Source organism: Pristiophorus japonicus, unplaced genomic scaffold, assembly GCF_044704955.1.
Source record: "Pristiophorus japonicus isolate sPriJap1 unplaced genomic scaffold, sPriJap1.hap1 HAP1_SCAFFOLD_1496, whole genome shotgun sequence".
Classification (NCBI taxonomy): Eukaryota; Metazoa; Chordata; class Chondrichthyes; family Pristiophoridae; genus Pristiophorus; species Pristiophorus japonicus.
The window spans coordinates 1-62,510 of NW_027251172.1; the positions used below are offsets into that span (position 1 = coordinate 1).

Sequence of the window (62,510 nt, forward strand, 5' to 3'; positions counted from 1 at the left end):
CCCTCCCTACACCACCCTCCCTCCCACCATCTCACCACCTCCCACCCTCCCTCCCTCCTCCCCCTCCCATCCATCCCTCCCTCTCCTCCTCCCTCCCCTCCCTCCCTCCCTCCCCCATCCTCCCTCCCTCATCCTCCCTCCCTCCCTCATCATCCCTCCCTCCCTCATCCCTCCCCCCCCTCCCTCATCATCCCTCCCTCCCCATCATCCCCCTCCCTCATCATCCCTCCCTCCCTCCCTCATCATCCCTCCTCCCTCCCTCATCATCCCTCCCTCCCTCCCTCATCATCCCTCCTCCCTCCCTCATCATCCCTCCCTCCCTCCCTCATCATCCCTCCCTCATCATCCCTCCCTCACTCCCTCCCTCATCATCCCTCCCTCCCTCCCTCCCTCATCATCCCTCCCTCCCTCCCTCCCTCATCCTCCCTCCATCCCTCCCTCATCCTCCCTCCCTCCCTCCCTCATCCTCCCTCCATCCCTCCCTCCCTCCTCCCTCCATCCCTCCCTCATCTCCCTCCCTCATCCCTCCCTCCCTCCCTCATCATCCCTCCCTCCCTCCCTCATCATCCCTCCTCCCTCATCATCCCTCCCTCCCTCATCCCTCCCTCATCCTCCCTCCCTCCCTCATCATCCCTCCCTCCCTCATCATCCCTCCCTCCCTCCCTCATCATCCCTCCTCCCTCATCATCCCTCCCTCCCTCCCTCATCATCCCTCCCTCCCTCCCTCATCATCCCTCCCTCCCTCCCTCATCATCCCTCCCTCCCTCCCTCATCATCCCTCCCTCCCTCCCTCCCTCATCATCCCTCCCTCCCCTCCCTCATCATCCCTCCCTCCCTCCCTCATCATCCCTCCCTCCCTCCCTCATCATCCCTCCCTCCCTCCCTCATCATCCCTCCCTCCCTCCCTCATCATCCCTCCCTCCCTCCCTCATCATCCCTCCCTCCCTCCCTCATCATCCCTCCCTCATCATCCCTCATCATCCCTCCCTCATCATCATCATCATCATCATCATCCCTCCCTCCCTCCCTCATCATCCCTCCCTCCCTCCCACCCTCATCATCCCTCCCTCCCTCCCTCCCTCCCTCATCATCCCTCCCACATCATCCCTCCCTCCCTCCCACATCATCCCTCCCTCCCTCCCACCCTCATCATCCCTCCCTCCCTCCCACCCTCATCATCCCTCCCTCCCTCCCACCCTCATCATCCCTCCCTCCCTCCCACCCTCATCATCCCTCCCTCCCTCCCACCCTCATCATCCCTCCCTCCCTCCCACCCTCATCATCCCTCCCTCCCTCCCACCCTCATCATCCCTCCCTCCCTCCCACCCTCATCATCCCTCCCTCCCTATCCCTCCCTCCCTCCCTATCCCTCCCTCCCTCCCTATCCCTCCCTCCCTCCCTCCCTCCCTCCCTATCCCTCCCTCCCTCCTATCCCTCCCTCCCTCCCTCCCTATCCCTCCCTCCCTCCCTCCCTCCCTCCCTCCCTCCCCTCCCTCCCTCCCATCCCTCCCTCCCTCCCTCCCTATCCCTCCCTCCCTATCCCTCCCTCCCTATCCCTCCCTCCCTATCCCTCCCTCCCTCCCTATCCCTCCCTGTTCCCATGCTTCCATATCTCCATTCACTGCCACTTTCTCTTTTCTCCCCACCCGAAGACTGGAACACCCTGATCGTGGGAAAGCTGTCGCCATGGATACAGGCCGACTCGGACAATGAGCAAGAGCGCAAAAACTCCGAGGAGGTGAGGCTGATCCCGGGGGTCCCAGTACTGAGGGAGCGCCGTACTGTCGGAGGGGCAGTACTGAGGGAGCGCCGCACTGTCGGAGGGGCAGTACTGAGGGAGCGCCCCACTGTCGGAGGGGCAGTACTGAGGGAGTGCTGCACTGTCGGAGGGGCAGTACTGAGGGAGCCCCGCACTGTCGGAGGGGCAGTACTGAGGGAGCGCCCCACTGTCGGAGGAGCAGTACTGAGGGAGCGCCGCACTGTCGGAGGGGCAGTACTGAGGGAGCGCCGCACTGTCGGAGGGGCAGTACTGAGGGAGCGCCGCACTGTCGGAGGGGTAGTACTGAGGGAGCGCCGCACTGTCGGAGGGGCAGTACTGAGGGAGCACCGCACTGTCGGAGGGGCGGTACTGAGGGAGCGCCGCACTGTCGGAGGGGCGGTACTGAGGGAGAGCCGCACTGTCGGAGGGGCAGTACTGAGGGAGCGCCGCACTGTCGGAGGGGCAGTACTGAGGGAGCGCCGCACTGTCGGAGGGGCAGTACTGAGGGAGCGCCGCACTGTCGGAGGGGCAGTACTGAGGGAGCGCCGCACTGTCGGAGGGGCAGTACTGAGGGAGCGCCGCACTGTCGGAGGGGCAGTACTGAGGGAGCGCCGCACTGTCGGAGGGGCAGTACTGAGGGAGCGCCGCACTGTCGGAGGGGCAGTACTGAGGGAGCGCCGCACTGTCGGAGGGGCAGTACTGAGGGAGCGCCGCACTGTCGGAGGGGCAGCACTGAGGGAGCGCCGCACTGTCGGAGGGGCAGTACTGAGGGAGCGCCGCACTGTCGGAGGGGCAGTACTGAGGGACTCCCGACAGTCTGAGGCGCTGGGGGCGGAGACTTGGGATTTAACCCTTTCCTTCACCTCACCTTTCTCAGGCACTGCTGCAGGAGCTGAATTTCGCCGCTTACCTTGGTGTTCCGGCATTCCTGGTCCCCGTCCGGCAGAGCAACAACAGCAACCTGGCCAGGCTGCTCCTCAACCACCTGCTGACAGGACACCATTCCACCATCGTGAGTATCTAACCCCCTGTACCTGCCCTGGGAGTGTTTGATGGGACAGTGTAGAGGGAGCTTTACTCTGTATCTAACCCCCTGTACCTGCCCTGGGAGTGTTTGATGGGACAGTGTAGAGGGTGCTTTACTCTGTATCTAACCCCGTGCTGTACCTGCCCTGGGAGTGTTTGATGGGACAGTGTAGAGGGAGCTTTACTCTGTATCTAACCCCCTGTACCTGCCCTGGGAGTGTTTGATGGGACAGTGTAGAGGGAGCTTTACCCTGTATCTAACCCCCTGTACCTGCCCTGGGAGTGTTTGATGGGACAGTTTAGAGGGAGCTTTACTCTGTATCTAACCCCCTGTACCTGCCCTGGGAGTGTTTGATGGGACAGTGTAGGGGGAGCTTTACTCTGTATCTAACCCCCTGTACCTGCCCTGGGATTGTTTGATGGGACAGTGTAGGGGGAGCTTTACTCTGTATCTAACCCCCTGTACCTGCCCTGGGAGTGTTTGATGGGACAGTGTAGGGGGAGCTTTACTCTGTATCTAACCCCCTGTACCTGCCCTGGGAGTGTTTGATGGGACAGTGTGGAGGGAGCTTTACTCTGTATCTAACCCCATGCTGTACCTGTCCTGGGAGTGTTTGATGGGACAGTGTAGAGGGAGATTTACTCTGTATCTAACCCCCTGTACCTGCCCTGGGAGTGTGTGATGGGACAGTATAGAGGGAGCTTTACTCTGTATCTAACCCGTGCTGTACCTGCCCTGGGAGTGTTTGATGGGACAGTGTAGAGGGAGCTTTACTCTGTATCTAACCCCCTGTACCTGCCCTGGGAGTGTGTGATGGGACAGTGTGGAGAGGGAGCTTTACTCTGTATCTAACCCCCTGTACCTGCCCTGGGAGTGTTTGATGGGACAGTGTAGACGGAGCTTTACTCTGTATCTAAACCCCTGTACCTGCCCCGGGAGTGTTTGATGGGACAGTGTAGAGGGAGCTTTACTCTGTATTTAACCCCCTGTACCTGCCCTGGGAGTGTTTGATGGGACAGTGTAGAGGGAGCTTTACTCTGTATCTAACCCCGTGCTGTACCTGCCCTGGGAGTGTTTGTTGGGACAGTGTAGAGGGAGCTTTACTCTGTATCTAACCCCGTGCTGTATTGCCCTGGGAGTGTTTGATGGGACAGTGTAGAGGGAGCTTTACTCTGTATCTAACCCCCTGTACCTGCCCTGGGAGTGTTTGATGGGACAGTGTAGAGGGAGCTTTACTCTGTATCTAACCCCCTGTACCTGCCCTGGGAGTGTTTGATGGGACAGTGTAGAGGGAGCTTTACTCTGTATCTAACCCCCTGTACCTGCCCTGGGAGTGTTTGATGGGACAGTGTAGAGGGAGCTTTACTCTGTATCTAACCCCGTGCTGTACTTGTACTTACACCTGCGTGTAAGACCCTTCACCAGTGATGAATCCCTTTCTGTCAGTTTGTTTTGTGGTGTGCCCCTCGTTGATCCAGAAACGCCTCGTGTCTCTCCGCAGTTTTGGATCAGGGTGCCTCTGATCTCGTGGGAAGACATGCGGGAGGACATTGTGGAAAACGACCCCGTGCTCCGCTCCGACGACTGCAGCGAGGAAGAGAAGACATGGCTGTGGTAACTTCAACGGGAGGGTAGGGCGAGAACATCAGAAACAGGAGCAGGAGTCGGCCATTCGGCCCCTCGAGCCTGCTCCACCATTTAATACGATCATGGCTGATCCGATCATGGACTCAGCTCCACTTCCCCGCCCGCTCCCCATAACCCTTCACTCCCTTATCGCTCAAAAATCTGTCTATCTCCACCTTAAATATATTCAATGTCCCAGCCTCCACAGCTCTCTGGGGCAGAGAATTCCACAGATTTACAACCCTCCGAGAGAAGAAATTCCTCCTCATCTCAGTTTTAAATGGGCGGCCCCTTATTCTAAGACCATGCCCCCTAGTTCTAGTCTCCCCCATCAGTGGGAACATCCTCTCTGCATCCACCTTGTCGAGCCCCCCTCATAATCTGATACGTTCGATAAGATCACCTCTCATTCTTCTGAATTCCAATGAGTAGAGGCCCAACCTCCTCAACCTTTCTTCACTTTGCAGTTTTTCGCCATTTAAATAATAACTTGCTCTTTGGCAGAAAAAAATCAAAGTGCACAACCTCACACTTTCCAACATTATACTCCATCTGCCAAATTTTTGCCCACTCACTTAGCCTGTCTGTGTCCTTTTGCAGATTTTTGTGTCCTCCTCACACATTGCTTTTCCTCCCATCTTTGTATCGTCAGCAAACTTGGCTACGTTACACTCAGTCCCTTCTTCCAAGTCGTTAATATAGATTGTAAATAGTTGGGGTCCCAGCACTGATCCCTGCGGCACCCCACTAGTTACTGTTTGCCAATCCGAGAATGAACCATTTATCCCGACTCTCTGTTTTCTGTTAGTTCGCCAATCCTCTATCCATGCTAATATATTACCCCCAACCCCGTGAACTTTTATCTTGTGCAGTAACCTTTTATGTGGCACCTTGTCAAATGCCATCTGGAAATCCAAATACACCACATCCACTGGTTCCCCTTTATCCACCTTGTTTGGTACATCGTCAAAAGAATTCCAGCAAATTGGTCAAACATGACAAATGGAGCCATTCTCTGCCGACACTTGGGCCTCCTTTTGGTTTTGCTTCATACGGGGTTAAAAACCACTCTTAGCCTCGCGCTTAATTTCCCGCGATGGTCCGTCTTTCTGAAATTCGAGTGCACACAAGTTCGACTCGATTCAAATACAAACATTCGCTGTTGGCTTGTTCAAACACTTGTTTGGCTCGTGCGTCTCCTGTGACGTGCAGTTAGAAAACAGCTTTTCCCCCGCGGGGAGAAGCTTCCGGTACATTTTTCGAGGCGGTCCGTTTGTGAAAAGACGTTAGCAATCATTAACCAGTGGGGTGCTGCAGGGATCAGTGCTGGGGCCCCAACTATTTACAATCTATATTAACGACTTGGAAGAAGGGACTGAGTGTAATGTAGCCAAGTTTGCTGACGATACAAAGATGGGAGGAACAGCAATGTGTGAGGAGGACACAAAAAATCTGCAAAAGGACACAGACAGGCTCAGTGAGTGGGCAAAAATTTGGCAGATGGAGTATAATGTTGGACAGTGTGAGGTCATGCACTTTGGCAGAAAAAATCAAAGAGCAAGTTATTATTTAAATGGAGAAAGATTGCAAAGTGCCGCAGTACAGCGGGACCTTGTGCATGAAACACAAAAGGTTAGTCTGCAGGTACAGCAAGTGATCAGGAAGGCCAATGGTATCTTGGCCTTTATTGCAAAGGGGATGGAGTATAAAAGCAGGGAAGTCTTGCTCCAGTTATACAGGGTATTGGTGAGGCCACACCTGGAGTACTCCGTGCAGTTTTGGTTTCCTTATTTACGAAAGGGTATACTTGCTTTGGAGACAATTCAGAGAAGGTTCACTCGGTTGATTCCGGGGATGAGGGGGTTGACTTATGAGGAAAGGTTGAGGAGGTTGGGCCTCTACTCATTGGAGTTCAGAAGAATGAGAGGTGATCTTATTGAGACGTGTAAGATTATGAGGGGGCTCGACAAGGTGGATGCAGAGAGGATGTTTCCACTGATGGGGGAGACTAGAACTAGGGGGCATGGTCTTAGAATAAGGGGCCGCCCATTTAAAACTGAGATGAGGAGGAATTTCTTCACTCGGAGGGTTGTAAATCTGTGGAATTCTCTGCCCCAGAGAGCTGTGGAGGCTGGGTCATTGAATATATTTAAGGGGGAGATAGACAGATTTTTGAGCGATAAGGGAGTGAAGGGTTATGGGGAGCGGGCGGGGAAGTGGAGCTGAGTCCATGATCGGATCAGCCATGGTCGTATTGAATGGCGGAGCGGGCTCGAGGGGCCGAATGGCCGACTCCTGCTCCTGTTTCTGATGTTATGTCTCAATTCAAATACAAACATTCGCTGTTGGTTTGTGGGTCTCCTGTGACGTGCGGTTAGAAAACAGCTTCCCCCTCGGAGAGAAGCTTCCGGTACATTTTTCGTAGCGCTCCGTCTGTGCAATGACGGATGCCCACCCGAGCTGCTCAAGTCGAACACAAATGTCCGGTGTGGTTTGTTCAAACGCGTGTTTCCCCTCTCCCTCAAGGGAGATATCTGTACACTGACTGGAGTCTCTCAGACAGAGGAGATAACGTGCCCCTCTCTCTCTGTGTCTGGTGGATTGCCGGACTGAGTCTGAGGGGTCCCTCTGCCGTTCGTATGTTGCAACCCGTGTAATCTTTAACTTTCTCTTTCTCTCTCTCCGCTACAGGTGGCATCACTTCCGTTCCCTGTGTGATTACAACAAGAGAATTGCACTCGGTGAGTCTCGGGACCCGGGGGGATCGGTTATCGCCAAGGCAAAGTCTCCATCTTAAAATTCTCCCCCATCTTCCCTATCTCTGTAACCCCCTCCAGCCCCTACACCCCTCCCTGTCTCTGTAACCCCCTCCAGCCCCTACACCCCTCCCTATCTCTGTAACCCCCTCCAGCCCCTACACCCCTCCCTGTCTCTGTAACCCCCTCCAGCCCCTACACCCCTCCCTATCTCTGTAACCCCCTCCAGCCCCTACACCCCTCCCTATCTCTATAACCTCCTCCAGCCCTACACCCCTCCCTGTCTCTGTAACCTCCTCCAGCCCCTACACCCCTCCCTATCTCTGTAACCTCCTCCAGCCCCTACACCCCTCCCTATCTCTGTAACCTCCTACACCCCTCCCTATCTCTGTAACCTCCTCCAGCCCTACACCCCTCCCTGTCTCTGTAACCTCCTCCAGCCCCTACACCCCTCCCTATCTCTGTAACCCCCTCCAGCCCCTACACTCCTCCCTATCTCTGTAACCTTCTCCAGCCCTACACCCCTCCCTATCTCTGTAACCTCCTCCAGCCCCTTCACCCCTCCCTATCTCTGTAAGCCCCTACACTCCTCCCTATCTCTGTAATCCCCTCCAGCCCCTACATCCCTCCCTATCTCTGTAACCTCCTCCAGCCCCTACACACCTCCCTATCCTTGTAACCTCCTCCAGCCCCTACACCCCTCCCTATCTCTGTAAGCCCCTACACTCCTCCCTATCTCTGTAATCCCCTCCAGCCCCTACATCCCTCCCTATCTCTGTAACCTCCTCCAGCCCCTACACACCTCCCTATCTCTGTAACCCCCTCCAGCCCCTACATCCCTCCCTATCTCTGTAACCTCCTCCAGCCCCTACACACCTCCCTATCTCTGTAAGCCCCTACACTCCTCCCTATCTCTGTAATCCCCTCCAGCCCCTACATCCCTCCCTATCTCTGTAACCTCCTCCAGCCCCTACACACCTCCCTATCTCTGTAACCCCCTCCAGCCCCTACATCCCTCCCTATCTCTGTAACCTCCTCCAGCCCCTACACACCTCCCTATCTCTGTAACCTCCTCCAGCCCTACACCCCTCCCTATCTCTGTAACCTCCTCCAGCCCCTACACCCCTCCCTATCTCTGTAACCTCCTCCAGCCCTACACCCCTCCCTATCTCTGTAACCTCCTCCAGCCCCTACACCCCTCCCTATCTCTGTAAGCCCCTACACTCCTCCCTATCTCTGTAATCCCCTCCAGCCCCTACATCCCTCCCTATCTCTGTAACCTCCTCCAGCCCCTACACACCTCCCTATCTCTAACCTCCTCCAGCCCCTACACCCCTCCCTATCTCTGTAAGCCCCTACACTCCTCCCTTTCTCTGTAACCTCCTCCAGCCCCTACACCCTTCCCTATCTCTATAACCTCCTCCAGCCCCTACACCCCTCCCTGTAACCTCCTCCAGCCCCTACACCCCTCCCTATCTCTGTAACCTTCAGCCCCACAACCCTCCGAGATGTCTGCACTCCTCTAATTCTGCCCTCCTGACTATCCCTGATTATAATCACTCCACCATCGGTGGCCGTGCCTTCTGTTGCCTGGGCCCCAAGCTCTGGAACTCCCTCCCTAAACCTCTCCGCCTCTCTATACCTCTCTCTCCTCCTTTAGGAAGCTCCTTAAAACCGACCTCTGTGACCATCACTTGTCCCAATATCTCCTTTTATCTCGGTGTCCGATTTTGTCTGAGAACGCTCCTGTGAAGCGGCGTGGAACAGTTTACTACATTAAAGGTGCAGTGTAAATGGGATATTTATTGCTGTGAGTGTAGCAGATTAAGGGGTGATCTACTTCGAATCAGAGACATTTACAGCACGGAAGGAGGCCATTCGGCCCATCGTGTCCGTGCCGGCCGACCAAGAGGCTACCCGGCCTAATCCCACTTTCCCGCTCTGGGTCCGTAGCCCTATGGGTTACGGCACTTCAGGTGCACATCTAAATGTGGTGAGGGTTTCTGCCTCTGCCCCCCCTTTCAGGCCGTGAGTTCCCCCCCAGACCCCCACCACCCTCTGGGTGAAGACATTTCCCCTCAAATCCCCTCTAAACCTCCCCCCCAATTACTTTCAATCTCTGCCTCCTGGTTGTTGACCCCTCTGCCCAGGGAAACAGGTCCGTCCTATCCACTCTATCCAGGCCCCTCATCATTTTATACACCTCAATCAGCTCTCCCCTCAGCCTCCTCTGTTCCAAGGAAAACAACCCCAGCCTATCCAATCTTTCCTCATCGCTAAAATTCTCCAGTCCCGGCAACATCCTGGTAAATCTCCTCTGTACCCTCTCCAGTGCAACATCCTGGTAAATCTCCTCTGTACCCTCTCCAGTGCAACATCCTGGTAAATCTCCTCTGTACCCTCTCCAGTGCAACATCCTGGTACATCTCCTCTGTACCCTCTCCAGTGCAACATCCTGGTAAATCTCCTCTGTACCCTCTCCAGTGCAACATCCTGGTAAATCTCCTCTGTACCCTCTCCAGTGCAACATCCTGGTAAATCTCCTCTGCACCCTCTCCAGTGCAACATCCTGGTAAATCTCCTCTGTACCCTCTCCAGTGCAACATCCTGGTACATCTCCTCTGTACCCTCTCCAGTGCAACATCCTGGTAAATCTCCTCTGTACCCTCTCCAGTGCAACATCCTGGTAAATCTCCTCTGTACCCTCTCTAGTGCAACATCCTGGTAAATCTCCTCTGTACCCTCTCTAGTGCAACATCCTGGTAAATCTCCTCTGTACCCTCTCCAGTGCAACATCCTGGTACATCTCCTCTGTACCCTCTCCAGTGCAACATCCTGGTAAATCTCCTCTGTACCCTCTCCAGTGCAACATCCTGGTAAATCTCCTCTGTACCCTCTCCAGTGCAACATCCTGGTAAATCTCCTCTGTACCCTCTCTAGTGCAACATCCTGGTAAATCTCCTCTGCACCCTCTCTAGTGCAATCACATCCTGGTAAATCTCCTCTGCACCCTCTCCAGTGCAATCACCTATGTAACAATAACTTCCTTGCTCTAGGAGCCTGGCCCTTTCCTTGTGTGTGTCTGTGGTCTGTGTGAGAGTGTGTCTCTCCGTGCGTGTGCAGTTCAGTACCACACGGGGTGTCAGATCAGGCTAGCTGCACACAGGCCGGAGACGGAGCCTGGACCTTTCCTGACCCATGTGCGGGCTTTTGATTTCCAGCTCTGGACGTGGGGCCGGATTTGCCGTCCGACACCATCCTCGACCGCTGGCTGGGCGAGCCAATCAAGGCGGCCATCCTGCCCACCAGCATCTTCCTGACCAACAAGAAAGGCTTTCCCGTCCTCTCCAAGATGCACCAGAACCTCATCTACCGCCTCTTCAAGGTAACAGTCCGTTCGGTCACGGTCCCAGAGTTAGATTTTTTCTCTTCGCCGATTTCGGGGCGAGGAGGTGAGCGGCCGGGAGCAGTTTGCGCCTCAGTACCTACGTTTGGGGCAGCTGGGCCCTGAGTCAGGGGGGGCCCACGCTAAAGGAGGCGCTGCACACGTCTCGTGGGGCGTTCAGGATGGGAAACTACGGAGCTAAATAGCCGGGCTGGGAGCGCTCCGAGAGATGGGGCAGGGGAAATCTTAATCATTACAGGCAGTCCCTCGGAATCGAGGAAGACTCGCTTCCACTCCCAAAGTGAGTTCTCTGGTGGCTGAACAGTCCGATACGAGAGCCACGGACCCTGCCACAGGTGGGGACAGACATTGGTCGAGGGAAGGGGGTGGGTGGGACTGGTTTGCCGCGCGCTCCTTCCGCTGCCTGCGCTTGGCCTCTTCGTGCTCTTTGCGTTGAGACTCGAAAGAGCTCAGCGCCCTCCCGGATGCACTTTCTCCACCTCGGGCGGTCTGCGGCCAGGTGTCGGTGGGGATGTCGCACTTTATCAAGGAGGGCTTTGAGGGTGGTCCCTTGTAACGTTTCCTCTGCCCACCTTGGGGCTCGCCTGCCGTGAAGGAGTTCCGAGTAGAGCGCTTGCTTTGGGAGTCTCGTGTCGGGGGGGCCATGCGGACAATGTGGCCCTGCCCAGCGGAGCTGGTCGAGTGTGTGGTCAGTGCTTCGATGCTGGGGATGTTGGGCCTGGTCGAGGACGCTAACGTTGGTGCGTCTGTCCTCCCGGGGGATTTGCAGGATCTTGCGGAGACAGCGTCGGTGGTATTTCTCCAGCGACTCGAGGTGTCTGCTGTTACATGGTCCACGTCTCTGAGCCATACAGGAGGGCGGGTATCACTGCAGCCCTGTAGACCATGAGCTGGGTGGTAGATTTGAGGGCCTGGTCTTCAAACACTCTCTTCCTCAGGCGGCCGAAGGCTGCACTGGCGCAACCCCCACAAAAATGTTCATTGCCCCACGTCGGCACAACGCAAAAATAATCACAAGAGTCCGTCACTCGCCTCTGGGAAGTGGGGATGGTGGGACCGCCCTGATTCCCCAGGCGGTCAGTGTGGGGCGCTCTGCGGAGCGGACGGGGCGAGTCACACACACCCCCCCCCCCCCCCCCGCGCACACTCCGCCTGCTCCCCCCCCCCCCCCCCCCCCCCCGCTGCCGCTCGCGCACTCCCCACACACAGAGAGTTCAGGTCGATGATCTTACTGAATGGCGGAGCAGGCTCGAGGGGCCGAATGGCCGACTCCTGCTCCTATTTCTTCTGTTGCGTGTCAGATCTGGGATTCAGCGACCATGCGGCTGTTCTTTTGCTGTTGTTGACGGGGTGTGGGCGTCGCTGGCAAGGCCGGCATTTATCGCTCGTCGCCCCTTGAGAAGGTGGTGGTGAGCCCCCTTCTTGAACCGCTGCAGTCCGTGTGGTGAAGGTGCTCCCACAGTGCTGTTAGGGAGGGAGTTCCAGGATTGTGACCCAGCGACGATGAAGGAACGGCCGATATATTCCCAAGTCGAGGGATGGTGTGTGACTGGGAGGGGAACGTGGAGGGGGTGGTGTTCCCATGCGCCTGCTGCCCTTGACCTTCTGGGTGGGTAGAGGTCGCGGGTTTGGGAGGTGTTGCCGAAGAAGCCTTGGCAAGTTGCTGCAGTGCATCTTGTAGACGGTGCACACTGCAGCCAGGGGGCGCCGGTGGTGGAGGGAGTGAGTGTTGGAGGTGGTGGAGGGAGTGAGTGTTGAAGGTGGTGGGTAACGTGTCGATCAAGCGGCTGCTTTGTCCTGGATGGTGTCGAGCTTCTCGAGTGTTGTTGGAGCTGCAGCTCATCCAGGCAAAGTGGGGAGTGTTCCCTCACACTTGTCGCTCATTCTCTTTCTCTCTCTCTTTTCCAGCTGGAGGTTCAGTTTGTGATCACTGGCTCGAACCGCCACTCTGAGAAGGAATTTCGCTCATACCTGCAATACCTAGAGTACCTCAACCAGCACCGCCCGCCCCCCAACTCCTACGAAACTTTCGCCAAGGGCTACGAGGACTACCTACAGTGCCCCCTGCAGGTCAGCAGTCCTCTCCCGGGCGTGCGTGCCGTCCCACCAATCTCGGCCTGCCTCCAGTACCGTCCCCACACCGACTGGTTACCGTCCTCGGGTGTCAAATCCGCAGCGTACCCAAGGCCGCCTGCTTCCGACCTCCGCGACATCGCCCGTCCCCGCCCCCTTGCCTCAGCTCATCCGCTGCTGAAGCCCTCACCCGTGCCTTTGTTACCTCCAGGCGTGACTAGTCCAACGCACTCCTGGCCGGCCTCCCACATTCTACCCGACGTAAACTCAAGGTGATCCGAAACTGGTCTGCCCCCCCCCCCCCGTGCCCTAACTCGCACCGAGTCCCGCTCACGGTCCACAAGACCATAAGAAATAGGAGCAGGAGTCGGCCATTCGGCCCCTCGAGCCTGCTCCGCCATTCAATAAGATCATTGGCTGATCTGATCATGGACTCGGCTCCACGTCCCCGCCCGCCCCTTTATCACCTTATGGCCTGCTCCTGCACCTATTATCGATGTAACCCCGTATCGCTCAAAAATCTGTCTCTTTCTGTCTTAAATTTATTCATTGTCCCGGCTTCCACAGCTCTCTGGGGCAGCGAATTCCACAGATTTACAAACCTCCGAGAGAAGAAATTTCTCCTCGTCTCTGTTTTAAATGGGCGGCCCCTTATTATAAGATTATGCCCCCTAGCCCCTGTTGCCCCTGTCTCTGAGCCTCTGTTCCAAGCTGCACCGATCGCTCCAAGCTAAAGCCGCAGCAGCAAATCGCTGCCTTCTCCCTTTCCATTCAATTATCAGCAGCAAGGCCTCATTTACTCTCTCTCTCTCTCTCTCGCTCTCGCTCTCTCCCAGCCTCTCATGGACAACTTGGAGTCTCAGACGTACGAGATTTTCGAGAAGGACCCCATCAAGTACTCGCAGTATCAGCAGGTGAGATTGTCCTTCCAATGACTGTATTAACGACTTGGGGTGCCGCAGGGATCAGTGCTGGGACCCCACCTATTTACAATCTATATTAACGACTTGGAAGAAGGGACTGAGTGTAACGTAGCCAAGTTTGCTGACGATACAAAGATGGGAGGAAAAGCAACGTGTGAGGAGGACACAAAAAATCTGCAAAAGGACACAGACAGGCTCAGTGAGTGGGCAAGAATTTGGCCGATGGATTATAATGTGGAAAAGTGTGAGGTCATGCACTTTGGCAGAAAAAAAATCAAAAGAGCAAGTTGTTATTTAAATGGAGAAAGATTGCAAAGTGCTGCAATACAGCGGGACCTGGGGGTACTTGTGCATGAAACACAAAGATTTATTCAATGTCCCAGCTTCCACAGCTGAGGCAACGAATTCCACAGATTTACAACCCTCTGAGAGAAGAAATTCCTCCTCGTCTCAGTTTTAAATGGGCGGCCCCTTATTATAACATCATGCCCCCTAGTTCTAGTCTCCCCCATCAGTGGAAACATCCTCTCTGCATCCACCTTGTCGAGCCCCCTCATAATCTGATACGTTTCGATAAGATTACCTCTCATTCTTCTGAACTCCAATGAGTAGAGGCCCAACCTCCTCAACCTTTCCTCATAAGTCAACCCCCTCATCTCCGGAATCAACCGAGTGAACCTTCTCTGAACTGCCTCCAAAGCAGGTATATCCTTTCGTAAATATGGAAACCAAAACTGCACGCAGTACTCCAGGTGTGGCCTCACCAATACCCTGTATAACTGGAGCAAGACTTCCCTGCTTTTATACTCCATCCCCCTTTGCAATAAAGGCCAAGATACCATTGGCCTTCCTGATCACTTGCTGTACCTGCAGACTAACCTTTTGTGTTTCATGCACAAGTAACCCCCAGGTCCCGCTGTACTGCGGCACTTTGCAATCTTTCTCCATTTAAATAATAACCTGCAGCGTTTCTTCTGCCCACCCTGGGGCCTGCTTGCCGTGCTGGAGCTCAGAGCAGAGCGCTTGTTTCGGGAGGCTGGCATTTTGGCCGCGCAATGTGGCCCGTCCATCGGAGCTGATCGCTTTAAGGGGAAAGCTCAATAAACAGCATGAGGGAGATGGGACTAGACGACGTGCTGATGGGGTGCGATGAGGAGGGGGTGGGAGGAGACTGGTGTGGAGCATAACCCCCGGCACGGACCCATTGGGCAGAATGTCCTGTTTCTCCGCTGTGAATACTGCGTCTGGGAGCGAACAAGGTGCGAGATGATTTTTGTGCACTTGTCGTTGAAATGTTCCCCGAACACAGGAGCGGGTCTCGTGATGCTCGGCCCAATGCATGAGTGTGTGTAGGGGTACAAAAGGAAGCTTCTCTCCCTCAAGGTGGACTAACTGATATAGTTAATCGGCACCTCGCCCAGCTCCCACTGTGTAACGCCCAAGGAAGTAAACAGACAAAACCTCAGGTTTACCGCTTTTATTACGAGCATGCACGGGAAGGTTCAGCCAAGAACCTCCGAAATACAAGAAGTTTCAAGTACAACTTATACAGGTATCACCCTCCTACAAACTCCTCAATAGGTCTAGAAACATAGATACATAGTAAGTAGGTGCAGGAGCAGGCCATTTGGCACTTCGAGCCTGCACCAACATTCAATAAGATCATGGCTGATCATTCACCTCAGTACCCCTTTCCTGCTTTCTCTCCATACCCCTTGATCCCTTTAGCTGTAAGGGCCACATCTAACTCCCTCTTCAATATATCCAATGAACTGGCCTCAACAACTTTCTGTGGTAGAGAATTCCACAGGTTAACAATTCTCTGAGTGAAGAAGTTTCTCCTCATCTTGGTCCTAAATGGCTTACCCCTTATCCTTAGACTGTGACCCCTGGTTCTGGACTTTCCCAACATCGGGAACATTCTTCCTGCATCTAACCTGTCCAGTCCCGTCAGAATTTTATATGTTTCTATGAGATCTCCTCTCATTCTTTTAAATTCCAGTGAATATAAGCCTAGTTGATCCAGTCTCTCCTCATATGTCAGTCCTGCCATCCCAGGAATCAGTCTGGTGAACCTTCGCTGCACTCCCTCAATAGCAAGAATGTCCTTCCTCAGATTAGGAGACCAAAACTGGACACAATATTCCAGGTGAGGCCTCCCAAGGCCCTGTACAACTGCAGTAAGACCTCCCTGCTCCTATACTCAAATCCTCTCGCTATGAAGGCCAACATACCATTTGCCTTCTTCACCGCCTGCTGTACCTGCATGCCTACTTTCAATGACTGATGTACCATGACACCCAGGTCTCGTTGCATCTCCCCTTTTCCTAATCTGTTGCCATTCAGATAATATTCTGCCTTCCTGTTTTTGCCCCCTAAGTGGATAACCTCACATTTACCCACAATATACTGCATCTGCCATGCATTTGCCCACTCACCTAACCTGTCCAAGTCACCCTGCAGCCTCCTAGCATCCTCCTCACTAATTCTGTCAGTGAAGTTACATTGATTTGTCGACGCTTACCAAATTGTCTCTGAGTGGTCTCTGCAATTGTCCATCTTCTATGGTGTTGTTCATTGACTTGCACTTTGCCTCAGTATAATAGACGCTTAAACTGACTTCCTTATCTCTCCCTCAGAGACTTCTCATCAACAACTGCTGACTTTAAGTATTACAGAGGTTACGGATTCAGTTTAGTGCGTAATCGTTTGTGCTATAAGCAAGTGTTACATACCTAGGCAGTTATACAGACCCTCCTAATACTGATAGGTTCACTACCTTCAGCATAACTCTGACCACCGATTTGCAACTCTTACAATTTATCCCTTGCAGCATGTGACCCACCGGCCTGATGCAGCCCGCCCCCAAGAGTCTAACCGGGATTTCCCTCATCTTTTTCTTTCTAGGCCGTCTACAAGTGTCTGTTGGACAGGATCCCGGAGGAGGAGAAGGACACAAATGTTCAGTAAGAATTTGTATCGATTCTCGTCGCTTCTCGAGACCTCGCGATTTCTCTGCGCAAAATTCAGGCTGACGCTCCCCGATGTCAGTACTGAGGGAGCACCGCACTGTCGGAGGGGCAGTACTGAGGGAGCACCGCACTGTCGGAGGGGCAGTACTGAGGGAGTGCCGCGCTGTCGGAGGGGCAGTACTGAGGGAGTGCCGCACTGTCGGAGTGGCAGTACTGAGGGGGAGGGGCAGTACTGAGGGAGCACCGCACTGTCGGAGGGGCAGTACTGAGGGAGTGCCGCACTGTCGGAGGGGCAGTACTGAGGGAGTGCCGCACTGTCGGAGGGGCAGTACTGAGGGAGCGCCGCACTGTCGGAGGGGCAGTACTGAGGGAGTGCCGCACTGTCGGAGGGGCAGTACTGAGGGAGTGCCGCACTGTCGGAGGGCCAGTACTGAGGGAGTGCCGCACTGTCGGAGGGGCAGTACTGAGGGAGTGCCGCACTGTCGGAGGGGCAGTACTGAGGGAGTGCCGCACTGTCGGAGGGGCAGTACTGAGGGAGTGCCGCACTGTCGGAGGGCCAGTACTGAGGGAGCGCCGCACTGTCGGAGGGGCGGTACTGAGGGAGCGCCGCACTGTCGGAGGGGCGGTACTGAGGGAGTGCCGCACTGTCGGAGGGGCAGTACTGAGGGAGTGCCGCACTGTCGGAGGGGCGGTACTGAGGTCACGAAAGGCGCTTTAGAAATGCAAGTCATTCTTTCTGGTCATCGCCCCGATGCTCCCGTCTCTCTCCCCTCCCCATTGATAGCCGTTCCCGTGGGTTTCTGTGGGGTGAAGGACTGAATGTTATTTGTGCCTTGCATTAACTCTCTCCATCTCTCTCTCTCTGTTCCCCCCCCCCTCCATTTTCTTACTCCCCCCCCCCTCCATTCTCTTACTCCCCCCCCCCCTCCATTCTCTTACTCCCCACCCCCTCTCTCCCCCCCATCTCCCCTCTCCCCCTCCACCCCCTCTCTCTTTCCCCCCCCACCCCCTCTCTCTTCCCCCCCCCCCACCCCCTCTCTCTTCCCCCCCCCCACCCCCTCTCTCTTCCCCCCCCCCCACCCCCTCTCTCTTCCCCCCCCACCCCCTCACTCTTCCCCCCCCCCACCCCCTCACTCTTCCCCCCCCACCCCCTCACTCTTCCCCCCCACCCCCTCTCTCTTCCCCACCCACCCCCTCTCTCTTTCCCCACCCACCCCCTCTCTCTTTCCCCCCCCCCCCCCTCTCTCTCTTCACCCCCCCCCTCTCACTTCCTCCACCCCCCCCCCCCCCACTGCAGGGTGCTGATGGTGCTGGGGGCAGGCCGGGGTCCTCTGGTCAATGCCTCCCTGCGAGCCGCTCGGCAGGCCGACCGCAAGATCCGCGTCTACGCCATTGAGAAAAACATCAACGCTGTGGTCACGTAAGGCCGTCCGTCCCAGGGAGTGGGGGCGTGGGAGGGGACAGGTTTGGGGGGTGGAGTCAGTGATGTGGGAGGGGTCAAGTTGGAGGGGGGTGGAGTCAGTGATGTGGGAGGGGCCAGGTTGGGGGGTGCAGTCTGTGATATGGGAGGGGTCAGGTTGGGGGGTGGAGTCAGTGATGTGGGAGGGGTCAAGTTGGAGGGGGGTGGAGTCAGTGATGTGGGAGGGGTCAGGTTGGGGGGTGGAGTCAGTGATGTGGGAGGGGACAGGTTTGGGGGGTGGAGTCAGTGATGTGGGAGGGGACAGGTTGGGGGGTGGAGTCAGTGATGTGGGAGGGGTCAGGTTGGGGGGGTGGAGTCAGTGATGTGGGAGGGGTCAGGTTGGGGGGGTGGAGTCAGTGATGTGGGAGGGGACAGGTTTGGGGGGTGGAGTCAGTGATGTGGGAGGGGACAGGTTTGGGGGGTGGAGTCTGTGATGTGGGAGGGGACAGGTTTGGGGGGTGGAGTCAGTGATGTGGGAGGGGTCAGGTTGGGGGGGCGGAGTCAGTGATGTGGGAGGGGACAGGTTTGGGGGGTGGAGTCAGTGATGTGGGAGGGGTCAGGTTGGGGGGGTGGAGTCAGTGATGTGGGAGGGGTCAGGTTGGGGGGGGTGGAGTCAGTGATGTGGGAGGGGACAGGTTTGGGGGGTGGAGTCAGTGATGTGGGACATTAAATGGGTGGGTACAGTCGATGATCGGGGAGTGTGTCGTCACATCACAGGCGCTCCCTGGAAGCGAGGGTGACTTGCTTCCACAACAAAACCAAAGGATGAGATCACAGGATGTTTCAAATGATGATCCCGAACTACATGTTGAAGGGTGGACGATGCCTGTGGGTGGGTTTGTTTAACGTGGGGTGACCGTTGTACACCAGCCACCACACGGGGCTTGACAGAGCGAGGTCTTGGTCCAGGGGCGAGGGTTAACCAGGACGACTGGAGACCTGCTCTGCTGCACGGACCCAGTGCGCCCACATATCGCACAGTGTGGGCTGACCCCGTGCTGCCCTTGGGCCCCGAACCCGCGCCCCCTCTGTGCCCCGATCACGGCCCTCCACAGTCTCTCGCCGCTCCTGCTGTACCTGCCCACGCTCCAATCACCGACCTGGACCTTGCTGACCTCGCTCTTCGCTGCCGTCGCCCTCCTGCACCAGCTCGGGCTGTACCTTGCCGTGGTACCCCGCAACGCTGCTCCCTGGGCTACACGCCGCTCCTTAAGGGAGAGTGCACACGGGCTGTGGGAGGGGAGAGTCAGTGATAGGGGAGAGTGCACACGGGCTGTGGGAGGGGATTAGATCAGTGATAGGGGAGAGTGTACACGGGCTGTGGGAGGGGAGAGTCAGTGATAGGGGAGAGTGCACACGGGCTGTGGGAGGGGATTAGATCAGTGATAGGGGAGAGTGTACACGGGCTGTGGGAGGGGATTAGATCAGTGATAGGGGAGAGTGCACACGGGCTGTGGGAGGGGAGAGTCAGTGATAGGGGAGAGTGCACACGGGCTGTGGGAGGGGATTAGATCAGTGATAGGGGAGAGTGCACACGGGCTGTGGGAGGGGAGAGTCAGTGATAGGGGAGAGTGTACACGGGCTGTGGGAGGGGATTAGATCAGTGATAGGGGAGAGTGCACACAGGCTGTGGGAGGGGAGAGTCAGTGATAGGGGAGAGTGCACACGGGCTGTGGGAGGGGATTAGATCAGTGATAGGGGAGAGTGTACACGGGCTGTGGGAGGGGATTAGATCAGTGATAGGGGAGAGTGCACACGGGCTATGGGAGGGGAGAGTCAGTGATAGGGGAGAGTGTACACGGGCTGTGGGAGGGGAGAGTCAGTGATAGGGGAGAGTGCACACGGGCTGTGGGAGGGGATTAGATCAGTGATAGGGGAGAGTGTACACGGGCTGTGGGAGGGGAGAGTCAGTGATAGGGGAGAGTGCACACAGGCTGTGGGAGGGGAGAGTCAGTGATAGGGGAGAGTGCACACGGGCTGTGGGAGGGGAGAGTCAGTGATAGGGGAGAGTGTACACGGGCTGTGGGAGGGGAGAGTCAGTGATAGGGGAGAGTGCACAGGGGCTGTGGGTGGGGATTAGATCAGTGATAGGGGAGAGTGCACACGGGCTGTGGGAGGGGAGAGTCAGTGATAGGGGAGAGTGCACAGGGGCTGTGGGTGGGGATTAGATCAGTGATAGGGGAGAGTGCACACGGGCTGTGGGTGGGGAGAGTCAGTGATAGGGGAGAGTGCACACGGGCTGTGGGAGGGGATTAGATCAGTGATAGGGGAGAGTGTACACGGGCTGTGGGAGGGGATTAGATCAGTGATAGGGGAGAGTGCACACGGGCTGTGGGAGGGGAGAGTCAGTGATAGGGGAGAGTGCACACGGGCTGTGGGAGGGGATTAGATCAGTGATAGGGGAGAGTGCACACGGGCTGTGGGAGGGGAGAGTCAGTGATAGGGGAGAGTGTACACGGGCTGTGGGAGGGGAGAGTCAGTGATAGGGGAGAGTGCACACAGGCTGTGGGAGGGGAGAGTCAGTGATAGGGGAGAGTGCACACGGGCTGTGGGAGGGGAGAGTCAGTGATAGGGGAGAGTGTACACGGGCTGTGGGAGGGGAGAGTCAGTGATAGGGGAGAGTGCACAGGGGCTGTGGGTGGGGATTAGATCAGTGATAGGGGAGAGTGCACACGGGCTGTGGGAGGGGATTAGATCAGTGATAGGGGAGAGTGTACACGGGCTGTGGGAGGGGATTAGATCAGTGATAGGGGAGAGTGCACACGGGCTGTGGGAGGGGAGAGTCAGTGATAGGGGAGAGTGCACACGGGCTGTGGGAGGGGATTAGATCAGTGATAGGGGAGAGTGTACACGGGCTGTGGGTGGGGATTAGATCAGTGATAGGGGAGAGTGCACACGGGCTGTGGGAGGGGAGAGTCAGTGATAGGGGAGAGTGCACACGGGCTGTGGGAGGGGAGAGTCAGTGATAGGGGAGAGTGCACACGGGCTGTGGGAGGGGATTAGATCAGTGATAGGGGAGAGTGCACACGGGCTGTGGGTGGGGAGAGTCAGTGATAGGGGAGAGTGCACACGGGCTGTGGGAGGGGATTAGATCAGTGATAGGGGAGAGTGCACACGGGCTGTGGGAGGGGATTAGATCAGTGATAGGGGAGAGTGTACACGGGCTGTGGGAGGGGATTAGATCAGTGATAGGGGAGAGTGCACACGGGCTGTGGGAGGGGAGAGTCAGTGATAGGGGAGAGTGCACACGGGCTGTGGGAGGGGATTAGATCAGTGATAGGGGAGAGTGTACACGGGCTGTGGGTGGGGATTAGATCAGTGATAGGGGAGAGTGCACACGGGCTGTGGGAGGGGAGAGTCAGTGATAGGGGAGAGTGCACACGGGCTGTGGGAGGGGATTAGATCAGTGATAGGGGAGAGTGCACACGGGCTGTGGGAGGGGATTAGATCAGTGATAGGGGAGAGTGCACACGGGCTGTGGGAGGGGAGAGTCAGTGATAGGGGAGAGTGCACACGGGCTGTGGGAGGGGATTAGATCAGTGACAGGGGAGAGTGTACACGGGCTGTGGGAGGGGAGAGTCAGTGATAGGGGAGAGTGTACATGGGCTGTGGGAGGGGAGAGTCAGTGATAGGGGAGAGTGCACACGGGCTGTGGGAGGGGAGAGTCAGTGATAGGGGAGAGTGCACACGGGCTGTGGGAGGGGATTAGATCAGTGATAGGGGAGAGTGTACACGGGCTGTGGGAGGGGAGAGTCAGTGATAGGGGAGAGTGCACACGGGCTGTGGGAGGGGATTAGATCAGTGATAGGGGAGAGTGCACACGGGCTGTGGGAGGGGAGAGTCAGTGATAGGGGAGAGTGTACACGGGCTGTGGGAGGGGATTAGATCAGTGATAGGGGAGAGTGTACACGGGCTGTGGGAGGGGATTAGATCAGTGATAGGGGAGAGTGCACACGGGCTGTGGGAGGGGAGAGTCAGTGATAGGGGAGAGTGCACACGGGCTGTGGGAGGGGAGAGTCAGTGATAGGGGAGAGTGCACACGGGCTGTGGGTGGGGATTAGATCAGTGATAGGGGAGAGTGCACACGGGCTGTGGGAGGGGAGAGTCAGTGATAGGGGAGAGTGTACACGGGCTGTGGGTGGGGAGAGTCAGTGATAGGGGAGAGTGCACACGGGCTGTGGGAGGGGATTAGATCAGTGATAGGGGAGAGTGCACACGGGCTGTGGGAGGGGATTAGATCAGTGATAGGGGAGAGTGCACACGGGCTGTGGGAGGGGATTAGATCAGTGATAGGGGAGAGTGCACACGGGCTGTGGGAGGGGATTAGATCAGTGATAGGGGAGAGTGCACACAGGCTGTGGGAGGGGATTAGATCAGTGATAGGGGAGAGTGTACACGGGCTGTGGGAGGGGAGAGTTAGTGATAGGGGAGAGTGCACACGGGCTGTGGGAGGGGATTAGATCAGTGATAGGGGAGAGTGTACACGGGCTGTGGGAGGGGATTAGATCAGTGATAGGGGAGAGTGCACACGGGCTGTGGGAGGGGAGAGTCAGTGATAGGGGAGAGTGCACACGGGCTGTGGGAGGGGAGAGTCAGTGATAGGGGAGAGTGCACACGGGCTGTGGGAGGGGAGAGTCAGTGATAGGGGAGAGTGTACACGGGCTGTGGGAGGGGAGAGTCAGTGATAGGGGAGAGTGCACACGGGCTGTGAGAGGGGATTAGATCAGTGATAGGGGAGAGTGCACACGGGCTGTGGGAGGGGAGAGTCAGTGATAGGGGAGAGTGCACACGGGCTGTGGGAGGGGAGAGTCAGTGATAGGGGAGAGTGTACACGGGCTGTGGGAGGGGAGAGTCAGTGATAGGGGAGAGTGTACACGGGCTGTGGGAGGGGATTAGATCAGTGATAGGGGAGAGTGTACACGGGCTGTGGGAGGGGAGAGTCAGTGATAGGGGAGAGTGCACACGGGCTGTGGGAGGGGAGAGTCAGTGATAGGGGAGAGTGCACACGGGCTGTGGGAGGGGATTAGATCAGTGATAGGGGAGAGTGCACACGGGCTGTGGGAGGGGAGAGTCAGTGATAGGGGAGAGTGCACACGGGCTGTGGGAGGGGAGAGTCAGTGATAGGGGAGAGTGCACACGGGCTGTGGGTGGGGATTAGATCAGTGATAGGGGAGAGTGCACACGGGCTGTGGGAGGGGAGAGTCAGTGATAGGGGAGAGTGTACACGGGCTGTGGGTGGGGAGAGTCAGTGATAGGGGAGAGTGCACACGGGCTGTGGGAGGGGATTAGATCAGTGATAGGGGAGAGTGCACACGGGCTGTGGGAGGGGATTAGATCAGTGATAGGGGAGAGTGCACACGGGCTGTGGGAGGGGATTAGATCAGTGATAGGGGAGAGTGCACACAGGCTGTGGGAGGGGATTAGATCAGTGATAGGGGAGAGTGTACACGGGCTGTGGGAGGGGAGAGTCAGTGATAGGGGAGAGTGCACACGGGCTGTGGGAGGGGATTAGATCAGTGATAGGGGAGAGTGTACACGGGCTGTGGGAGGGGAGAGTCAGTGATAGGGGAGAGTGCACACGGGCTGTGGGAGGGGAGAGTCAGTGATAGGGGAGAGTGTACACGGGCTGTGGGAGGGGAGAGTCAGTGACAGGGGAGAGTGCACACGGGCTGCGGGAGGGGAGAGTCAGTGATAGGGGAGAGTGCACACGGGCTGTGGGAGGGGAGAGTCAGTGATAGGGGAGAGTGCACACGGGCTGTGAGAGGGGATTAGATCAGTGATAGGGGAGAGTGCACACGGGCTGTGGGAGGGGAGAGTCAGTGATAGGGGAGAGTGCACACGGGCTGTGGGAGGGGAGAGTCAGTGATAGGGGAGAGTGTACACGGGCTGTGGGAGGGGAGAGTCAGTGATAGGGGAGAGTGTACACGGGCTGTGGGAGGGGATTAGATCAGTGATAGGGGAGAGTGTACACGGGCTGTGGGAGGGGAGAGTCAGTGATAGGGGAGAGTGCACACGGGCTGTGGGAGGGGATTAGATCAGTGATAGGGGAGAGTGCACACGGGCTGTGGGTGGGGAGAGTCAGTGATAGGGGAGAGTGTACACGGGCTGTGGGAGGGGATTAGATCAGTGATAGGGGAGAGTGCACACGGGCTGTGGGTGGGGAGAGTCAGTGATAGGGGAGAGTGCACACGGGCTGTGGGAGGGGAGAGTCAGTGATAGGGGAGAGTGCACACGGGCTGTGGGTGGGGATTAGATCAGTGATAGGGGAGCGTGTACACGGGCTGTGGGAGGGGATTAGATCAGTGATAGGGGAGAGTGTACACGGGCTGTGGGAGGGGATTAGATCAGTGATAGGGGAGAGTGTACACGGGCTGTGGGAGGGGAGAGTCAGTGATAGGGGAGAGTGCACACGGGCTGTGGGAGGGGATTAGATCAGTGATAGGGGAGAGTGTACACGGGCTGTGGGAGGGGATTAGATCAGTGATAGGGGAGAGTGCACACGGGCTGTGGGAGGGGAGAGTCAGTGATAGGGGAGAGTGCACACGGGCTGTGGGAGGGGAGAGTCAGTGATAGGGGAGAGTGCACACGGGCTGTGGGAGGGGAGAGTCAGTGATAGGGGAGAGTGCACACGGGCTGTGGGAGGGGATTAGATCAGTGATAGGGGAGAGTGCACACGGGCTGTGGGAGGGGAGAGTCAGTGATAGGGGAGAGTGCACACGGGCTGTGGGAGGGGAGAGTCAGTGATAGGGGAGAGTGCACACGGGCTGTGGGTGGGGATTAGATCAGTGATAGGGGAGAGTGCACACGGGCTGTGGGAGGGGAGAGTCAGTGATAGGGGAGAGTGTACACGGGCTGTGGGTGGGGAGAGTCAGTGATAGGGGAGAGTGCACACGGGCTGTGGGAGGGGATTAGATCAGTGATAGGGGAGAGTGCACACGGGCTGTGGGAGGGGATTAGATCAGTGATAGGGGAGAGTGCACACGGGCTGTGGGAGGGGATTAGATCAGTGATAGGGGAGAGTGCACACAGGCTGTGGGAGGGGATTAGATCAGTGATAGGGGAGAGTGTACACGGGCTGTGGGAGGGGAGAGTCAGTGATAGGGGAGAGTGCACACGGGCTGTGGGAGGGGATTAGATCAGTGATAGGGGAGAGTGTACACGGGCTGTGGGAGGGGAGAGTCAGTGATAGGGGAGAGTGCACACGGGCTGTGGGAGGGGAGAGTCAGTGATAGGGGAGAGTGTACACGGGCTGTGGGAGGGGAGAGTCAGTGACAGGGGAGAGTGCACACGGGCTGCGGGAGGGGAGAGTCAGTGATAGGGGAGAGTGCACACGGGCTGTGGGAGGGGAGAGTCAGTGATAGGGGAGAGTGCACACGGGCTGTGAGGGGATTAGATCAGTGATAGGGGAGAGTGCACACGGGCTGTGGGAGGGGAGAGTCAGTGATAGGGGAGAGTGCACACGGGCTGTGGGAGGGGAGAGTCAGTGATAGGGGAGAGTGTACACGGGCTGTGGGAGGGGAGAGTCAGTGACAGGGGAGAGTGTACACGGGCTGTGGGAGGGGAGAGTCAGTGATAGGGGAGAGTGCACACGGGCTGTGGGAGGGGAGAGTCAGTGATAGGGGAGAGTGCACACGGGCTGTGGGAGGGGAGAGTCAGTGATAGGGGAGAGTGTACACGGGCTGTGGGAGGGGATTAGATCAGTGATAGGGGAGAGTGTACACGGGCTGTGGGAGGGGAGAGTCAGTGATAGGGGAGAGTGCACACGGGCTGTGGGAGGGGATTAGATCAGTGATAGGGGAGAGTGCACACGGGCTGTGGGTAGGGAGAGTCAGTGATAGGGGAGAGTGTACACGGGCTGTGGGAGGGGATTAGATCAGTGATAGGGGAGAGTGCACACGGGCTGTGGGTGGGGAGAGTCAGTGATAGGGGAGAGTGCACACGGGCTGTGGGAGGGGAGAGTCAGTGATAGGGGAGAGTGCACACGGGCTGTGGGTGGGGATTAGATCAGTGATAGGGGAGCGTGTACACGGGCTGTGGGAGGGGATTAGATCAGTGATAGGGGAGAGTGTACACGGGCTGTGGGAGGGGATTAGATCAGTGATAGGGGAGAGTGTACACGGGCTGTGGGAGGGGAGAGTCAGTGATAGGGGAGAGTGTACACGGGCTGTGGGAGGGGAGTCAGTGATAGGGGAGAGTGCACACGGGCTGTGGGAGGGGAGAGTCAGTGATAGGGGAGAGTGTACACGGGCTGTGGGAGGGGAGAGTCAGTGACAGGGGAGAGTGCACACGGGCTGCGGGAGGGGAGAGTCAGTGATAGGGGAGAGTGCACACGGGCTGTGGGAGGGGAGAGTCAGTGATAGGGGAGAGTGCACACGGGCTGTGAGAGGGGATTAGATCAGTGATAGGGGAGAGTGCACACGGGCTGTGGGAGGGGAGAGTCAGTGATAGGGGAGAGTGCACACGGGCTGTGGGAGGGGAGAGTCAGTGATAGGGGAGAGTGTACACGGGCTGTGGGAGGGGAGAGTCAGTGATAGGGGAGAGTGTACACGGGCTGTGGGAGGGGATTAGATCAGTGATAGGGGAGAGTGTACACGGGCTGTGGGAGGGGAGAGTCAGTGATAGGGGAGAGTGCACACGGGCTGTGGGAGGGGATTAGATCAGTGATAGGGGAGAGTGCACACGGGCTGTGGGTGGGGAGAGTCAGTGATAGGGGAGAGTGTACACGGGCTGTGGGAGGGGATTAGATCAGTGATAGGGGAGAGTGCACACGGGCTGTGGGTGGGGAGAGTCAGTGATAGGGGAGAGTGCACACGGGCTGTGGGAGGGGAGAGTCAGTGATAGGGGAGAGTGCACACGGGCTGTGGGTGGGGATTAGATCAGTGATAGGGGAGCGTGTACACGGGCTGTGGGAGGGGATTAGATCAGTGATAGGGGAGAGTGTACACGGGCTGTGGGAGGGGATTAGATCAGTGATAGGGGAGAGTGTACACGGGCTGTGGGAGGGGAGAGTCAGTGATAGGGGAGAGTGCACACGGGCTGTGGGAGGGGATTAGATCAGTGATAGGGGAGAGTGTACACGGGCTGTGGGAGGGGATTAGATCAGTGATAGGGGAGAGTGCACACGGGCTGTGGGAGGGGAGAGTCAGTGATAGGGGAGAGTGCACACGGGCTGTGGGAGGGGAGAGTCAGTGATAGGGGAGAGTGCACACGGGCTGTGGGAGGGGAGAGTCAGTGATAGGGGAGAGTGCACACGGGCTGTGGGAGGGGATTAGATCAGTGATAGGGGAGAGTGCACACGGGCTGTGGGAGGGGAGAGTCAGTGATAGGGGAGAGTGCACACGGGCTGTGGGAGGGGAGAGTCAGTGATAGGGGAGAGTGCACACGGGCTGTGGGTGGGGATTAGATCAGTGATAGGGGAGAGTGCACACGGGCTGTGGGAGGGGAGAGTCAGTGATAGGGGAGAGTGTACACGGGCTGTGGGTGGGGAGAGTCAGTGATAGGGGAGAGTGCACACGGGCTGTGGGAGGGGATTAGATCAGTGATAGGGGAGAGTGCACACGGGCTGTGGGAGGGGATTAGATCAGTGATAGGGGAGAGTGCACACGGGCTGTGGGAGGGGATTAGATCAGTGATAGGGGAGAGTGCACACGGGCTGTGGGAGGGGATTAGATCAGTGATAGGGGAGAGTGTACACGGGCTGTGGGAGGGGAGAGTCAGTGATAGGGGAGAGTGCACACGGGCTGTGGGAGGGGAGAGTCAGTGATAGGGGAGAGTGTACACGGGCTGTGGGAGGGGAGAGTCAGTGACAGGGGAGAGTGCACACGGGCTGCGGGAGGGGAGAGTCAGTGATAGGGGAGAGTGCACACGGGCTGTGGGAGGGGAGAGTCAGTGATAGGGGAGAGTGCACACGGGCTGTGAGGGGATTAGATCAGTGATAGGGGAGAGTGCACACGGGCTGTGGGAGGGGAGAGTCAGTGATAGGGGAGAGTGCACACGGGCTGTGGGAGGGGAGAGTCAGTGATAGGGGAGAGTGTACACGGGCTGTGGGAGGGGAGAGTCAGTGACAGGGGAGAGTGTACACGGGCTGTGGGAGGGGAGAGTCAGTGATAGGGGAGAGTGCACACGGGCTGTGGGAGGGGAGAGTCAGTGATAGGGGAGAGTGCACACGGGCTGTGGGAGGGGAGAGTCAGTGATAGGGGAGAGTGTACACGGGCTGTGGGAGGGGATTAGATCAGTGATAGGGGAGAGTGTACACGGGCTGTGGGAGGGGAGAGTCAGTGATAGGGGAGAGTGCACACGGGCTGTGGGAGGGGATTAGATCAGTGATAGGGGAGAGTGCACACGGGCTGTGGGTGGGGAGAGTCAGTGATAGGGGAGAGTGTACACGGGCTGTGGGAGGGGATTAGATCAGTGATAGGGGAGAGTGCACACGGGCTGTGGGTGGGGAGAGTCAGTGATAGGGGAGAGTGCACACGGGCTGTGGGAGGGGAGAGTCAGTGATAGGGGAGAGTGCACACGGGCTGTGGGTGGGGATTAGATCAGTGATAGGGGAGCGTGTACACGGGCTGTGGGAGGGGATTAGATCAGTGATAGGGGAGAGTGTACACGGGCTGTGGGAGGGGATTAGATCAGTGATAGGGGAGAGTGTACACGGGCTGTGGGAGGGGAGAGTCAGTGATAGGGGAGAGTGTACACGGGCTGTGGGAGGGGAGAGTCAGTGATAGGGGAGAGTGCACACGGGCTGTGGGAGGGGAGAGTCAGTGATAGGGGAGAGTGTACACGGGCTGTGGGAGGGGAGAGTCAGTGACAGGGGAGAGTGCACACGGGCTGCGGGAGGGGAGAGTCAGTGATAGGGGAGAGTGCACACGGGCTGTGGGAGGGGAGAGTCAGTGATAGGGGAGAGTGCACACGGGCTGTGAGAGGGGATTAGATCAGTGATAGGGGAGAGTGCACACGGGCTGTGGGAGGGGAGAGTCAGTGATAGGGGAGAGTGCACACGGGCTGTGGGAGGGGAGAGTCAGTGATAGGGGAGAGTGTACACGGGCTGTGGGAGGGGAGAGTCAGTGATAGGGGAGAGTGTACACGGGCTGTGGGAGGGGATTAGATCAGTGATAGGGGAGAGTGTACACGGGCTGTGGGAGGGGAGAGTCAGTGATAGGGGAGAGTGCACACGGGCTGTGGGAGGGGATTAGATCAGTGATAGGGGAGAGTGCACACGGGCTGTGGGTGGGGAGAGTCAGTGATAGGGGAGAGTGTACACGGGCTGTGGGAGGGGATTAGATCAGTGATAGGGGAGAGTGCACACGGGCTGTGGGTGGGGAGAGTCAGTGATAGGGGAGAGTGCACACGGGCTGTGGGAGGGGAGAGTCAGTGATAGGGGAGAGTGCACACGGGCTGTGGGTGGGGATTAGATCAGTGATAGGGGAGCGTGTACACGGGCTGTGGGAGGGGATTAGATCAGTGATAGGGGAGAGTGTACACGGGCTGTGGGAGGGGATTAGATCAGTGATAGGGGAGAGTGTACACGGGCTGTGGGAGGGGAGAGTCAGTGATAGGGGAGAGTGCACACGGGCTGTGGGAGGGGATTAGATCAGTGATAGGGGAGAGTGTACACGGGCTGTGGGAGGGGATTAGATCAGTGATAGGGGAGAGTGCACACGGGCTGTGGGAGGGGAGAGTCAGTGATAGGGGAGAGTGCACACGGGCTGTGGGAGGGGAGAGTCAGTGATAGGGGAGAGTGCACACGGGCTGTGGGAGGGGAGAGTCAGTGATAGGGGAGAGTGCACACGGGCTGTGGGAGGGGATTAGATCAGTGATAGGGGAGAGTGCACACGGGCTGTGGGAGGGGAGAGTCAGTGATAGGGGAGAGTGCACACGGGCTGTGGGAGGGGAGAGTCAGTGATAGGGGAGAGTGCACACGGGCTGTGGGTGGGGATTAGATCAGTGATAGGGGAGAGTGCACACGGGCTGTGGGAGGGGAGAGTCAGTGATAGGGGAGAGTGTACACGGGCTGTGGGTGGGGAGAGTCAGTGATAGGGGAGAGTGCTCACGGGCTGTGGGAGGGGATTAGATCAGTGATAGGGGAGAGTGCACACGGGCTGTGGGAGGGGATTAGATCAGTGATAGGGGAGAGTGCACACGGGCTGTGGGAGGGGATTAGATCAGTGATAGGGGAGAGTGCACACAGGCTGTGGGAGGGGATTAGATCAGTGATAGGGGAGAGTGTACACGGGCTGTGGGAGGGGAGAGTCAGTGATAGGGGAGAGTGCACACGGGCTGTGGGAGGGGATTAGATCAGTGATAGGGGAGAGTGTACACGGGCTGTGGGTGGGGAGAGTCAGTGATAGGGGAGAGTGCACACAGGCTGTGGGAGGGGAGAGTCAGTGATAGGGGAGAGTGTACACGGGCTGTGGGAGGGGAGAGTCAGTGATAGGGGAGAGTGCACACGGGCTGTGGGAGGGGAGAGTCAGTGATAGGGGAGAGTGTACACGGGCTGTGGGAGGGGAGAGTCAGTGATAGGGGAGAGTGCACACGGGCTGTGGGAGGGGATTAGATCAGTGATAGGGGAGAGTGTACACGGGCTGTGGGAGGGGATTAGATCAGTGATAGGGGAGAGTGTACACGGGCTGTGGGAGGGGATTAGATCAGTGATAGGGGAGAGTGCACACGGGCTGTGGGAGGGGATTAGATCAGTGATAGGGGAGAGTGTACACGGGCTGTGGGAGGGGAGAGTCAGTGATAGGGGACAGTGCACACGGGCTGTGGGAGGGGAGAGTCAGTGATAGGGGAGAGTGCACACGGGCTGTGGGTGGGGAGAGTCAGTGATAGGGGAGAGTGCACACGGGCTGTGGGAGGGGAGAGTCAGTGGTAGGGGAGAGTGCACACGGGCTGTGGGAGGGGAGAGTCAGTGATAGGGGAGAGTGCACACGGGCTGTGGGAGGGGAGAGTCAGTGATAGGGGAGAGTGCACACGGGCTGTGGGAGGGGAGAGTCAGTGATAGGGGAGAGTGCACACGGGCTGTGGGAGGGGAGAGTCAGTGATAGGGGAGAGTGCACACGGGCTGTGGGAGGGGATTAGATCAGTGATAGGGGAGAGTGTACACGGGCTGTGGGAGGGGAGAGTCAGTGATAGGGGAGAGTGCACACGGGCTGTGGGAGGGGAGAGTCAGTGATAGGGGAGAGTGTACACGGGCTGTGGGTGGGGAGAGTCAGTGATAGGGGAGAGTGCACACGGGCTGTGTGAGGGGAGAGTCAGTGATAGGGGAGAGTGCACAGGGGCTGTGGGAGGGGAGAGTCAGTGATAGGGGAGAGTGCACACGGGCTGTGGGAGGGGAGAGTCAGTGATAGGGGAGAGTGCACACGGGCTGTGGGAGGGGATTAGATCAGTGATAGGGGAGAGTGCACACGGGCTGTGGGAGGGGAGAGTCAGTGATAGGGGAGAGTGTACACGGGCTGTGGGAGGGGAGAGTCAGTGATAGGGGAGAGTGTACACGGGCTGTGGGAGGGGATTAGATCAGTGATAGGGGAGAGTGTACACGGGCTGTGGGAGGGGAGAGTCAGTGATAGGGGAGAGTGTACACGGGCTGTGGGTGGGGAGAGTGCACACGGGCTGTGGGAGGGGATTAGATCAGTGATAGGGGAGAGTGCACACGGGCTGTGGGAGGGGAGAGTCAGTGATAGGGGAGAGTGTACACGGGCTGTGGGAGGGGAGAGTCAGTGATAGGGGAGAGTGCACACGGGCTGTGGGAGGGGAGAGTCAGTGATAGGGGAGAGTGCACACGGGCTGTGGGAGGGGAGAGTCAGTGATAGGGGAGAGTGTACACGGGCTGTGGGAGGGGATTAGATCAGTGATAGGGGAGAGTGTACACGGGCTGTGGGAGGGGAGAGTCAGTGATAGGGGAGAGTGCACACAGGCTGTGGGAGGGGAGAGTCAGTGATAGGGGAGAGTGCACACAGGCTGTGGGAGGGGAGAGTCAGTGATAGGGGAGAGTGCACACGGGCTGTGGGTGGGGAGAGTCAGTGATAGGGGAGAGTGTACACGGGCTGTGGGAGGGGAGAGTCAGTGATAGGGGAGAGTGTACACGGGCTGTGGGAGGGGATTAGATCAGTGACAGGGGAGAGTGCACACGGGCTGTGGGAGGGGAGAGTCAGTGATAGGGGAGAGTGCACACGGGCTGTGGGAGGGGAGAGTCAGTGATAGGGGAGAGTGCACACGGGCTGTGGGAGGGGAGAGTCAGTGATAGGGGAGAGTGCACACGGGCTGTGGGTGGGGAGAGTCAGTGATAGGGGAGAGTGTACACGGGCTGTGGGAGGGGATTAGATCAGTGATAGGGGAGAGTGTACACGGGCTGTGGGAGGGGAGAGTCAGTGATTCGGGGAGTATCTGCAGGGAGCGAGCGCGCCTGTCTGAGTCACAGCTTCTCTACGTGTGCTGTCTATAAACCGCTGTCCCTTTACCCAGGCTCCAGAACTGGAAGTACGAGGAGTGGGGGGAACAGGTGACCGTGGTCTCCTGCGACATGAGGGACTGGGAATCCCCGGTCCAAGCCGACATCATCGTCAGCGAACTGCTGGGGTCCTTCGGAGACAACGAGCTGTCCCCCGAGTGCCTGGATGGGGCGCAGAGGTTTTTGAAAGGTATGGGGTGGGGAGGGGTGAGAGGGTGGGTTGCGGGGGGGGAAGGGGACAAGGGCCTGATGGGGAGGGGGGGTGGGAGAGGGAGGGATGGGGGGGGGTGGAAGGAAACAAGGGCCTGATGGGGAGAGGGAGGGAGGATGGGATGGGGGGGAACTGGGAATGGTGGGGGAGGGAGAGGGCGTGATTGGGGTGGGGGTGAGGGAGAGGTCGGGATGGGAGGGGAGGGTGGCTTGGGAGAGGTCGGGAAAGGGGCGGAGGGAGAGGTCGGGGGGAGGGAGGGAGAGGGTGTAGAGACGGGCGGGGGGACAGTGGGCGGGTGGAAGGGAGAAGGGACAGGAATGTGGGGGGGTGGGGAAGAGAGTGAGAGCGGGAAGGAAGGAAGGAGAGCAAGTCACAGAACGACGACCTTTCCAGATGGGGGTGTGTGGGTCTTGGAACCACATGGGGACATCGAGCGCCTTCATGTAATTTTCTTTAAAACTTGCAGATGACGGAATCAGCATCCCAAGCGAATATACCTCGTACCTCGCCCCCATCTCCTCGTCCAAACTCTACAACGAAGTCCGTGCCTGTCGGGAAAAGGATCGTGACCCAGAGGTAAGTGAGATCACTGACTGGTGTCTCTCAGTCCCTCTCCCTCAGGGAGATATCTGTACACTGACTGGTGTCTCTCAGTCCCTCTCCCTCAGGGAGATATCTGTACACTGACTGGTGTCTCTCAGTCCCTCTCCCTCAGGGAGATATCTGTACACTGACTGGTGTCTCTCGGTCCCCTCTCCCTCAGGGAGATATCTGTACACTGACCGGTGTCTCTCAGTCCCTCTCCCTCGGGGAGATATCTGTACACTGACTGGTGTCTCTCAGTCCCTCTCCCTCAGGGAGATATCTGTACACTGACTGGTGTCTCTCAGTCCCTCTCCCTCAGGGAGATATCTGTACACTGACTGGTGTCTATCAGTTCCTCTCCCTCAGGGAGATATCTGTACACTGACTGGTGTCTCTCAGTCCCTCTCCCTCAGGGAGATATCTGTACACTGACTGGTGTCTATCAGTTCCTCTCCCTCAGGGAGATATCTGTACACTGACTGGTGTCGCTCAGTCCCCTCTCCCTCAGGGAGATATCTGTACACTGACTGGTGTCTCTCACTCCCTCTCCCTCAGGGTGATATCTGTACACTGACTGGTGTCTCTCAGTCCCTCTCCCTCAGGGAGATATCTGTACACTGACTGGTGTCTCTCAGTCCCTCTCCCTCAGGGAGATATCTGTACACTGACTGGTGTCTCTCAGTCCCTCTCCCTCAGGGAGATATCTGTACACTGACTGGTGTCTCTCAGTCCCCTCTCCCTCAGGGAGATATCTGTACACTGACTGGTGTCGCAGTGGGCAGCACACTCGCCTCTGTGCCAGAGGGTTCTGCCTTCAAGTCCCACTCCAGGGACTTAGCACATAAATCTAGGCTGACACTCCAGTGCAGTACTGAGGGAGCGCCGCACTGTCGGAGGGGCAGTACTGAGGGAGCGCCGCACTGTCGGAGGGGCAGTACTGAGGGAGCGCCGCACTGTCGGAGGGGCAGTACTGAGGGAGCGCCGCACTGTCGGAGGGGCAGTACTGAGGGAGCGCCGTACTGTCGGAGGGGCAGTACTGAGGGAGCGCCGCACTGTCGGAGGGGCGGTACTGAGGGAGCGCCGCACTGTGGGAGGGGCGGTACTGAGGGAGCGCCGCACTGTCGGAGGGGCAGTACTGAGGGAGCGCCGCACTGTGGGAGGGGCGGTACTGAGGGAGCACCGCACTGTCGGAGGGGCAGTACTGAGGGAGTGCCGCACTGTGGGAGGGGCAGTACTGAGGGAGTGCCGCACTGTGGGAGGGGCAGTACTGAGGGAGCACCGCACTGTCGGAGGGGCAGTACTGAGGGAGTGCCGCACTGTCGGAGGGGCGGTACTGAGGGAGTGCCGCACTGTCGGAGGGGCAGTACTGAGGGAGCGCCGCACTGTCGGAGGGGCAGTACTGAGGGAGCGCCGCACTATCGGAGGGGCAGTACTGAGGGAGCGCCGCACTGTCGGAGGGGCAGTACTGAGGGAGCGCCGCACTGTCGGAGGGGCAGTGCTGAGGGAGCGCTGCACTGTCGGAGGGGCAGTACTGAGGGAGTGCCGCACTGTCAGAGGGGCGGTACTGAGGGAGCGCCGCACTGTCGGAGGGGCAGTACTGAGGGAGCGCCGCACTATCGGAGGGGCAGTACTGAGGGAGCGCCGCACTATCGGAGGGGCAGTACTGAGGGAGCGCCGCACTGTCGGAGGGGCAGTACTGAGGGAGCGCCGCACTGTCGGAGGGGCAGTACTGAGGGAGCACCGCACTGTCAGAGGGGCAGTACTGAGGGAGTGCCGCACTGTCGGAGGGGCAGTACTGAGGGAGCACCGCACTGTGGGAGGTGCCATCGTTCGGATGAGACGTTAAACTGAGGCTCCATCTGCTCTCTCAGATGTACGTAAAATGATCCATGGCACTATTTTGATGAAGAGCGCGAGAGTTGTTCCTGGGGCCAATATTTATCCCTCAATCATCATCACATCGCTGTGTGTGGGAGCTTGCTGTGCGCAAATTGGCTGCCGCGTTTCCCACAGTACAACCGTGACCACACTCCAAAAGTACTTTGTTGGCTGCGAAGCGTTTTGGGACGTCCGGAGATCGTGAAAAAGGGGCGCTATATAAATGCAAGTCTTGCGTTGAACTCTCCTCGCGGTGCGATTCTGACCGCTTCCCTCCCTTTCAGGCACAGTTCGAGATGCCCTACGTTGTCCGTCTTCACAACTTCCACCAGCTGGCCAAACCTCAGCCGTGTTTCACCTTCGTGCACCCCAACAAAGGTAGGAAGGAAGTGTGTGAGGGGGCGGGGTGGGGGGGGGCGGAGAATAGGCCTCGGAGCAGGGAGGCCGGGAGTGTGGAGGGGACAGTAACCTGATTGAATAAGGAGACGGAGGGCGTTGAGTGTCTCGACGGCAGAGTGGGGCGGATTCCATCCTGTTCCCGCTTCCGGGGAATTTTAATCGCTCTCTCCACCGTCTGATTCCTCCCCCTCTCGTCTCTAACCGACAGATCGTCGACATTTACAGCACGGAAGGAGGCCATTCGGCCCATCGTGTCTCGTGCCGGCCGACCAAGAGCTACCCGGCCTAATCCCACTTTCCCGCTCTGGGTCCGTAGCCCTGTGGGTTACAGCACTTCAGGGGCACATCCAAATGTGGTGAGGGTTTCTGCCTCTACCCCCCTTTCAGGCCGTGAGTTCCCCCCCAGACCCCCACCACCCTCTGGGTGAAGACATTTCCCCTCAAATCCCCTCTAAACCTCCCCCCAATTACTTTCAATCTCTGCCCCCTGGTTGTTGACCCCTCTGCCCAGGGAAACAGGTCCGTCCTATCCACTCTATCCAGGCCCCTCATCATTTTATACACCTCAATCAGGTCTCCCCTCAGCCTCCTCTGTTCCAAGGAAAACAACCCCAGCCTATCCAATCTTTCCTCATCGCTAAAATTCTCCAGTCCCGGCAACATCCTGGTAAATCTCCTCTGTACCCTCTCCAGTGCAACATCCTGGTAAATCTCCTCTGTACCCCTCTCCAGTGCAATCACATCCTTCCTGTAATGTGGTGACCAGAACTGTGCACGCAGTACTCCAGCTGTGGCCTAACCAGTGTTTCATACAGTTCAAGCATAACCTCCCTGCTCTTGTATTCCATGTCTCGGCCAATAAAGGCAAGTATTCCGTGTGCCAACTTAACCCCCTGTGGTGCTATCTTCAGGTTCCTCCAACAACAACCGCTACAAGTCTCTGGACTTTGACATCAAGCTCAACACAGTCCTACACGGCTTTGCAGGCTACTTCGAAACAGTCCTCTACAAGGACGTGACTCTGAGTAAGTACAGCATCTTCACGGCCTCCGGGTGCCCAGAAGCACGTCACCCTCAATAAAGGACGTTTGAAATGTGCAGTCACTGTTGTAATGACCCAACCCCTTCCCATTCACTCCCACTGTACACAATCCCAATGGACCCAAATCCCTTCCCACTCACTCCCACTGTACACAATCCCAATGGACCCAAACCCCTTCCCATTCACTCCCACTGTACACAATCTCAATGGACCCAAACCCCTTCCCATTCACTCCCACTGTACACCATCCCAATGGACCCAAACCCCTTCCCATTCACTCCCACTGTACACCATCCCAATGGACCCAAACCCCTTCCCATTCACTCCCACTGTACACAATCCCAATGGACCCAAACCCCTTCCCATTCACTCCCCCTGTACACAATCCCAATGGACCCAAGCCCCTTCCCATTCACTCCCACTGTACACAATCCCAATGGACCCAAACCCCTTCCCATTCACTCCCACTGTACACAATCCCAATGGTCCCAAACCCCTTCCCATTCACTCCCCCTGTCACAATCCCAATGGACCCAACCCCTTCCCATTCACTCCCACTGTACACAATCCCAATGGACCCAACCCCTTCCCATTCACTCCCACTATACACAATCCCAATGGACCCAAACCCCTTCCCATTCACTCCCCCTGTACACAATCCCAATGGACCCAATCCCCTTCCCATTCACTCCCACTGTACACAATCCCAATGGACCCAAACCCCTTCCCATTCACTCCCCCTGTACACAATCCCAATGGACCCAAACACCTTCCCATTTACTCCCCCTGTACACAATCCCAATGGACCCAATCCCCTTCCCATTCACTCCCACTGTACACAATCCCAATGGACCCAAATCCCTTCCCACTCACTCCCGCTGTACACAATCCCAATGGACCCAAACCCCTTCCCATTTACTCCCACTGTACACAATCCCAATGGACCCAAACCCCTTTCCATTTACTCCCACTGTACACAATCCCAATGGACCCAAACCCCTTTCCATTTACTCCCACTGTACACAATCCCAATGGACCCAATCCTTCCCATGATAATGTAGCTGGAGTGTTGGTTGTGCCTTTACCCTCATGTTTCTCAGCTTGGTAATCTTTCTGTCTTCGCAGGTATCCTCCCAGAGACCCACTCCCCGGGCATGTACTCCTGGTTTCCCATCCTCTTCCCCCTCAAGGTGAGTTCGCTCTCGTTCGCTGCTCAACCCTTTTCCGATCGACTGTCTGTCCAGCCATTCAATCCAGATCTGATCCATAATAAAGCTCCCTCAACACTGTCCCATCAAACACTCCCAGGGCAGGTACAGCACGGGGTTAGATACAGAGTAATGCTCCCTCTACACTGTCCCATCAAACACTCCCAGGGCAGGTACAGGGGGTTAGATACAGAGTAAAGCTCCCTCTACACTGTCCCATCAAACACTCCCAGGGCAGGTACAGCACGGGGTTAGATACAGAGTAATGCTCCCTCTACACTGTCCCATCAAACACTCCCAGGGCAGGTACAGAGGGTTAGATACAGAGTAAAGCTCCCTCTACACTGTCCCATCAAACACTCCCAGGGCAGGTACAGGGGGTTAGATACAGAGTAAAGCTCCCTCTACACTGTCCCATCAAACACTCCCAGGGCAGGTACAGGGGGTTAGATACAGAGTAAAGCTCCCTCTACACTGTCCCATCAAACACTCCCAGGGCAGGTACAGAGGGTTAGATACAGAGTAAAGCTCCCTCTACACTGTCCCATCAAACACTCCCAGGGCAGGTACAGCACGGAGTTAGATACAGAGTAAAGCTCCCTCTCCACTGTCCCATCAAACGGTCTCGGTGTTCCGGCGATTTGAGAATTGACTGGTTTGTCTAATGCTTTGCTCTGTCTCTGTGTTCTCGCCCCTCCCCAGCAACCCATCGGCGTGAAGGCAGAGGAGACGGTGTGCGTGCGGTTCTGGCGGTGCGCCAGCCCGAAGAAGGTGTGGTACGAGTGGGCCGTGACCGCTCCGGAATGTTCCGCCATCCACAACCCCACCGGCAGGTCGTACACCATCGGCCTGTGAGGGGTCGCTGGGCGGGAAACCCACCCCACCCCTCGTGTGTGGGATCGCTGGGGTCGGGCGGCCTTCGACCCTTGACCCTCGACCCCAGCTCTATTGCTGCTGGACTTTGGCGTGGTTTGGGTGGGCGCTGGGGTTCGGGCAAGGTTCGCTGGCGCCCCGTTAGCCGATTGCGAAGGGGAGGGAGAAGCGAGCTTGTGGGTGGGGAGGGTGTTTGCATTTGTACGACTGATTAAATTGTGTTTATGACTGCATTTTGCTCCCCGCCTCACTGGAGATTATTGTCCCGTCGGCGGGTGGTGCTGGTGCCTTTCGGGATCTTGCCATGCACTGAACGGCCGCTACGCTCCCCTGCATTGCGGCACTCGCCTGTGCTTCGAGTCTTGCCTTCGCCTTCCCGGGAAGCACGTCGGGGAGGTTCCTGACCTCGGGGAGAGGCAAGTGGCCTCTTCTGAAGTGGGGCCGAGGTCTTTTAAAGAGGAAAGAGATCGACTGAGCCCAGTAAAACACTTCACTGATTTGGAGGGCTAGGCTGTGCTTTAAAATGGCCGCCTCGTCTCTGTTCACGGGCGTCCACAAAATGGCGGCCTCGGTGAACACGGGTACCAACAAAATGGCTGCCTCGGTGAACACGGGTACCAACAAAATGGCGGCCTCGGTGAACACGGGTACCAACAAAATGGCTGCCTCGGTGTACACGGGTATAAACAAAATGGCTGCCTCAGTGTACACGGGTATAAACAAAATGGCGGAAGAGTCGCGAACCAGAGGACACAGTTTCAAGTTGTTTGGCAAAAGAACCAAAGGTGACACTTAAAGGGTTGACGGTGGATAGGCAATGGCAAACATTTAAAGATCACATGGATGAACTTCAACAATTGTACATCCCTGTCTGGAGTAAAAATAAAACAGGGAAGGTGGCTCAACCGTGGCTAACAAGGGAAATTAAGGATAGTGTTAAATCCAAGGAAGAGGCATATAAATTGGCCAGAAAAAGCAGCAAACCTGAGGACTGGGAGAAATTTGTAATACAGCAGAGGAGGACAAAGGGTTTAATTAAGAGGGGGAAATAGAGTACGAGAGGAAGCTTGCTGGGAACATGAAAACTGACTGCAAAAGCTTCTATAGATATGTGAAGAGAAAAAGATTAGTGAAGACAAACGTAGATCCCTTGCAGTCAGATTCAGGTGAATTTATAATGGGGAACAAAGAAATGGCGGACCAGTTAAACAAATACTTTGGTTTTGTCTTCACGAAGGAAGACACAAATAACCTTCCGGAAATACTAGGGGACCGAGGGTCTAGCGAGAAGGAGGAACTGAAGGAAATCCTTATTAGTCAGGAAATTGTGTTCGGGAAATTGATGGCCGATAAATCCCCGGGGCCTGATAGTCTGCATCCCAGAGTACTTCAGGAAGTGGCCCTAGAAATAGTGGATGCATTGGTGATCATTTTCCAACAGTCTATTGCCTCTGGATCAGTTCCTATGGACTGGAGGGTAGCTAATGTAACACCACTTTAAAAAAGGAGGGAGAGAGAAAACGGGTAATTATAGACCGGTTAGCCTGACATCAGTGGTGCATATGTAGTTCGGGACCTAGAATGTTAGGTCCCTTATTGAAACACCTGTGAACTCATCCTTTTGTGGTGTTGATACGAGGGACCGCCTAATACTATACTAGTTGGGGGGGAAATGTTGGAATCAATTATTAAAGATTGAAATAGCACATTTGGAAAGCAGTGACAGGATCGGTCTAAGTCAGCATGGATTTATGAAAGGGAAATCATGCTTGACAAATCTAGAATTTTTCGAGGGTGTAACTAGTAGAGTGGACAAGGGAGAACCAGTGGATGTGGTATATTTGGACTTTCAAAAGGCTTTTGACAAGGTCCCACACAAGAGATTGGTATGCAAAATCAAAGCACATGGTATTGGGGGTAATGTACTGACGTGGACAGAGAACTGGTTGGCAGACAGGAAGCAGAGAGTCGGGATAAACGGGTCCTTTTCAGAATGGCAGGCAGTTACTAGTGGAGTGCCGCAGGGCTCAGTGCTGGGACCCCAGCTATTTACAATATACATTAGTGATTTGGATGAAGGAATTGAATGTAATATCTCCAAGTTTGCAGATGACACTAAGCTGGGTGGCGGTGTGAGCTGTGAGGAGGACGTTAAAAGGCTGCAGGGTGACTTGGACAGGTTAGGTGAGTGGGCAAATACATGGCAGATGCAGTATAATGTGGATAAATGTGAGGTTATCCATTTTGGTGGAAAAAACAGGAAGGCAGAATATTATCTGAATGGTGACAGATTAGGAAAAAGGGAGGTGCAACGAGACCTGGGTGTCATGGTACATCAGTCATTGAAAGTTGCCATGCAGGTACAGCAGGCAGTGAAGAAGGCAAATGGCATGTTCTACTTCATCAAATCCTTATATAATCGTGAATGTCTTAGTCAGATCACCCCTCGGCCTTCTCTTTTCAGCCGGTTCAGTCTTCCCTGATGGCTTTCACCTCTCGATTCTGGTAATATTCTAGTAAATCTTCTCTGCACAATCTCCAGATCCTCTTTATCCTTTAAATAATATAGAGACTAGAACTGTGCACAGTACTCCAAGTCTAGTCTAACCCAGGTATATGGAGACCAGAACTGTGCACAGTGCTCCAAGTGTGGTCTAACCCAGGTATATGGAAACCAGAACTGTACACAGTGCTCCAAGTCTGGTCTAACCCAGGTATATGGAGACCAGAACTGTGCACAGTGCTCCAAGTGTGGTCTAACCCAGGTATATGGAGACCAGAACTGTACACAGTGCTCCAAGTCTGGTCTAACCCAGGTATATGGAGACCAGAACTGTGCACAGTGCTCCAAGTGTGGTCTAACCCAGGTATATGGAGACCAGAACTGTACACAGTGCTCCAAGTCTGGTCTAACCCAGGTATATGGAGACCAGAACTGTGCACGGTGCTCCGTGTGGTCTAACCAATGTTCGATACAGGTTGAGTATAATTTCCCTACTTTTCAATTCTATACTTCTGGAAATAAACCCTAGTGTTTGGTTTGCTTTTTTATGGCCTTCCTAACCTGTGTCACAACTTTGTGATCTGCTCCTTGGAGCAGAGAAGGTTAAGGGGAGATTTGATAGAGTTGTTCAAATTCATGAAGGGGTTTTGATGCAGTGAGCAGGGAGGTGTTACTGCAGTTGTACAGGGCCTTGGTGAGGTCTCACCTTGAGTACTGTGTGCAGTTTTGGTGGTCTCATCTGAGGAAGGACATTCTTGCTATTGAGGGAGTGCAGCGAAGGTTCACCAGACTGATTCCTGGGATGGCAGGACTGACATATGAAGAAAGACTGGATCGACTGGGCCTTTATACACTGGAGTTTAGAAGAATGAGGGGATCTCATAGAAACATATAAAATTCCGACGGGACTGGACAGGTTAGATGCAGGAAGAATGTTCCCGATGTTGGGGAAGTCCAGAACCAGGGGTCACAGTCTAAGGAGAAGGGGTAAGTCATTTAGGACCGAGATGAGGAGAAACTTCTTCACTCAGAGAGTTGTGAACCTGTGGAATTCTCTACCACAGAGAGTTGTTGAGGCCAGTTCATCGGATATATTCAAAAGGGAGTTAGATGTGGCCCTTACGGCTAAAGGGGTCAAGGGATATGGAGAGAAAGCAGGAATGGGGTACTGAGGTGAATGATCAGCCATGATCCTATTGAATGGTGGTGCAGGCTCGAAGGGCCAAATGGCCTGCTCCTGCACCTATTTTCTATGTTTCTATGCGGCCCCTCGAACCTGCTCCGCCATTTAATAAGATCATGGCTGATCCGATCATTGACTCAGCTCCACTTCCCTGCCCGCTCCCCATAACTCCTTATTCGCTTATCGTTAAAGAAATTGGCAGGAGGGTCGGTAACCAGAGGTCATTTTTTTTAAATTATTGGCAGAAGTAGGGGAATAAGGATCAATATCTTCACACACAGGGTTAATATCTGGAATGCACTGCCTGAAAGTGTGGTGGGAGCAGGTTCCATAGGAACGTTCGAAACACAGTCGGACTTGTGCTTGAAGAGGACTCTATTCCAGTGTTATGGGGAGAAAGCCAGGGAGTGAGACTAATTGGACAGCTCTTTGAAAGAGCCAGCACCGGTATGATGGACCGAAGAGCTGAATCTATGATCGACTGAATGGCAGAACAGACTCTCAGGCTTGTATTCCTTGTATTATATATGTAGGCACCTTGTTATTGACTCCAAGTGGCAAGGGAACTGTGAAGACTGTAGTCCTTTATTTGAAGCTCCAAGAGTGAGGACACTGAGAGGTGATCTCCCTTTTATTCTGCGTTTGCCTGCAGTGTGCAGGTGACCCTTAGGTCTCCAGCAACAGCACCCTCTGGTGTACAGGTAAGCTGTGTACAGGGTGAAAGTACATTCAGTGTCACAGTCTTCATATAATACAAGCATGCACACATAACACCTTGACTATGCACTGAATTATAGGGAGAGGGATTGCGAGACGGCAGTCAGTGCACAGATATCTCCCTAAGGGAGAGGGACCGAGAGACACCAGTCAGTGTACAGATATCTCCCTGAGAGAGAGGGACTGAGAGACACCAGTCAGTGTACAGATATCTCCCTGAGAGAGAGGGACTGAGAGACACCAGTCAGTGTACAGATATCTCCCTGAGAGAGAGGGACTGAGAGACACCAGTCAGTGTACAGATATCCCCCCGAGGGAGAGGGACTGAGAGACACCAGTCAGTGTACAGATATCTCCCTGAGGGAGAGGGGACTGAGAGACACCAGTCAGTGTACAGATATCTCCCAGAGGGAGAGGGACTGAGAGACACCAGTCAGTGTACAGATATCTCCCGGAGGGAGAGGGACTGAGAGACACCAGTCAGTGTACAGATATCTCCCTGAGGGAGAGGGACTGAGAGACACCAGTCAGTGTATAGATATCTCCCTGAGGGAGAGCGACTGAGAGACACCAGTCAGTGTACAGATATCCCCCCCGTGGGAGGGGACTGAGAGACACCAGTCAGTGTACAGATATCTCCCTGAGGGAGAGGGGACTGAGAGACACTAGTCAGTGTACAGATATCTCCAGGAGGGAGAGGGACTGAGAGACACCAGTCAGTGTACAGATATCTCCAGGAGGGAGAGGGACCGAGAGACACCAGTCAGTGTACAGATATCTCCAGGAGGGAGAGGGATCGAGAGACACCAGTCAGTGTACAGATATCTCCCTGAGGGAGAGGGGACTGAGAGACACCAGTCAGTGTACAGATATCTCCCCGAGGGAGAGGGATCGAGAGACACCAGTCAGTGTACAGATATCCCCCTGAGGGAGAGGGACTGAGAGACACCAGTCAGTGTACAGATATCTCCCTGAGGGAGAGGGACTGAGAGACACCAGTCAGTGTACAGATATCTCCCCAAGGGAGAGGGACTGAGACACACCAGTCAGTGTACAAATATCCCCCTGAGGGAGAGGGACTGAGAGACACCAGTCAGTGTACAGGTATCTCCCTGAGGGAGAGGGACTGAGAGACACCAGTCAGTGTACAGGTATCTCCCTGAGGGAGAGGGACTGAGAGACACCAGTCAGTGTACAGGTATCTCCCTGAGGGAGAGGGACTGAGTGACACCAGTCAGTGTACAGGTATCTCCCTGAGGGAGAGGGACTGAGAGACACCAGTCAGTGTACAGATATCTCCCTGAGAGAGAGGGACTGAGAGACACCAGTCAGCGTACAGATATCTCCCTGAGGGAGAGGGACTGAGAGACAGCAGTCAATGTACAGATATCTCCCTGAGGGAGAGGGGACTGAGAGACACCAGTCAGTGTACAGATATCTCCCGGAGGGAGAGGGACTGAGAGACACCAGTCAGTGTACAGATATCTCCCTGAGGGAGAGGGGACTGAGAGACACCAGTCAGTGTACAGATATCTCCCTGAGGGAGAGGGACTGAGAGACACCAGTCAGTGTACAGATATCTCCCTGAGGGAGAGGGACTGAGAGACACCAGTCAGTGTACAGATATCCCCGAGGGAGAGGGGACTGAGAGACACCAGTCAGTGTACAGATATCCCCGAGGGAGAGATTGTATTCCTCGATACTGTGACGGATAAGCGGAGAGACTAATTGAAGTTGATACACAATGCAGCTCGTTCTCTGTGAATCAGCCAACGGTGTAACTAATGTACTCAATATCTCGTCAGTCTAACATTCCCTGCTCCTAGAAACATTTATCGGACACAATTTCAGTCTGCACTCCTTCTGTCAGGTGCTTACAGAGGCGTGTAACTCTTCAAGGCGAATACACGCGCCTCATTAAAGTTGAGAAGATCTCCTGCAACTCTTGACAACTTACCATCAGAAACACAGCTTTTTACCTCTGAGGGAATGCCGCACTGTCGGAGGGGCAGTACTGAGGGAATGCCGCACTGTCGGAGGGGCAGTACTGAGGGAGCGCCGCACTGTCGGAGGGGCAGTACTGAGGGAGCGCCGCACTGTCGGAGGGGCAGTACTGAGGGAGCGCCGCACTGTCGGAGGGGCAGTACTGAGGGAGCGCCGCACTGTCGGAGGGGCAGTACTGAGGGAGCGCCGCACTGTCGGAGGGGCAGTACTGAGGGAGCGCCGCACTGTCGGAGGGGCAGTACTGAGGGAGCGCCGCACTGTCGGAGGGGCAGTACTGAGGGAGTGCCGCACTGTCGGAGGGGCAGTGCTGAGGGAGTGCCGCACTGTCGGAGGGGCAGTACTGAGGGAGCGCCGCACTGTCGGAAGGGCAGTACTGAGGGAACGCCGCACTGTCGGAGGGGCAGTACTGAGGGAACGGCGCACTGTTGGAGGGGCAGTACTGAGGGAGTGCTGCACTGTCGGAGGGGCAGTACTGAGGGAGCGCCGCACTGTCGGAAGGACAGTACTGAGGGAGCGCCGTACTGTCGGAGGGGCAGTACTGAGGGAGTGCCGCACTGTCGGAGGGGCAGAACTGAGGGAGCGCCGCACTGTCGGAGGGGAAGTACCGAGGGAGTGCCGCACTGTCGGAGGGGCAGTACCGTGGGAGGGGATTTCCTTTTACACCCTGTTATGTAAGTAAAGTTGTATATACCTTGTACAGCCACCAGAGGGCTCATCCCCTGGAGTCCCAAGGGATCCCACAATCCCTGGGGAGTACAGGTACTTAAGGAGGCCTCACAGGCTGGAGAGGCACTCTGGAGACCTGCAATAAAAGACTACGGTCACACTTTACTTTGAGTTCACAGTGTTCAGTCTGACTCTTTCTCCATACACAACAACTGGCAACGAGAAACAGATAGCAAACCTAAAGATGCAGAGAACAGTGGGCATCCCGGAGAAATTCTCGGAGGGAGATGATTGGGAAACCTTCATGGAGCGACTCGACCAATACTTCGTGGTCAACGAGCTGGAAGGAGAAGCGAATGCTGCGATTCTCCTCACCGTTTGTGGGACACCAACGTATGGCCTCATGAAAAATCTACTTGCTCCAGCGAAATCCACGGAGAAATCGTACGATGATTTGTGCACACTGGTCCGAGAGCATTTAAACCCAAAGGAAAGCGTTCTGATGGCGAGGTACCGGTTCTACACCTACAAAAGATCTGAAGGCCAGGAAGTGGCGAGTTATATCGCCGAGCTAAGACGCCTTGCAGGACATTGCGAATTTGAAGGACATTTGGAGCACATGCTCAGAGACTTTTTCGTACTTGGCATTGGCCACGAAACCATACTTCGCAAACTTTTGACTGTAGAGACCCCAACCTTGAGTAAGGCCATAGCGATAGCCCAGGCGTTCATTGCCACCAGTGACAATACGAAGCAAATCTCTCAGCACACAAGTGCTGCTACAAGTACTGGGAACAAAGTAATGTTGTTTTCGAATTGTAACGTACAGGGCAGGTCACACGTACCTGCAGCTGCACATCCGCAGATGTCTCAGAGTCCACCATCAAGGATGATGAATGCAAGGCCATTAACACCTTGTTGGCGCTGCGGGAGTGATCATTGTTTCCATTCATGCCGATTCAAAGAGTACGTTTGCAAGGGCTGTGGAACAATGGGACACCTCCAACGTATGTGCAGGCGAGCTGCAAACCCTGTTAATCGTGCAAACCACCATGTTGCAGAGGAGGACAGATCCACAGAGGATCACGACAAACCAGAGCCTCAGACCGAGGAGGCAGAGGTAGATGGGGTGCACACATTTACTACAAAGCGTCCCCCGATAATGCTGAAGCTTGAATTGAATGGACTCCCGGTGTCAATGGAGCTGGACACGGGCGTGAGCCAGTCCATTATGAGCAAAATGACTTTTGAGAAATTGTGGTACAGCAAGGTCTCAAGACCAGTCTTGACTCCCATTCGCACGAAACTGAGAACTTACACAAAGGAACTTATTCCCGTAATCGGCAGTGCTACTGTAAAGGTCTCCTATGATGGAGCGGTGCACAAGCTACCACTCTGGGTGGTACCGGGTGATGGTCCCACGCTGCTCGGCAGGAGCTGGCTGGGAAAGATATGCTGGAACTGGGACAACATCTGAGCTCTCTCGCCCGCTGACGACACTTTGTGTGCCCAGGTCTTAAACAAGTTCCCTTTGCTGTTCGAACCAGACATCGGGAAGTTCCAAGGAGCAAAAGTGCAGATCCACCTAAATCCGGGGGCGCGACCCATTCATCACAAGGCGAGAGCAGTACCATACATGATGAGAGAAAGTGTAGAGATCGAGCTAGACCGGCTGCAAAAAGAGGGCATCATTTCACCGATAGAATGGGCCAGTCCGATCGTTCCTGCCCTCAAAGGCGATGGCACCGTCAGAATCTGTGGCAATTACAAAGTAACTATCAATCGTTTTTCCCTTCAGGACCAATACCCACTACCAAAGGTCGACGACCTCTTTGCAACGCTGGCGGGAGGAAAGACGTTCACAAAACTGGATTTGACTTTAGCCTACATGATGCAGGAACTGGAGGAATCATCGAAGGGCCTCACCTACATCAACACGCACAAAGGTCTCTTCATTTATAACAGGTGCCCATTTGGAATTCGATCAGCGGCTGCGATATTCCAGAGAAACATGGAAAGCTTACTGAAGTCAGTCCCGCACACCGTGGTCTTCCAGGACGACATCTTGGTCACAGGTCGGAACACAGTCGAGCATCTGCAGAACCAGGAGGAGGTTTTTAATCGACTCAACCGCGTGGGGCTCAGGTTAAAACGCTCGAAGTGCGTTTTCCTGGTGCCTGAAGTGGAGTTCCTGGGAAGGAGAATTGCGGCGGACGGCATCAGGCCCACCAACGCGAAGACGGAGGCAATCGAGAACGCACCGAGGCCACAGAACGTGACGGAGCTGCGGTCGTTCCTGGGACTCCTGAACTACTTTGGTAACTTCTTACCGGGTCTCAGCACACTGCTAGAACCACTACATGTCTTACTGCGTAAAGGAGATGAATGGGTATAGGGCAAAAGCCAAGAAAATGCCTTTGTTAAAGCTAGAAAATTGTTATGCTCAAAACAAACTGCTTGTGTTGTATGATCCATGTAAGCGTTTGGTACTAGCATGTGATGCATCGTCATATGGCGTCGGGTGTGTATTGCAACAAGCCAATGATTTCGGGAAACTGCAACCGGTTGTTTATGCATCCAAGAGTCTGTCTAAGGCTGAGAGAGCCGACAGCATGATTGAAAAGGAAGCGTTAGCATGTGTCTATAGGGTAAAGAAAATGCATCAATACCTGTTTGGGCTAAAATTTGAATTGGAAACTGACCAAAACCACTTATATCCCTGTTTTCCGAGAGCAAAGGGATAAATACCAACGCATTGGCCCGCATCCAGAGATGGGCGCTCACGTTGTCCACATACAACTACGCCATCCGCCACAGGCCAGGCACAGAAAACTGCGCCGATGCTCTCAGTAGGCGGCCATTGCCCACCACGGGGGTGGAAATGGCGCAGCCCACAGATCTAACCATGGTTATGGAAGCCTTTGAGAGTGAGCAATCGCCCATCACTGCCCGGCAGATCAAAGCATGGACAAGCCAGGACCCCTTATTATCTCCAGTCAAAAGCTGTGTGCTTAACGGGTGCTGGTCCAGTGTCCCAGTGGAAATGCAGGAAGAGATAAAGCCATTCCAGTGATGCAAAGATGAAATGTCTATCCAGGCAGACTGCCTTCTGTGGGGCAATCGAGTAGTGGTCCCCAAGAAGGGCAGAGACACCTTCATCAATGACCTCCACAGTACCCACCCAGGCATCGTAATGATGAAAGCGATAGCCAGATCCCACGTGTGGTGGCCCGATATCGATGTGGACTTAGAGTCCTGTGTGCACAGATGTAATACATGCTCGCAGCTAAGCGATGCACCCAGGGAGACGCCGCTAAGTTTATGGTCTTGGCCCTCCAAACCATGGTCTAGGGTACATGTCGACTGTGCAGGCCCGTTCTTGGGTAAAATGTTCCTTGTAGTTGTAGACGCGACTCCAAGTGGATTGAATGTGAGATAATGTCGGTTAGCACGTCCGCTGCCACTACTGAAAGCCTGCAGGCCATGTTTGCCACACACGGCTTACCCGATGACCTGGTGAGCAACAATGGGCCATGTTTTACCGATACTGAGTTCAAAGAATTCATGACTCGAAATGGGATCAAACATGTTACATCTGCCCCGTTTAAACCAGCGTCCAATGGTCAGGCAGAGAGAGCAGTGCAAACCATCAAGCAAGGCTTGAAGAGGGTAACTGAAGGCTCACTGCAGACTCGCCTATCCTGAGTCCTGCTTAGCTACCGCACGAGACCCCACTCACTCACTGGGATCCCACCTACTGAACTGCTCATGAAAAGAGCACTTAAGACAACGCTCTCGTTAGTTCACCCTGATCTACATGAACAGGTAGAGAGCAGGCGGCTTCAACAAAGTGCATACCATGATAGCGCAAATGTGTCACGCGAGATTGAAGTCAATGATCCTGTATTTGTATTAAATTATGGACAAGGTCCCAAGTGGCTTCCCGGCACTGTCGTGGCCAAAGAGGGGAGCAGGGTGTTTCGGGTCAAACTTTCAAATGGACTCATTCACCGGAAACACTTGGACCAAATCAAACTCAGATTCACAGACTACCCTGAGCAACCCACCTTGGACCCTACCTTTTTTGATCCCCCAACACACACACACCAGTGGCAACCGACACCACGGTTGACCACGAAGCAGAACCTATCACCCACAGCAGCCCAGCAGGGCCCAACACACCAGGCAGCCCAGCAAGGCCAGCTGCCCAGCGAGGGCCCAACAAATGATTCAACAACACCAGCTTTCACACCGAGACGATCAACCAGGGCAAGCAGGGCCCCAGATCGACTCACATTGTAAATAGTTACACTGTTAAATTTGGGGGAGAGGGGGGAGGGTCGGGGAGTGTTGTGATATATGTGGACTTGTATTTACTCTGTATAGCCATCAGAGGGATCATCCCCTGGAGTCCGAAGGGATCCCATAATTCCTTGGGAGCACAGGTATTTAAGGAGGCTTCACAGGTTGGAGAGGCACTCTAGGGACCTGCAATAAAAGACTAAGGTCACACTTTACTTTGAGCTCACAGTGTTCAGTCTGACTCTTTCTTCATACATAACAAGGAGGAGGCCCATTCAGCCCCTCGAACCTGTAACAGGGGAGCAGGAGGAGGCCCATTCAGCCCCTCGAAGCCTGTTACACAGGAACAGGATGCCCATTCAGCCCCTCGAGCCTGTTACACAGGAACAGGAGGAGGCCCATTCAGCCCCTCGAGCCTGTAACACAGGAACAGGAGGAGGCCCATTCAGCCCCTCGAGCCTGTTACACAGGAACAGGAAGAGGCCCATTCAACCCCTCGAGGCTGTTACACAGGAACAGGAGGAGGCCCATTCAGCCCCTCGAGCCTGTAACACAGGAACAGGAGGAGGCCCATTCAGCCCCTCGAGCCTGTTACACAGGAACAGGAGGAGGCCCATTCAGCCCCTCGAGCCTGTTACACAGGAACAGGAAGAGGCCCATTCAACCCCTCGAGCCTGTTACACAGGAACAGGAGGAGGCCCATTCAGCCCCTTCGAATAGCAGAGGTGTGCTGCAGTGACTGATCTCCTCTAGGTGTCAGTTGTGGCTCAGTGGGTAGCACTCTCGCCTGTGAGTCAGAAGGTTCAAGTCCCACTTCAGGGTCTTGAGCACAAAATCTAAGCTGACACTGCATTGCAGTGCTGAGGGAGCGCCGCACTGTCGGAGGGGCAGTACTGAGGTACTGAGGGAGAGCCGCACTGTCGGAGGGGCAGTGCTGAGGGAGCGCCGCACTGTCGAAGGGGCAGTACTGAGGGAGCGGCGCACTGTCGGAGGGGCAGTACTGAGGGAGTGCCGCACTGTCGGAGGGGCAGTACTGAGGGATCGCCGCACTGTCGGAGGGGCAGTACTGAGGGAGTGCCGCACTGTCGGAGGGGCAGTACTGAGGGAGTGCCGCACTGTCGGAGGGGCAGTACTGAGGGAGCCCCACGCTGTCAGAGGGGCAGTACTGAGGGAGCACCGCACTGTCGGAGGGGCAGTACTGAGGGAGCGCCGCACTGTCGGAGGGACAGTACTGAGGGAGTGCCGCACTGTCGGAGGGGCAGTACTGAGGGAGCGCCGCACTGTCGGAGGGGCAGTACTGAGGGAGTGCCGCACTGTCGGAGGGGCGGTACTGAGGGAGTGCCACACTGTCGGAGGGGCAGTACTGAGGGAGTGCCGCACTGTCGGAGGGGCAGTACTGAGGGAGCGCCGCACTGTCGGAGGGGCGGTACTGAGGGAGCGCCGCACTGTCAGAGGGGCAGTACTGAGGGAGCGCCGCACTGTCGGAGGGGCAGTACTGAGGGAGTGCCGCACTGTCGGAGGGGCAGTACTGAGGGAGCGCCGCACTGTCGGAGGGGCAGTACTGAGGGAGCGCCGCACTGTCGGAGGGGCAGTACTGAGGGAGTGCCGCACTGTCGGAGGGGCAGTACTGAGGGAGCGCCGCACTGTCGGAGGGGCAGTACTGAGGGAGCGCCGCACTGTCGGAGGGGCGGTACTGAGGGAGTGCCGCACTGTCGGAGGGGCGGTACTGAGGGAGCGCCGCGCTGTCGGAGGGGCAGTACTGAGGGAGCGCCGCGCTGTCGGAGGGGCAGTACTGAGGGAGCGCCGCACTGTCGGAGGGGCAGTACTGAGGGAGCGCCGCACTGTCGGAGGGGCAGTACTGAGGGAGTACCGCACTGTTGGAGGGACAGTACTGAGTAATCACACTCTAAAAGTACTTCATTGGCTGTAAAGTTGGTTGTGAAAGGCGCTATATAAATGCAAGTCTTTCGTTCCAGCGGGGGGCGCTCTGGCTCCAGTGCAAAACTGAGTGAAAACGCTGGAGGGTTGTGTGGAATGTACCACAACCTGCTGCATTGAAGGGGGTGTGTGGAATGTACCACAACCTGCTGTATTGAGAGGGGTGTATAGAATGTACCACACCTGCTGCATTAGAGGGGTGGCTGGAATGTACCACAACCTGCTGCATTAGCGGGTGTGTGTGGAATGTACCAAAACCTGCTGTATTCAGGGGGTGTATGGAATGTACCATAACCTGCTGTATTGAGGGGGTGTGTGGAACGTACCATGCCTAATCTACTAAAGCAGGAGGAATTACCCTCCTCAAACCCCCCACACTGTGGGGGTTGGGCGAGGGGAGGGAGGGTGGCTGGGGGAGGGGGGCGAGGCCTCTCCATGTCGAATATCCCAGCGCAGATGGAGAGGAGGGGGAAATGGGGGAACCCTGGCGGGTTAATGATTTTCTCTCTCTCTCCGCAGACGGCATGGCCACCATCTCTGTCCGGCGTGGACAAGCGCCGCTCCGAGGGGGAGGTGTCCACCACCTGTCCATGGTCCTGACAGACAGGGGGACCCCCTCCCTCCGGGCCACCGGCAAACTAGGCATCTCCGTCTGTGTGTGCGGCTTGGACGGGGCCTTCCAGACCTGCGGCCCCAGGGCCCCTGTCCAGACGCTGGGGCTCGGCATGGCAGTCTTGCTGGTGATTCTCACCTGTATTGTCATCTTGCTGGGTAGGTGACTGAGCGACAGGGGAGGGGCTATACTCTGTATCTAACCCCCTGTACCTGCTCTGGTAGTGTTTGATGGGACAGTGTAGAGCGAGCTTTACTCTGTATCTAACCCCGTGCTGTACCTGCCCTGGGAGTGTTTGATGGGACAGTGTAGAGCGAGCTTTACTCTGTATCTAACCCCCTGTACCTGCCCTGGGAGTGTTTGATGGGACAGTGTAGAGCGAGCTTTACTCTGTATCTAACCCCCTGTACCTGCCCTGGGAGTGTTTGATGGGACAGTGTAGAGGGAGCTTTACTCTGTATCTAACCCCGTGCTGTACCTGCCCTGGGAGTGTTTGATGGGTCAGTGTAGAGGGAGCTTTACTCTGTATCTAACCCCCTGTACCTGCCCTGGGAGTGTTTGATGGGACAGTGTAGAGGGAGCTTTACTCTGTATCTAACCCCGTGCTGTACCTGCCCTGGGAGTGTTTGATGGGACAGTGTAGAGGGAGCTTTACTCTGTATCTAACCCCCTGTACCTGCCCTGGGAGTGTTAGATGGGACAGTGTAGAGGGAGCTTTACTCTGTATCTAACCCCATGCTGTACCTCTCTGTCTCCCAGGGATCATGGTGATGACTGTTGTCGTGCTCCAGCTGAGGAAGACTCCAGCGAGGATCGGCGAGGAGGAGGAGGGGGGGTGTAAGGATTGACCGAAATTCCCTGGTTTGGAGAATCCATCTTGGTCTCGGACTGTGCCAGTTTTAAAGCCCCGTCACGGATCTGAAGCCTGGAAACAGCATGTGTGTGTACACCTTGTGTGGAAACCTGGACTAACTTTTGGGACCTTGAGACTTGGCCCTGGGGGACCTTTGTGCTGGACTGTTTGGAGATTCTTGTGAAAGATTTGGAGGACTTTATGGACTTATAGGTCTATTCTGTGGATTTTGCTGGAAAAGACTGCAAAAAGGCTGAACAGGAGGGACGCTGTAAAAGAACACATACTGCTGAGATGATGGACAGGCGGGTTTTGCTGTGTGAGTAATGGGGGGTCGGAGAACCTGCAAAGTCAGCAAAATCATTATGTACCTGTCACTCATCTCACCTCTCCTGAGTCACCACCTGCCAACGATTAATTCCAACAAAGAACTCGGGTCTGGGCCCGAGATTGACAGGTACCAGGATGGCCCAACACAATGGACTGGCAGTTAACCCCTCGTCAAACTAAATCGGGCCATCATCTACCGTTAATGGCCCAGGTCGGCCGTTGGAGTTTGATCACATCTCAAAGGGTGCATCTTTTGAAACCGAACAAGCCCGAACAAAGGACTTTTTGAAAACCGACCAAGTCAGAGCCCTATATCTAGGGCGCCACCTTCTCCAGCAAGAGAGTGGCAACACTCAGCTCGGTCAGCCACAACCAGGCCCCGAGCTCCACCAAGGTCCAGCTTGGGATTCAAACCCAAGTGGGCCCATCGAAACCAACGGAGGAACCTGCCACCATATTACCAGGGCCCAACCAGCGACGACCGAGCCAACCACCCGAGCAGTCGAATCAAGCGGCGTCCCCAACGGAGATAAAACAACTCGCCCGTCGCTGGGGAACAAAGCCTACCATCCCTGAAGACAACATCTAAAGCTGCATTGGGCAAGTATAATTCTGACCCGAAAGGTGTAGACCCAGACAGTAAGGTTTGGGTGTTGGGAGGTGGGTTGTTTTTTGGTTTAGACAGACACACTGTAATTTTGTGTGCTCTTTGTCCTCCCTTCTAACTCTGTTTGATCGTGATTGTTACGTTGCATTAAAGTTTGGTAAAGTTTTCACTTGTCTGAAATAAAGCTTTGGTTGCCTTCAATTTTCTAATACCTTCGACTCATTCAAACACCCACTTTTCTGCCTTTTGCTTCATTACTTCTGTGATAAGCCCAGTGTCCAGAACCAGGGGTTAGGAGCACTTCGAAACTGCTCAGAGAAGTTCCCACAGGCCAGGCGTAAGCTGTGGGGGCTCACGGGTCGTACAGGGGCGATGCAGATGCGCGAGAGAATATCATGGCGGACGACGACGAGGGGGGAGGGGAGGCGGACACCAAGGCCTTTGACGTCTCGGACCCCTGGAGCCCCCAGCCCCCGGCTCACCGTCCCCGAGCGCCTGTGGCAGGCCGGCTCCAACTTCTCCGGCCGCCCGCCCCCCTGCGACTCGGGTCCAAATCTACGGCTATGAGGGGCTGGGGTCGCTCAGCTCGCTGGTGTCCTCGGGGAGGGGGAGGTGTGAGGGGGGAGGGGGATGTGAGGGCGAGGGAGGGAGGGAGAGGGGTGAGGGGGATGTGAGGGGGGAGGGAGAGGGTGAGGGGGGGGAGATATGAGGGGGTAGGGAGTGGGAGAGTGAGGGGGAGATGTGAGGGAAGAGGGAGGCGGGGAGATGAGAGGAGAAGAAATAAAGAAAGACTTGCATTTATATAGCGCCTTTTACGACCACCGGATGGCTCAACAACAACAGTCAGCCTGGATTTATGTGCTCAGGTTCCTGGAGTGGGCTTGAACTCACAACCTTCTGATCCAGAGGCGAGAGAAAGCACTGTCCACTGAGCAACAGCTGACACTTGGATGGAGGAGGGAGCAAGGCGGAGGGGAGGGTTAGGAGGAGGAAGAGGAAGAAGGAACACGAGGCACAGGGGGTGATGGGTGAGCGGGACTCGGTGCGAGTTAGGACACGGGGCAGCGAGCACAGTGGGTGATGGGTGAGTGGGACTGAGTGCGAGTTAGGACACGGGTCAGTGAGCACAGGGGGTGATGGGTGAGTGGGACTGGGTGCGAGTTAGGACACGGGAGGGCAGTGAGCACAGGGGGTGATGGGTGAGTGGGACTGGGTGCGAGTTAGGACACGGGAGGGCAGTGAGCACAGTGGGTGATGGGTGAGCGGGACTGGGTGTGAGTTAGGACACGGGGCAGTGAGCACAGGGGGTGATGGGTGAGCGGGACTGGGTGCGAGTTAGCACACGGGGCAGCTAGCACAGGGGGTGATGGGTGAGCGGGACTCGGTGCGAGTTAGGACACGGTGCAGCGAGCACAGGGGGTGATGGGTGAGCGGGACTCGGTGCGAGTTAGGACACGGGGGCAGCCGAGTTTTGGATCACCTCTAGTTTACGTCGGGTAGAATGTGGGAGGCCGGCCAGGAGTGCGTTGGAATAGTCAAGTCTGGAGGTAATAAAGGCACGGATGAGGGCTTCAGCAGCAGATGAGCTGAGGCAGGGGTCTCAAAGTCTCATGTCCCAAAGTGCTTTACAGCCAATGAAGTACTTTTGGAGTGCAGTCACTGTTGGAATGTGGGAAACGCGGCAGCCAATTTGCGCACAGCAAACTCCCACACACAGCAACGTGATAATGACCCAGATCATCTGTTTTTCTTATGTCGGTTGAGGGATAAATATGGCCCAGGACACTGGGGAGAACTCCTCTGCTCTTCTTCCAATAGTGGCCCCGGGATCACGTCAGAGAGCAGGCCGAAAGACGACAACTCCGACAGTGCGGCACTCCCTCAGTACTGCCCCTCCGACAGTGCGGCACTCCCTCAGTACTGCCCCTCCGAGAGTGCGGAGCTCCCTCAGTACTGCCCCTCCGACAGTGCGGAGCTCCCTCAGTACTTGCTCAGAGACTTTTTTGTACTGGGCATTGGCCACGAGACCATCTTACGAAAACTTTTGACTGTAGAGACACCGACCCTCAGCAAGGCCATTGCGATAGCACAGGCGTTTAGGTCTACCAGTGATAACACCAAACAAATCTCTCAGCACACAAGTGCTAGCAATGTTCATAAATTAACTGGAACTGTGTTTGCAAGCAGAAATGTACAGGGCAGAAACCATGAGTCTGCAATTGCCAGCAGGCCTCAGGTGACCCAGATGACTCAGAGTCCCCAACAAAGGATGAATGCAAGGCAATTCACACCTTGTTGGCGTTGTGGAGGCTTCCATCCAGCCTATTCATGCCGCTTCAAAGGGTATGTTTGCTAGAGCTGTGGAACAATGGGGCACCTCCAATGAGCTTGCAGACGAGCTGCAAGCTCTGCAAAACCTGATAACCACCATGTGGCAGAGGAAGATCGGTCCATGGTGGATCAAAGCAATTTTGAGCATCGGAGAGGAGGCAGATGCTGAAGTACACGGGGTGCACACATTTTCAATGAAATGTCCACCTATAATGCTAAACGTAAAATTGAATGGCTTACCCGTAGCCATGGAACTGGACACTGGCGCTAGCCAATTCATCATGAGTAAAAAGATGTTTGAGAGACTGTGGTGCAACAAGGCACTCAGACCAGCCCTGAGTCCTATCCACACAAAACTGAGAACGTACACCAAAGAGCTTATCACTGTTCTGGGCAGCGCCATGGTCAAGGTCACCTATGAGGGCACGGTGCACGAACTGCCACTCTGGATTGTCCCGGGCGATGGCCCCACACTGCTTCAACGGAGCTGGCTGGGCAAAATCCGTTGGAACTGGGATGACATCCGAGCGCTATCACATGTCGATGAGGCCTCATGTACCCAGGTTCTTAACAAATTTCCTTCCCTTTTTGAGCCAGGCTTTGGAAACTTTTCCGGGGCGAAGGTGCGGATCCACTTGGTCCCAGAGGCACGACCCATTCACCACAAGGCGCGAGCGGTACCTCACATGATGAGGGAGAGAGTGGAAATCGAGCTGGACAGGCTGCAACGCGAGGGCATCATCTCCCCAGTGGAATTCAGCGAGTGGGCTAGCCCGATTGTTCCAGTACTCAAAAGTGATAGCAAGGTCAGGATTTGCGGCGATTATAAAGTAACTATTAATCGTTTCTCGCTACAGGACCAATATCCGCTACCTAAGGCAGACAACCTATTTGCGACGCTGGCAGGAGGCAAGATGTTCACTAAGTTCGACCTGACTTCGGCCGACATGGAGCTGGAGAAGTCTTCGAAGGGCCTCACCTGCATCAACACGCACAAGGGACTGTTCAGCGAATTCGGTCGGCTGCAGCAATCTTCCAGAGAAACATGGAGAGCCTACTCAAGTCGGTACCACGCACGGTGGTTTTTCAGGACGACATATTGGTCACGGGTCGGGACACCGTCGAGCACCTACAAAACCTGGAGGAGGTCCTCCAGCGACTGGGTCACGTAGGGCTGCGGCTGAAGAGGTCGAAGTGCATCTTCATGGCAACAGAAGTGGAGTTTTTGGGGAGAATGATCGCGGTGGACGGCATTCGGCCCACAGACGCCAAGACAGAGGCTATCAGGAACGCGCCCAGGCCACAGAACGTCACGGAGCTGCGGTCGTTCCTGGGACTCAACTATTTTGGTAACTTCCTACCGGGGTTAAGCACCCTCTTAGAGCCCCTACATGTGTTATTGCGTAAAGGTGAGAACTGGGTATGGGGAAAAAAACAAGTAATTGTTTTTGAGAAAGCCAGAAACATTTTATGCTCCAACAAGCTGCTTGTATTGTATAACCCGTGTAAAAGACTCATGCTAACATGTGATGCGTCATCGTACGGAGTCGGGTGTGTATTACAACAAGCTAACGTTGCGGGGAAGTTGCAACCTGTCGCCTATGCCTCCAGGAGCTTGTCTAAGGCCGAGAGGGCCTACAGCATGATTGAGAAAGAGGCATTAGCGTGTGTGTTCGGGTTAATGAAAATGCATCAGTACCTGTTTGGCCTCAAATTTGAGCTGGAAACCAATCACAAGCCCCTCATATTACTGTTCGCTGGAAACAAGGGGATAAATACTAATGCCTCAGCCTGCATACAAAGGTGGACACTTGCACGATAAGCGTATAACTATACCATCCGCCACAGGCCAGGCACCGAGAACTGTGCGGATACTCTCAGTCGGCTACCATTGCCCACCACGGGGGTGGAAATGGCGCAGCCTGCAAACTTGTTGATGGTGGCGCAGCCCGTAGACTTGTTGATGGTCATGGAAGCATTTGAAAATGATAAATCACCTGTCGCGGCCCGCCAGATTAGGACTTGGACCAGCCAAGATCCTCTGGTGTCCCTAGTAAAAAACTGTACTGGAGCTGGGCCAGCATCCCCGTTGAAATGAAAGAGCCAATCAAGCCATTCCAGCGGTGAAAGGACGAGCTGTCCATTCAGGCAGACTGCCTGTTGTGGGGTAATCGCGTAGTGCTACCAAAAAAGGGCAGGGAGACGTTCATCTCGGATCTCCACAGCACACACCCAGTTATAGTAATGATGAAAGCGATAGCCAGATCCAACGTGTGGTGGCCCGGTATCGACTCTGAATTAGAGTCCTGTGCACGGCAATGCAGCGTATGTGCTCAGTTGAACAACGCGCCCAGAGAGGCACCACTAAGTTTGTGGTCCTGGCCCTCCAGACCCTGGTCAAGGATCCATGTCGACTATGCGGGCCCGTTTCTTGGTAAAATGTTCCTGGTGGTGGTGGATGCTTTTTCAAAGTGGATTGAATGTGAAATAATGTCAGGAAGCACCGCCACCGCCACCATTGAAAGCTCGAGGGCCATGTTTGCCACCCACGGCCTGCCTGACATACTGGTCAGTGACAACGGGCCATGTTTCACCAGTGCCGAATTTAAAGAATTCATGACCCGCAATGGGATCAAACATGTCACCTCGGCCCCGTTTAAACCAGCCTCCAATGGGCAGGCAGAGTGGGCAGTACAAACAATCAAACAGAGCCTTAAACAAGTGACAGAAGGCTCACTCCAAACCCGCCTGTCCCAAGTACTGCTCAGCTACCGCACGAGACCCCACTCGCTCACAGGGGTGCCCCCGGCTGAGCTACTCATGAAAAGGAGACTTAAAACCAGACTCTCGCTGGTTCACCCCAACCTACATGATCAGGTAGAGAGCAGGCGGCAGCAACAAAATGTAAACAATGGTCGCGCCACTGCGTCATGGGAAATTGATCTGAATGACCCTGTGTACGTGATAAACTATGGACATGGTCCCAAGTGGATCGCGGGCACGGTGATAGCTAAAGAAGGGAGTTGGGTGTTTGTAGTCATACTAGACAATGGACAAATTTGCAGAAAGCACCTGGACCAAACGAGGCTGCGGTTCACAGACTGCCCTGAACAACCCACAGCAGACATCACCTTTTTCGAGCCCACAACACACACCCAAAGGATCAACGACACCACCCCGGACCAGGAAATCGAACCCATCACGCCCAACAGCCCAGCAAGGCCAGGCTCACCCAGCAGCCCTGCAGGGCCAACAACACGCCAGCCCAGCGAGGGCACAGCCAACACACCAGAACAGACATTTGTACCGAGGCGATCCACCAGGGAAAGAAAGGCTCCCGACCGCCTCACCTTGTAAATAGTTTTCACTTTGAATTTGGGGGGGGGGGAGTGATGTTGTGTATCTGTAAAGCATGTACTCCCATGTTCCGCCACCAGGGAGCTCATCCCCTGAAGTCCCAAGGGATCCCAGCATCCCTTGGGAGCACTGTATATAAGCCGGCCCCTAAGGCCTGTTACTCAATCTGGAGTGTCTTATTAAAGACTGAGGTCACTGTTACTTTAACCTCCCTGTGTGCAGTCTCATCTGTGTTAGGAACACAACAGAATACTCTCCACTTGCCTGGATGAGTTGCAGCTCCAACAACACTCGAGAAGCTCGACACCATCCAGGACAAAGCAGCCCCGCTTGATCAGCACGTTACCCACCATCTTCAACACTCACTCCCTCCACCACCGGCGCACCGTGGCTGCAGTGTGCACCGTCTACAAGATGCACCGCGGCAACTCGCCAAGGCTTCTTCGGCAGCACCTCCCAAACCCGCGACCTCTACCGCCTAGAAGGACAAGGGCAGCAGGCGCATGGGAACACCACCAGCTCCACGTTCCCCTCCCAGTCACACACCATCCCGACTTGAAAACATATCGGCCGTTCCTTCATCGTCGCTGGGTCACAATCCTGGAACTCCATCCCTAACACCGTAACAGCACTGTGGGAGCACCTTCACCACACGGACTGCAGCGGTTCAAGAAGGTGGCTCACCACCTCCTTCTCCAGGGGTGATCAGAGACGGGCAATAAATGCCGGCCTTGCCAGCCTCCCCGGAATGGATAAACACATGTTTAAAATTGAGAGCGTACTCAAGAGAGTTTGACCAACATGCGTTAACATTACATTGATGTGTTATTTTTCCGGACTCTATTATTCCAACGCTCTCCTGGCCGGCCTCCCATCTTCCACCCTCTATAACCCCGAGCTGATCCAAAACTCTGCTGCCCCCTTCTCCCCTGAAGTCCCGTTCACCCACCATCCCACTGAGCTCACTCACCTACACTGGCTCGTCATCCACCATCAACTTGGGTGTGAAATTGAGCTCCATCGCGCCTGTTGTTTCGGCAATATGGGCGGCGATTTGCCTCCAAAATTGCACCCGCGGGGCGCGCGCACACGCTTTAGTTGCTCGACGCGCCGGACACCATCTTGGTCAGGTGCCGTTGATTTGTGTATCGTGCTCAATTCGGGGCATCGCACTTGAGGAAGGATGTGAAGGCCCCATGTGAAATTACATCGGATATTCGGCACAGAAACAGGCCATTTGGCCCAACCAGTCCACGCTGGCGTTTATGCCCCACTCGATCCTCCTCCTGTCTTTCCCCATCTAAATCTATCGGCATAACCCTCTATTCCCTTCTCCCTTATATGCCTGTCCAGTCTCCCCTTAAATGCATCGATACTATTCGCCTCAACCCCTCCCTGTGGCAGTGAGTTCCACATTCTCACCCCTCTCTGGGTAAAGAAGTTTCTCCTGAATTCCCTATTGCTGACGATCTTATATTGATGGCCTCTAGTTATGGTCTTCCCCACAAGTGGAAACATTCTCTCTGTATCCACTCGATCAAAACCTTTAATCATTTTAAAGACCTCTATTAGGTCACCCCTCAGTCTTCTCGTTTCAAGAGAAAAGAGACCCAGACTGTTCATCCTTCCCTGATATGTAAACCCTCGCATTTCTGGTATCATCCTTGTAAATCTTCTCTGCACCCTCTCCAGTGTCTCGATAACCTTTTTATAATATGACAATCAGAACTGTGCACGGTGCTCCAAGTGTGGTCTAACCCAGGTATATGGAGACCAGAACTGTGCACGGTGCTCCCAGTGTGGTCTAACCCAGGTATATGGAGACCAGAACTGTGCACGGTGCTCCAAGTGTGGTCTAACCAAGGTATATGGAGACCAGAACTGTGCACAGTGCTTCCAGTGTGGTCTAACCCAGGTATATGGAGACCAGAACTGTGCACGGTGCTCCAAGTGTGGTCTAACCAAGGTTCGATACAGGTTTAGCATAACTTCCCTACTTATCAATACTATCCCTCTAGCAATAAACCCTAGTAATGGGTTTGCATTTTTTCCATCGCAGTAACTATTTGTACTAAGTCTCCTGACGCAGGCACAGAAACGAGAGTTGGGACAAATATCACCGCAGCACAATTCTCACTAACCCCTTCTTGTGTGTGTGTCCTCTTCTCCCTCCTCCTTGCCCCACCACCCCCTCGAGAGGGAGAGGGAGGGGGGGAAGGGGAGGGGAGGGGGAGGAGGGGGAGGGGAGGGGGGAGGGAGGGGAAGGGGAGGGGGGGGAAGGGGAGGAGGGGGGGGAGAGGGAGGGAGGGAGGGGGAGGGAGGGGAGGGGAGTGATGTCTGTGCAGACTGTGGATATACTCTCGCTGCAGTCACTGGGTGGTTGCCTGTTACCTGATGGACGGTCAGTCGGGTGCGCACCGTGTGCATGTACCCTGCTGGCACCACTGGAGGGTGCAACTGGTG

At 55.7% G+C, this 62,510-nt stretch overlaps 1 protein-coding gene across 1 annotated transcript; it reads left to right on the forward strand.

Moving 5' to 3' along the window:
* Positions 1–1,652: 1,652 nt before the first annotated feature.
* prmt5 (protein arginine methyltransferase 5) lies at positions 1,653–38,881 on the forward strand (the record flags this gene model as incomplete). The annotated part of the gene is made up of 15 exons (XM_070870525.1): positions 1,653–1,738; positions 2,637–2,771; positions 4,288–4,400; positions 7,104–7,153; positions 10,390–10,553; positions 12,483–12,644; positions 13,484–13,561; positions 16,478–16,536; positions 17,840–17,962; positions 32,462–32,637; positions 33,125–33,234; positions 35,406–35,499; positions 36,432–36,545; positions 37,688–37,752; positions 38,473–38,881. Coding segments are annotated over 15 exons (1,682 nt in total), but the record flags the coding sequence as incomplete, so codon positions are not given.
* Positions 38,882–62,510: the final 23,629 nt, after the last annotated feature.